Below are 54,461 nucleotides of genomic sequence, written 5' to 3'. Positions count from 1 at the left end.
CAATATAACACATCAAATCCACTGGGAATGGAATTGCAGAATCAAACCCCGCAAAGACTTCATAACACCAGTGTAGCTTGAACACTGTTCTAATTCAACTGATCATCAAATTTTTTAAGTTAGTGGTACAATATCTAAAAACCAGCTAGACGTAAAAGGAAAGAGTAAACTGCGGGTACAGAGGGAAGCAATGACTGCAGAGGGGACTGCTCATTGCACCAAGGACTATAACAAATCTGAGTTCTGAAACCAGATACAGACTTGTTTGATGAACTCTGGTCATCTAGCAGAGCTCTGGTCCTCCTTAGACGAGTAGCATTTACACTCAAGTACCCCATCCACTAACACTGAGATCATCCTCAAAGTACCTAGGCAAGCCATGGAAGACTTCACTGCTCTCAGCATATTCCATAGACGAGATCAGAAAAGAATCTCCCACATGGCATTTATTCCAGCCACAAACTAACTTTGTGCCTCAAAAATGAAAACCACCTTGAATGAGTCCTTGCCAAACTTCACCCAGGGACAAAAGTGGAGGAGGCAGCCCTTCCATCCAGAATGACCTTAGAGGAGAGGAGCTTTGATCTAAGGGTTGCAAAAAGCTCTGAGTGAGAGTAAGAGAAAGGGAAAGAGAGAGATGTGGTACACAGTGAAGAGAAACAGCTTCTCTGGATTGGTTAGGAAATACTTCAAAGGTGGGAATAGCAACAGAGATGGAGCAGTCCCTGCCCCACATACCTTCAGTCTAAATAGATTGGACATTCCAATGGTGGGAGTGGAACTACAATGAGCCTAAAAGGCTTCCCTGGTATAGTTTTGATAGCAATGGGAAGAAACCCGAACGTCTAACCTCCCAGCTCTACATTCGCATTTTTTTTCTAACAAATGTCCTTAGGAGAGAGAGGGATTGCGTTTTCGTCTGTGAGTCGATGTCGTGGTTTAACCCCAGCCAGCAACTAAACACCACGCAGCCGCTCACTCACTCCCCCCCACTCAGTGGGATGGGGGAGAAAATCGGGAAAAGAAGCAAAACCCGTGGGTTGAGATAAGAACGGTTTAATAGAACAGAAAAGAAGAAACTAATAATGATAATGATAACACTAATAAAATGACAACAGCAATAATGAAAGGATTGGAATGTACAAATGATGCACAGTGCAATTGCTCACCACCCGCCGACCGACACCCAGCCAGTCCCCGAGCGGTGAATCCCTGCCCCCCCCCACTTCCCCGTTCCTAAACTGGATGGGACGTCACATGGTATGGAATACACCGTTGGCCAGTTTGGGTCAGGTGCCCTGGCTGTGTCCTGTGCCAACTTCTTGTGCCCCTCCAGCTTTCTCAATGGCTGGGCATGAGAAGCTGAAAAATCCTTGACATTAGTCTAAACACTACTGAGCAACAACTGAAAACATCAGTGTTATCAACATTCTTCACATACTGAACTCAAAACATAGCACTGTACCAGCTACTAGGAAGACAGTTAACTCTATCCCAGCTGAAACCAGGACAGTCGAGAACAAGCACTGCTCCTCAGGGCACTGTTCTAGTTCAGCTACATGTAAGAGGCACAGCCAGATTCATTGCATTTGGTCCAAACAGCATTTGCAAACTTGATTCACTTCCTCTCTGGGGCTGAAAAAAGAAATCCAAATATAGATAATTCTGCTCTGAGGGGGTAAGAGAGAAGAAATTTATAATTTCACCATTCACTGCTTTGCCAAGGTCTTTTAAGGCAAGTGTCTGATTGCTTCTTTTTGGTATTCAGTCAAACAACCATTTCAAAAGAACACTGTGATTTGGATAATAATTTTCCCAAGCAAATGCACATCCTTACTTCCTTTGTGAACTGAGTCAACAAACATTCCCCTTGGGATGTACCCAAAGGGTAATCTGTTCGAATTCACCACTGTAAAACCAGAATAACTCAATGTCAGTTGGCTCCCAGAGCACTTGCACTCAACTCCCCAAACACCATACTGTTCCAGATTGAGAACACAAGATGAGAACTCTATTAAGCCATTATACCTTTTTGCTTCTTAATTCCTTTACTTAACAATTCCTGCAGATGGCACAGGAGGCTGTGCAACTACATGGCCGCTCCTGGACAAAGTGACCAGAGCAGACAGGTATCCCAGTGACAATGCAAATGTGCATATAGGCAGAGGGGCAGAGGAGGGAAAGGCCAAATTCTTCCTTCTCCCAATAAATCCCCAGTTGGTTTATTCCTCTGGTTGAAGAACTAGGGCTCTTCTGGGCTGAAGGGCAAATTGTTGGTTCAGATCACAGGGAAGAAAGGCAGAATCTGCTGCTGTGACACTGAAGCTGAGGAAACCCTCAGGGGAGCTCTGAACTGTGATTTCATTCAATGAAGGTCTTGAGGGACATGACTCATCACATGTACCACAGTGGTGGTTGTAGCTCATGAAAGTGCCAAGCAGGGGCTGTAGCCTCCAGGACAAAAAAACTCTCCCCATGCACCAAGAACTCACAAACTGAGACCTTTCCTCATGGCGTTCTTTCAAGTAGAGGAGTTTTTACTTCAGTAAAAATGAATGCACTCATGCTTTCCAGGTGTGCCAGTTACTACTATGAGAAATGAAAGCTTAAGGAAGTGATGCAAGACAGAATTGGTAAGACAAGAGGATAAAGTCCATGAGTGAACGATCTGCAAGAGTGCTGGAAACAAGGTTCCAGAAGGACATGCCCTTATGGGTCCTGCTGTATCAGGGCCAGCAGCTGTGTGTGCCACAGGCAGCAGCGCTGTGCAATGCAAGGGAGGGATCCATGAATAGAGAAAACTGTCCTGTGGAAGAGCTGCTGCAAAGGGCCACATCAGGGGTATGGGGGGCTCCCTCCAGATCTAACACATTGGGAGGATGAGAAGAAATGGGCAGCCTTATAGCTGATGTTTCACTAGTTGCTTGGTCAAAATAACAGGTCCACACACCAGTAACAGAAAATGCAAACAGCTGTCTGCCCATTACCACTCCTGGCTTTTAAAGATAGGGGTAAGCTGGAGCAAATCTGGCAGGGCAGAATATTTACCCCCTTGAAGTCAGTGCCAGACAAGAAAGAAAAAACCCTATTCTGCTGGCTACGAGGAAAAAAACCAAACCAAAACACTAATCTTGCAGTGACTGTGCATGCTACAACTAACCCGCAGCAGAGACTTCCAGAGGCACACAGGCAAACAGTGGTTAGGTGCCCTCGGGGGCCTGGAGGAGGAGAGATTACACCAGCAGTCAGTGAAGAAGCATAACCAGATTAACTACCATGCCAGAGAAATATATGCAAAGCAGAATGAACTGAAGGGGATCTGCAAGGGGAGTGATGGGGTAATGCCGTGACTCATGAAGAAGCAGGACTCTGAATTTGGTACTTTCCTCTTACAGAGTTTGCAGCGTCTTTAGTTACTGAACTTAGCTTAAGAACAAGTCCAGACTGTGCAACAGATGGGCTTTCCTCATGGCTTGTGTAAGCTAATACTATTCAAATGTTTGATACTGTGTAAGCTAATACTATTCAAATGTTTGATACACTCCCCTCAGAAATCTCAAAGATGCTATGCATAGACTTTAGCTGTGATCTCTTATCCACAAACCCAGCCAGGCCAAAGACTGCTGAGTGAAGAGCCTTCAGCCCCACACTGCAAGCTGTAGGGCACTCGCAAACCAGTGCTAAGCAGACCCATCTGCTTAAAAGGTAAGTGCACGCTTACACGTCTTACTAGACGGCACTTTCCTAAGGTCGCATGCACTAGCAAGACACTACGAAATACAAGTGTCACCATTTCTACCAGAACAGAGAGACTGGTGCAGAACAGAGCAAGAAAAGCCTTCATGCAATGGGTACAATTAATTTTCAGCTCAAAGCCCTTGGCTGCTCATTTTTACAGAGTAGCCCTCTGTCAAAGGGCAGGTCTTCAAACCAAGTCCAAATTTTGGGATGCTCTGAAACCAGCATGAGTAGGAATCAAAGAATATCACATGCCCTTGCAGCATCGAGGAAAGTAAAAGTTAAAAGTCTATCGCCAGCTTAAAACACTGCCTTCCTCACAGGTACAGAAGCAGTTGCCTGAGGACTTGACAACATTAGGCGACACAGTGCACAGCGCAGGATGATGTTGAAATGGCCTAAGACACTTGTGCAAACTGGAACACCATTTGCTACATGATAAAAAAGGCTTTTGCTGAGCAGCCCATGGCATTCCCCAATGAGAAAATGCACATACTCTCTGGGTCACTCCAAATTCCTTCCAGAGGCATGGCAGGAGCCTAGAAATGTAAATTCCTCCGCATTTCCTGGGTGCCTAATTTCAGGCACCTGAACAAGGCATGGTTTTTAGAGAGATGCTCACTCAGCATTTCTGAAAAAAATCAGAGCCCTCAGAAAAACTAAGATGGGCAGCAGTATTTTTAGCCACTATGGAAACTGTGGGTGATGTGGCATCACCACAGTACCACTCTGCCACCAGCAAAGACATTTCCACAATTTATCGGTGATTTTTTTCCCCCTCATTAAAATGCATTTGCAAAACAGCCCCTCCTAGAAGCAGGTTTCTCTGCAGTGGTCCACAGTCATCAACTGGCTTGGAAATACACGGATGTTGTCACACATGACCCACTCCAAAGGGTTCAAGGAGAACTGTGCTGCTGATTTTTGGCTCAAAGCCCTGGGATATTGACTGCTTATTTCTACAGAGCAGCCTTGTTTCCAGGAACAAGCCCTCAAATCAAGTGCAAGTTTTGGTATACTCTGCTATCAAAGCAGTTAAGCACCAAAATCAAAATGTCCGAGTTCCTGCCAAGTGAATTAGAGGCATCCCAGTCTGAAAATGTTTGGGAAAGGATTTTCAGAACAACTCATAAATGGGTTTTTCTTCTTATGTCAACAATGTTCTGCAGGAGCAGATTTAGGGAAGGGTAGGGAAATGCAACTTTTGGCTTTAAAGCCATGGTGCCTCTGTTCAGAACTGCAGTGTTACCAGCCAGCCCTTTACTCTGCTTATTTGCTCCTAAGGTCACCTTCATCTACATCTGGTCCTAGCAAACCTACAGGTCCATGAATCATTTCCCACCACGCCTAGCAGCTGAGGACTTTATTTGTAAGGCTCCCACCTGCACACCTACCTTGCTACAGGCTCTTTGCAGGCTTCACACTGCCCCTTTTCCATCAGTTACAAACTCCTGTGATACCATTCACACACAACACTGACTCAGGATTAAGAGTTAGTCAGAAAAGAGTTGTGGGCACGAGTAATGGACAGTGAAAGGCAGCTATTCCTGATAGATCCTGGCAGGCACCAATTACCCCAGTTTAGTATCTCCCTGGTACAGTAAAAGTTGACCAGCAGAGCCATGCACCCCTTCTATTCCACCTTCTTGCTCATCAAATAAACCCAGCAACGTATAGCTCTTCAGACTATGCATTCAAGCTCACTAACTTGGGGTCCACTGTGCTCAGTTATGTGTGGTGCCTCCTTAACTAAATCTCCTTCTCCCCTTTCTTATTTTCAGGGCCAGGGTCTAACTTTCAATCTACACAAACCCACTGAATCCCAAGGCTTGCAAGTGGGCATTACCTAATGCAACAACTGGCATGTCTGTTTCAATGCAAACTTTGCTCAAGAGCCTTGCTTTGTAAGAGCAAGCAGATGGTATCATTGCAAGTTTCATTAGTATGTCCTTTAACCCTTCCTCCAGATTATTAAGAATGTTAAGACCAGATCTAATGCCAAGGCTTGCAACAAGACATTAGACAGCTATCAGCATCCAAATCTTCTGACATTTCTCATTTATCATTCTTTGTGCATTCAGCTAGTTTCCAATCTGCGTGGCAATGCTCATGTCCTGTCACGTGAACCTGGACAGCTGACAGATGGACTAATTAGAGATCACATTATTTATGTTAAGACTGATAACAAGGTCAAAGCAAGGTCACTGTGAAAAATGGATTTGACTTTGCAAAGAAAAATGGGTATTTCCAAGGCTGGGGACAACCGTGCTTTCCAAATGAAAGAGTCAGCAAAGCTGACAAAAAACTCCAACAAACCAGCTTCCAAATTAAAAGGCCTAAAGACAGGCTGCAAGGATAAGAGAACAGCAGAGGCAAGATGCACTTGTGACAACGGCTGTATCATGAGTGTGCTGTTCTGTATGCAATGGAAACATACATTTCCTGAAAGATTAAAATTGTGTTAAGTTAAAAATTGAACTATAGTCACCTGCACACTACGGGAAGATAAACCCTCAGTCATATGGATTTAGAAAAGAAGTTTTTTTCTTTGTTCCATAATAAATGCAAGATTGGCTTCACAGCTAGTTGACTTGAAAAAGTAGAAAGAAATAACACCAAGAGTTCATATCCTAATAGATCCTGCAACACAGAACACGAAGCCAGTATCAACACAGCAGTGACGACCAGTACTGAAAAAGAACACTCATATTGCTTCTCCCATATAAAAATGGGACCAGCTAGCAAGTATGCTTATGTAGGGACAGACACCCTTCCACTGAGCCTGAAATAGCAGGCTTAAAGACCAAAATACATCTCTGGGTCAAGTATAGATGAGTGCAGATGACCAAACAGCTGTCTAACTTGCAGAACATGGGGCAAGACATTCTTAGAAAGGTATTTAATGGTCTTGACTGCATAAGGTTAAAGAAGAGCTTGTTATTTCAGATCTAAGGACACCACTGAAAAATAAGTCCGATGAAACCCCACCAAAACAGAGGTAAAGTGAAAGTTCAACTTGTATAGAGGGTACCACTTGATTTTACTGAGCTATTCAAAAGGCAACCAACTAGACCAAAAACCTGCTCAGTGTCATAAGGACAACCAAATCAAAGCTTTGTTTAGCTCCAAACAATATAGAGTCTTTGGATATACAAGGCTGACTTTATCTGATATCAAATAGTAAAAAGTCCTTGGCCAAGCACATACCTTGATGGCAGACCATTTCAAAGCCCTGAGCAGCTTCAGCAAAAGCCCACGAGACTTGGTTGACACATGCTGAAGACCACAGAAGCCTAGCAAAATTGAAGACTTCACTAAGCTGCTGAGATAAGAGAACTTAACAGTAGCAACAGGAAAAAACATAGGTTATTATAAGATAATAAAACACCTACTTATAGTCCAGTTTGCTCAGATTTAGTAACTGAGTTGCGAGCAATGTTTTTTTCCCCCATAGCTGGGGCATTCATACATGTTCCTTCCCACATGGATTTTCTGTTACCTAAACAAGCACAGGATTCTCAGTCCAGGCACTTAACATATTCTTTCTCTTCTACCTAGTTGCACATTGCTACGAAATATCTACAGGTCTGATCATTTCTGTGAGATTTATCCACCAGCATAACCTGGTTGAATTCAACCAACAGGTTTGGAAGCTATGGGGAGGGATGGACAAACAAGCCCACAGACTCAATTTCTAGAAGCAAACAACAATCTGAGAGAGTACTCTTAAGGACATGGAGTCACTACACTCCTGTTTAATAGGTTTCTAGGGTGTCTATCCATCACCAAGTCACCTGGGTGTTATTACAAAATCAGCTAATTAAAACCACACCCTGAGATCTAAACGAGTATAGGGAGTGCTGATGAGTAATGACAAGTTACACAAGGCTGGTTAGCCTTCTATAGCTGGGAACTTGCTTGCTGTAGAAGAAAAATATATGTTGTAATAATCTTATACAAGGACTACAGTGATGGAGGAGCACAGACAGAAGCAGAGAAGGGCTAGCTCACCTACAGACTGTTTTTGAAAGCTCCTTAATTTATAGCAAAGGAATGGTTAAGGAACCCTTTTCCCTCTTCAGGTCATTGATAAAAGACAGATGTCCCAAAAGAGGGTTTGATTCTCTGACTCATACCATGGAGATGGGCAATCTTCCTTGAATGGGTGAGGGAGGGAGGCTCAACCTGAGGCTCGGTAATCAGCCTGGGAGAGAGAGTGCTCACCCCTCCTTTCCCTAATGACTAGCACCCAGGCACCCTTCCTGACAGAAAACAGTCTGGTCCTTCATGAGGGCTTCTGATCTCATTCAGTGAGCTGAAGGCAGCGCAGTGCACATGAGAAGTGCTTATTATAAGGCATGCTCTGATTTTATGGCCCCTATTTCAAAATCTGTATGTGCCTGAGCACAAGGCACACAGCGTGTACCTTGGAGACTTGGGGAGCAGGTGTGGTACACGTGCTGGGGAAGACAGTGGCTCCCTGGGAGTTGCTGTAACATGTGCTGCCATATACCTGGGCCTCAACTGCAGACCTAGAGTTTGCAATTATACAGCTGCCTGCCACCAGTACACCCTCACTAGTGGTTGCATGACGTGCCCTTATCTTGGGAGTTGCCCTTCATACACAGAGAGTTCTTTAGCTATGATATGCCCGCCCCTGGATGTTCTCACTGCTGGACTTATCCAACAGCATGCTGCAGTTTCATTCTTCAAATAGAAACGACAGCAAGACAAAGTCTAGAGTTGATACTGTGACTTTGCCATCACATGGAATCTTTCTTGGGTATGGAACAGAGAAACAGGAGAAGTTAAACTCACGTACTGTTGGACGAACTTGCACTAAGGGCACAGCAAGTCCAGCACCTTCTGGATAGCCACAGATAGTCAATCACACCCAAAACAAGCCATGTTTGGTGGGCATATAGCAATCCACCATGCAGGACCTCCTCAGCAGGTCAGACAGGTCCTGGTTGTACTGGTCCTACTACATGTGCGCTGCAAAGCTGAAAAGCAAGTTGTCTAGAGCCATGAGTCCAGGACCTCTGGATGTCTGGCAGGCCTGGCAGAAACCCTGACTGTTAGCAAGGTTGTTTGGTGACTATATTCAGGGCTCCTTGGTCCAAAGTCCAAGATATCCCAAATGACTTGCTGCGTTTTGCAGCTACCAAGTTGCAAAACTGGCCAGAATTCTAGTCACTCCAGTCTGGATGTCTGGAAGTCTCAAACAAATGACCTTGTTTGTTGCTTCTGTTTTTTTTTCTTGCCCAGACAAAATCTCTGTCTGGAAAAACTTTTACATTATCAAAAAAACCCCCACCCCACCCTAGATGTGTGTCCTTTTGGATGCCATTACAACTACCACAATAAGAAATATGTTCTATAAGAAATTTATAGCCACAAAATGCAGCTGGACCAGTGGTAAGAGAGGACCACAGGATAGCCACTGTGCCTGTGCGTGAAGATGAACACCTTTTGGCAGGAAGTTACAGTCTGTCTACAAAGGGCCCTGAAGAGCTTTATTATTTATGGATAATATCATTATTTAGAATCCAAAGGTCTGCCCTTTTTCTTCAGCTTGTTTGAACAGACATCAAAGGAGGATTCATCAGTGTCTTCCTCTCCATTGCCAGAAGGTAGTAGTAATAACAGTAATTTGGGCTCTTTACAGTCAAAATGCTTATAAAAAACATTCTCTAATTACTTAATAACGAGACATTTGATGATGCACTGGAAGCAACATTCATTGCCTCCAAGAAAACAGAAGTAGCATCAGATGTCTGCTTGAGGAAAAATACCATGAAGAGTGCACTCTCTGTAGACGCTAATCTATTTAACCCCTTGAAAGGAGCTAGCTGATGCCTTGTTTTCCAAAACTAGTTTCAAGACAGACTATAATATACATACATATATATATGTATCTCACTAGAAATGGGTGAACAAGCCTCAGTTTGTGCCATTCTGATAACTCAAAGACAGCAGTAAGGACTTCTGAGGGCAAATGGGATTGTGATATTTATCTGGGATATAACTTCTTCCTAGAAGTTAAACCAGAGGATAAATGTGGAGATAATATCCAATGTCAGTCAGATGACATTAACCTTCTCACCAGTGCAGGCTGTTTAACTTGTATGAAGAAACCTAGAGTGTGCAAATAACATAACATGTAATAGCAGAAATCATCAACCAACAGATCAACTGTCTCCCACAGGAAAAAATTCTCCTCTCAGCACAAGAACAGCAACACTGGGGAGCCTGTGATACCAAGACACTGGCTTGCATGACTACTCCAGCTACCGTAGAACCAGCATTTTGTCTCCTGCATTTACATGAAGCGAGTTAGGCACAGATTAATTTGGAAAAAGGCTAGGCTAGCAATGGAATAAAATATTGCAAACAATTCTGAGCTGTATGACTATCTTCACATTGCTTTGGGCACAAAGGTTGCCCAAGAAGACATCATTTTGAGACAGGCAAGAGCCTTGGGGCTCAATTAATGTAAAACACTGCATTCCTACACCACAGGTATTTACAGAGACTCGCTCAGTCTCATACATTAATGCCACCTTGATGCAATTTCTTACAAGTGGTCCAAATGGATGGGGTTTGACAGTGAAGTATCTTAAATTTCATTGAAAAGTTGATGGAAATCTTAATTTAAAATCCTTATCAAACATTGGTTAAACAATGTTTTTAGGAAGGGAAATGATAGACTTTGACAAAAAACTCTCATACATGTGAGAAGGTGGAATAATTCCCTGCCCCACACACACTCTGGGGTGAAAGCATAGGTAGTTTCAGCAGCACCTTTCCTTGAAGAGTCCCTATAATTCCCTTGATTTTTAGAGGCATGAATACCTGTAGCTGCAACGCTTAGAGTTAAGTATGTTCAGTTCCCTGAAAATTAGGTTATCTGGGGGCCTCTGACTTCACTTGGTAGTAAGGTAGCTTGGTAACACTACATTCAGGTGTTTTCTTGCGGCAGAGGGCTTCATAGACCGTTTCTGTGCATGCAGCCAACTTAGGTGCACTGAGTCACTCTCCTATCACCCTCCTCCCTGCTGCTGAAGAGAGACCCAAGCTGGGACTCCCACCATGGTGTGGGTAGTCCAGGCACAATCAATAATACAGATGTGACCTCTCCTTCAGCTCTGAGCTGAGCAGGGACAATGCCAATGCAGCCATGGTGAGAGGCATCATGTATCAGCTAACTATAGACACATTTCCACAGCTGAGGTTTTCCTTGGAGTATGGGCAGGGCAAATTCACATCTGCCTGCAAAATCCCCAGAAGAAACCACCTTAAAATTTGTAGCCCTTAAATAACCCAAAGCCCCACTTCTACAATCATTTATACACATGCTTAACTCCACAGACAACTTTAACGTGGAACACCTACCCACATATGGGAAGAAAAGCCTGTGATGGCATCCTTGCAGGACTGGGGCTCCAGATTGTGGGAGCCAGAGGCCTCTCCTTGATGGCAGTAAGGCGCTTTGCATGCTGTGGATGCAATGCAAAGCACCACAGAAGTCAAACCTTAATATAAACATCAGTTAGAACTATCTCATTATTCAAATCTCGGGAAAACTGTGGAGTTGTGCATCTTCTCCTTTTCACATGAGAAAATGTGAAAACCCTGCACTGCCTTCTTCCTTTGCCCTGGACTGGAAGTTGGGGACTTCCAGACAAGACTCTGCTGCACGCATTGGCTTTGAGCCTTTTTTTTTCTCATTTTTGGGATGCACAACAAGCATCGCTTGCTGTTATTTTTTCTCCACAGACAACAATCAACAGCTGTAAAACCAATTGCAAATGCAGCCTGGATCAACTTTCAAAAAGCCCCCATGTTCTCTGTGCGTGTGCGTGCACGTGTGCACAATTTAATTTACTATGGCTAGAGAACTGCATTTGTAGGAGTATATTTAATTTTTTCTTTTTTAATCTCCAAGGCAGTTATCTATGACAGTGAGTGTGTCACAGGACAACGTCACTTGCAGCGATTGCACAAATCAGCCTCCAGCCTCTTGCCTTAGGAAGCTATGCGACCCAGTGATCTTAAGCATGACGCTCCTTGCGTTTTATTGCTGGCCGGAAAGATTTGGTTTGAGTCTCTTTCAGTGCCAGAGGTCTTTATTGCTAAACAGCCCTGGCTGTTGAGTAATACGTGAATTTAATATACACATACTGGAATGCCTGCTTGGAAGGTAGTGGAAATTCAACTTAAAACAGCAATCAGCTCTTTTTTTTTTCCTCTTTTTCATTCCGTCTCTGAGTTTTCTCCTTGCTGTTTGTAAACTACTTCCTGAGCTGTTTCCTATGCTGTTACAGCTCTTCATGAAGCAGACTATCATCTCAGTCCTACTCAGGCACATGAAAGGGATGATATAGAGGAGGGAGGGGCAGTGGCAAGTCTCATAAAAGCAGCATCCTACTTGTGCTGCTTTGACAAGACATGAAATAGTCCCATTCTTCCTGACCATCTCATTAATAATCAAAATCCATCCACAGAACAAAGCGTTGCTGGTAACATTTCAGCTCTCTGTTTGGCAAGATGCATGTGGGGAGGACATGGAAGAATCTTATGAAGAAGAGCACCAAAGTCCATGTGGGACTGTTTCATACCTGGAAGAGGTCAAGGAAGGTTTCTGGGGGCCAGGCTTTGGAGAGGGAATAGAAATCATGCTTTTGAACATTCTGCATCAAAGCTCTCTTGAATGTACCACTGTTGCCTCTGGTACTTTTTGCTAGGAAACAAAAAGCTTCTGTGACAGCTACCAGCAGTTACAAGAGTGGAGCTATGTTACTACAGGGGAAAAAATTCTAAGTCTGTAAATGTGTATCTGAATTTTTAAAGAAGTCTGGTGCTTTTCACAGAGCTTTTCAGCAAGCACTCTACACTTCCAGCAGGAGCGCTGACAGTTTACTGGGAGGAAATCCTGTGTTTTATTCTGAAAGAACATTTGCAGTTTGGTGCTTTCAGGTATTTCATTTTTTCCCTAATGTTCCCGGTGCCAGGATCTGGGGTATAAGTGAGAGAACCATCTTTCCTTAAAGCAAAAGATCTATTTTCAGCCCTCACAACTGAAAAAAAATTCTGAAAAACATAAACTCTAAAAAGACATGGACAACATAATGGAAGGATGTCACAATTTTTGAATGGTTTGGGGTAGTGAAACTGAACTTGTGGTTGTCCCTCTGCCCGTTGCACATGAGAAATTTGATTCTAGGAGTTATGCTCCCATGATCAGCAGAGAAGCATACTAAGTAGCTATCTATCCAGTTAATGCTCCAAATTTGACCACCAAATATTGCAATAAGCTGCTCTCAAACAAGTTACAGATTCAGTATTTTTTGCAGAAATAATGACAACCAGCAATTTGGCATCCTCCGAGAAAACTGTCATTTTCTAATGGGCTGTTCATGGTAACCCCAAATAGACAAAATTAACTTAATAAGGTGTCCTGGTTTCAGCTGGGATAGAGTTAACTGTCTTCCTAGTAGCTGGTACAGTGCTGTGTTTTGAGTTCAGTATGTGAAGAATGTTGATAACACTGATGTTTTCAGTTGTTGCTCAGTAGTGTTTAGACTAATGTCAAGGATTTTTCAGCTTCTCATGCCCAGCCAGTGAGAAAGCTGGAGGGGCACAAGAAGTTGGCACAGGACACAGCCAGGGCACCTGACCCAAACTGGCCAACGGTGTATTCCATACCATGTGATGTCCCATCTAGTATAGGAACGGGGAAGTGGGGGCAGGGATTCGCCGCTCGGGGACTGGCGGGGTGTCGGTCAGTGGGTGGTGAGCAATTGCACTGCGCATCATTTGTACATTCCAATCCTTTCATTATTTCTGTTGTCATTTTATTAGTGTTATCATTATCATTATTAGTTTCTTCTTTTCTGTTCTATTAAACTGTTCTTATCTCAACCCACGGGTTTTGCTTCTTTTCCTGATTTTCTCCCCCATCCCACTGGGTGGGGGGGAGTGAGTGAGCGGCTGCGTGGTGTTTAGTTGCTGGCTGGGGTTAAACCACAACATAAGGTATTCATTATATATCATCTACCAGCTTGTGCAAGTGTCAGTCAAGAACGCAAGACCACACCTGACCTTTTAATAGACACATTTTTCTAACAGCCACTTTCTATCAAGTTATGTTGTAAAGCAGCTTAGCTTTTATCCTGCTGACTGATCAAAATACCCCTCCACCCCTCTAGCATTGAGCATCCTGCTCCATTAATGCTCCAGAACTCCTATCACACCTCTTAAGTCCTGTTCCTGTGATGAAGAGCAAAAGGTGCATTGTGTCTCCTGGGGCCTCTCAGAACATCACTATTGTGGGTGTGGGCTACTAGAAAAGGAAAAAAAAAAGGCATCAAGCACAGAAGCAGTGGCCTATTGTTGTGAGGTGATGATAGGAGATGGTATCTCTGGCAGGTCAGCATGTCTTAGGATGTCCCATCTCTTATCAAGGCGAGCCTGCTCTATGTCAAAGCCCATGGATCAAAATGAAAACGAGACATTCCCCAGGTCAGTGCCCTGACTCTCATACACTTACGCAAACAACCATAGCTGTTAAAATGTCACTGCCTGTCCTGCCCCTGCACCCCAAGTTACCTTACCTAGCAGGGAACAGCAGAAGCCTCTGTGCCAGCACTGCAGCATACCCGTGGCACCCACCTCCGCTGGCAGCCCATATACACTAGCCAGCCTGCAAATTAGGAGCCGGGGACACCGGGATGTGTTCCCTGCTGCAAGGCTAGTCACCCTTGGTGGCTGGTATTGTCAGCAGCTGGGACCCCTGCAGTCTGATCTGCCAGGGCTTCTGTGGTGTAGTTAGTTAGGTGCAGTTAGTTCAAGTTTTAGCCATATGCCTCAAGACCATTAAAGCTCATCTCAACCCACAAAAGGGGTTTACAAATGGACAGTGGCAAACAAGTTGCCTATGAAAGAAGTGTCATCATACTGCATCAGACACTGACTCCTGAGTTAGTGCAGCAAAGCATGAAGTTATAACCTAAGTTTGCAACTACCCAGAAGCCCTGAAAATATCAGGGCCCATTCTCAGCTACTGTGAGTGCTTTGAGATGTTCCTTTTTTATGGCTTTGATGTGGGGCTCAAAGCACCTTCCCCACTGTGGGGGAAGAGACAGCTGTCTCAAACCCAGGGGAAAACTAGTGCCATTCATCTGAAGTGATGCTATGAGGTGCTCCCAGTACCTGTTTTGAACCCCACAGGCTCCTGCATCCCCTTTCTGGGGTCTTCCCTGTCCCTGTGTGTCTGCCTTTACCTCAGCTGCTCTGCGAGGTGAGGAGGACCCAGTCAAGTAACTCTAAGTCCTTCTAACCAACACAGATGCCTACTGCGAAGAGCAGAGATGAGTCACCTTCAGCTTTGCCCTGGGACAAATGTGTCCAGGTGCCTGCTCCCGTTAGCTGCAGTGGGGATGCAGATACGGTATTTGATTTCTATGTCCATGAGAAACAAGGAACTGCCTAAGGAGGAAAGATAGAGAAGATGCTGAGATTCTTCCTCATCCCATTTTTTGAAGTGGCTGAAACAACCTACAGACTGGTGCCACTGTACTGTGGCTGAGGGAAACCCATTTTCAGTTGCTGGAGAATTAAAGGGAGAAAAGTATGAACATGAAGACTAGTTTTGTTTTACAATAAACATCAGGCACAGACAAATCAGCTGTGCCAAGTATAGACAAACATGGCTCTAAGCTGCCCTTCATTCTGCAGGTACTGAAGAGTCTCAGTCCAAAAGAGTGACTCTCAAACTCTCCATAGGAATTCTGGCTGATAAAGTCAGGGTTTCAGACAAACCCCACACTGTTCCATGGCTGTCGATGCAGAACCCAAGGGTGCTCTATAGCAGAGTGACAGGTTAGGTAGTGAAATGCAGGCAAAGGGCTCCCAATGAATGGTAACTAGCTCTATCTGTGGCACATTAAAGATCAACTCACATAGGCTGGGGGATTTTTTAATATGGAAGGTCCTTTCCTTTGGGGTACAGTTTCCTCTCACTTGAATCAATGATCATTTGTTAAATTAATTCAGAGACAGAAATCAGCTACACTGCATTCATGCTCTTTAATTGTCCAGTCAGCGAAATCAATGCTTTTATTGAATTAGCCACTTGCCACAGCAAGTTTTCTTTGATTTCTAAGGCTCCCATGAATCAATAGGAGTCTGTCATAGCCTCTAAGCAGAGCAAAGTCAGACCCCAAGTCACGCTGGTGGATGAAAACACAAACATCCCTGCAGAATTCTCTGCATTAGGTGGATATGGGACTATTTGGCAATTTGCCAAAAAACTACCTCCAATCACTTCCTTCCCTGTCTCACCAACTGCCCTCAGCTCACAACTCCACCCCGGTGTCGTGGTTTAACCCCAGCCAGCAACTAAGCACCACGCAGCTGCTCACTCACTCCCCCCCCGCCCCCACCCAGTGGGATGGGGGAGAAAATCGGGAAAAGAAGTAAAACTCATGGGTTGAGATAAGAACGGTTTAATAGAACAGAAAAGAAGAAACTAATAATGATAATGATAACACTAATAAAATGACAACAGTAATAATAAAAGGATTGGAATGTACAAACGATGCACAGTGCAATTGCTCACCACCTGCCAATCGACACCCCGCCAGTCCCCGAGCAGCGATTCCCCGCCCCCACTTCCCAGTTCCTATACTAGATGGGACATCCCATGGTATGGAATACACCGTTGGCCAGTTTGGGTCAGGTGCCCTGGGGCTGTGTCCTGTGCCAACTTCTTGTGCCCCTCCAGCTTTCTCGCTGGCTGGGGTTGAGAAGCTGAAAAATCCTTGACTTTAGTCTAAACACTACTGAGCAACAACTGAAAACATCAGTGTTATCAACATTCTTCTCCTACTGAACTCAAAACATAGCACCGTACCAGCTACTAGGAAGACAGTTAACTCTATCCCAGCTGAAACCAGGAAACCCTGCCTCATCAGCTCTCATCTCTCACACTTAGTATCTTCTGTTTTCTTGCTTCCTTATCAGCTTTTTCTGTGCCGTAGGCAAGATCTGCTGCTGCTGTCTCCATATTTTCTTAGGTGCAGGTGTCTATGCCAGAAACATCTTCCCCTACACAGGCCCGCATCTGATAAATCTAAATGCCTCTCCAGGACTCCCTTCCCTGTGATGTTGGCAGTAAGTCATCTTTAATCAAAGTGCTGGTCCAAATACTTTGTGGGTTTTTTTCACAAAGGTAATTTTGTTGTTGTTGTTTTCCAGCCTTCCCATAAAACTGGCCATTTTTTATCAGCACAGCTGGCTGGGAAGCCTGACTCATACATAAATTACCACTTTTACTGCATTCCTTCCCTTTGTCAGCCCTTCTGCTCTCAGCTATGTGGGACAAGACCATTATTCTTCAGTGTTTAGCAAACACTCTACACATAATGGGCGATAACTGTAAATAAATGAAAATAAGCCCTGAAATCAAATGAAAGCTGACTGACAGGACTTTTGTGAAACCATCTGAGCTTTGCAGGTTTTTAATCAGCTGTGCTGCACTGTTACATGGCACTTACAATGGCTCTGCCTTACTTCTGCAGTGTTAGACAGGATCGCAAGGGGATGGCAATGGAAATCAGGTCTTTAGCTCTTTTACCCGTGGCTCACTTCAGCTGATGAAGAACAATCTGTGCCTTATAGGCCAAGAAGCACCATGTAACTTGTGACTGGCATAAAATGATGGATAGCCCAGCATTTATTGCCTAATCAGAGTTTCTTCCTGGAAAACTGGGGGTAGTGATAGAAATTAATGCTAAGGAGTGGCAGGCTGCAGGAGATGTCAAAGTGGAAAACTGACGGGGGAAACTTCAAAAGACAAGTTGGCCCATTGTTAGTGAGTGCAGAAGTTCATAAAAATCCTGTGCAAACAAATTTTGATCATGTGGTAGAGAACAGAACAAGGGGGAAAGGCAAGGACTGCAAAGACGAGTAAGTGCTAATCTGAGCACAACTGAAAATCGGGGGAAAACAGTAAAACAAGCTCAGAGGGCTGTAGTATTTCAGCTACCGGGTGGAAGTAAAAGAAATTAGTAGCAAGAGGAAAACAAAACTGGTGCATTGCATGACACAGCTGCAACTGGGACATCAAACTAGTATGAGTAATATTACATGGTATTATTTGTAGGAGAAATAGCAATGTTTTCACCATGCCAACAATGAGAGTCTTGTGGCTGCACATGTGTTTGAAATGGATATTGTTTGTGTAGTATTGCCTACCCCCAACACTCAAAACTTTCAAGTTAGGCTTGGAAACTGTGAAACTGGCTTGAAAATTAACAATTTTATAAAAACAAAACACTCCATATATCCTGAACGTCTGCCTTCTGGTTTTCAACCTTTTACTTTCAGTTGCAACTTTCAGTTTTCTGCAGTAACTGAACTAGAGCTGCATTTTCTGGGAAAAAAAACAAAACAAAACCAAAACCAACCAAACCAAAAAACAAACCATCAAAAGCCTCATCATCCTCAGAAAAAATCCAAACCACTAATTCCAAGATCTGCAGTGAAATCATGCGATCAGCAAAAGCCAGCTGCAAACCAAGTAACAACAAGTCTTTGGACAGAGGAGAACATAAATACTGACGGCAGTGAAAAGGTGAAATCAGAAGATGGGAAAGAACTGGAAGGAATTAATCTAGTGGTGGCTGGTTCAGATGAGCAGCTTTGAGGCACCTTGTTAAGCAGGGTCCTGTCTGCCCAACTCAGAATGGTAGACTGGCCTGTGGGGAAGAAAACCAGTAGAGCGTATTTGGTTGAGCATCTTTCAAGATGGGCTGATTTCAGAGGGAAATGCATATATAGGCACTACTGATGGGGTGAATCCAGCAAGAGCTGGATATTGTTTGTGTAGTATTGCCTACCCCCAACACTCAAAACTTTCAAGTTAGGCTTGGAAACTGAAAATGCCTTGAAAATTAACAGGTTTATAAAAACAACACGTGCACAGACAGCAGCATGACAGCAGGCAGAGCAGCGGCTGCTACTCCTGGTGCCAGTGAGGCACTGAAGGTAGAGAGCCCACCTTAACCCACTCCTGCTCACACCACCCCTGAACACAGATAGGGTTGCCAGGGCGAACACCAGCAGACCCAGGCACAGCCTCTAACCAGCACCAGCCACAAAGAACCAGCCACAGCCCTGTGATAAGCCAAGGCTGGCATAGTCAGCAATGTCGGCTGCAGCTGCAGGAACCAAGGCGTATGCTTTTGTTAATAATGTGGAAACTTCTTTACGGATTAAACTGTGAAGGCTAAATCTACTCCCTACTACAGCCCTGGCTTATTTCTGTTGTGCAAGGGTAGAATCTGCTCCAACTGTCACACTGGAGGTCTACAACAGAGCTGGAGATCAGACTGCAAATGCTGGACTTCCCACTGCCTTGTCATTTATCTCTGCTTCTTTGGGAATATAAGGAACCCCACGAAATTCAGCATTCAGGGTCCTCCCTACACCCAAGAGGCTTAGAAGAGGATCTCTTTAGCCTAAAATGTCTCTGAACAAAAGAGCTGCCCTCTTTCCAGATGGGATGATGCTGATGGTTTAGTAAAATTAGGAACAGTGGATCAATAAAGGAGGACTTCGGCAGACAAACATCAAAACTGAACAAAAACATAGGATGTGAAGAATTAACCATCCTTTCCCCAAACTATAACATTAGACCTGAGTCTCTAACATTAAGCCAGGAGTAAAAAAGATTTCACAATTCAAGCACATGTATTCTCAACTCCTAGTCTCAGTGTGCTCTTTGCTATGGTTTATGGCATCAGTGGGATTTGATGCTACCTAACACTGGGATTTCAGCCCCTTGCAGGAGTTAATCTATAAATGAACTCCCCATGTTCTATTTAAAGGATTTTTATCTAACCCATTGTGATTAAACTGCCTCTTGCCTGGAGAAATTGTTTTAGCCCCATGTGTTTGTTACAATGCTGATGTGTGCTTGTTGGCCACAAGATGAGTTAAATGGATGTGACCAGACCCAAGCAGCAAGTATTTTTCCAGGTTCTGACAAGGTGTGTATTTATGTGAAAAATAGTGTAGATAAAAAAAAAAAGCTACTCTCCAGCTCTCCAGAAATAGCTAAATGTTGCATATTGTCAGGAAAATTTTATGTTTCGGGAATTCTGTCCTCAGCATGTTCGCTTCTTTTCAACTACATTAAATTAGTTAATAAAACACAGCAAAATAAACTGAAGGGTTACCCTGTCCTTATTAGTCACCCAAGTCTTATAAGACAATGGAATGAGGCCATAATTATGTGATTAATGATATTATCATTAATTAAAAACCAGGGCTAGAGAAAACATTAGTTAGGTAAATTGAAGAACACGGTTGAAAGTCTGTAGTTGTGTTTTTCAGGAAGTCCCATTAAGTTCCCTCTGGCCCTGCTGCCTTGGCCTGAGTCCGAGGCTCAGTTTTTACACTGAACTCAAATTGTCACCCCCATGCATCTGTTAATTTAGCCCAAGAAAACAGCTCCACACAATTAAAGCATGACTGATAGCTCCAGTGACTCCAGAACAAGAGCCACTGAGCAGAGATGGGCACAGAGACACAGTTTCAATGCCTGAAATGTACGGAGACAACCGAAAGCTAGTGTGGAGGAAAAGTGCACTACTGCAAAGCCAATGCTGATCCTGCTCTCGCTCCAAAAGGGTCAGACCCAGCCACCTTCTTCGCTGCTAATCTGCAGGAATCAACAAGCAAGTCAGGACACAGCTTGCATGCTGGCAGGAACCACAAGCATCGCAACTGCAGCTCCAGGGTAATTAGTACCTGCCTCAGCTCTGCCTAATGAGGGGTAGTATTTGTCATCCCCATCCTGAAGGCTCCCTGCCTCTTACAGGTGGATTTGCTACATCCACACAGGCAGTGTCTGTGCCTACGATTAATGTAACTCAGTCCTGCCCGGGGCTTTTCATCAATAGATTTCAACTGCACTGCAAATGGGGACATGTTGTTGCCCCTGTTTGCATGCAGGGAAACCCAAACAACCCTCACTTAATTTGCATAGGATTATCATGCAGGAAGCAGAACTTGCATTTCCCAAGTCCAGAGCCGTGCAAAGCCTGCTCAAAAGTTTTCCTGGGGACTCAGGTTAATGGAATAGTAGCTACATGACTAAATACTATTTGTCTGAAAAATATTATCTGGAAAATGACATTGTTTATTCTAGAACCTGGAAATGTTCATTTTAAGGCCTCCTGATCAATTTCAAATACTTGCTTTTTAATGAAAAGCTGAAAAACATGGCTTTGATTGAGGTGAAAAATAAAAGGGTTTGGTGTAATGATGTTTTCTAGGCAATAATACCCTTCCTTTTCTAGTCATTCCTAGCCACAAAACTTCAGTGAGATGATTCTGAAAAGCCAGAATTTGTCCTGTTGCGACTGGAGACTGAGTAAGGAAGGTCAGAACAGAAAGGAGGAGCCACAACTGATAATGAATGCAGGGCATACAGGATAACAGCCTTTCAGAAAGCACAAGAAACTCCTGGGGAATCCAAAGCCATTGAGTTTTGAACACAGAAAAGAAACATTTATTTTCATTTTTTTCTCCACAATTCTTCATTAAAATGTTATCCATGTTTCTAAGGCCAAAATACAGTGACCTGGTCCAGTTTCTTGGGAGGAAAAAAAAGTGATTTATGAAAAAATGTTTCACTCTTTCTTTCTTTCTGGTTTTTTTGCTGTTAAAATTAGACTATGTGTAAAAGCAGCAAAATCTGAAAAAGGACGATTTGCTGCAACTAAGAACATCTTCTATTAGAATAAAAACATCTGCCAGTTAGAGAGTGCTCCAAGCCTTCATTGGCTGTGGCACTGACTGCTGGATGATGCTGGACATGTCTCTTCATATGACTGTCTCTTTTTTCATCCTCCTATTTTGCCATGATTTTTATTCACATCACAAGGTCTTGCGGCAAGACCTGTTTTTATCCTATATCCTGGCTCTCGGGGGTCCGGATCACAGTTAGCTCCAGAGTAACACACATAAATAACCATCCATGACTGTCTTTCCAGGAGAGCCTCCTTGTGCTATCTTTGGTAAGCTGCCGTTTTTTCAGGCATACTGCAAACTGGCAGCTCTGTCTGCATTTGCTGTCAGGTCTCCTATGAGCCTTTTAGCAATCTCACAGGGTCCCCCAGTGAGCTGGAAATGAATACAGATTCACAACATTTGCCCTTCCCTGTAAGCCAGCTCCCGGATATTAGATGGAAAGGTGAGCAGAAAGTTGACAAAAGTGAGTGATGGGGTTTGTGCCTAAACCCTTCAAAGTGAACACGGGCTAGTCTTCCGCTCAGGGAAATTACATTTTCCTCCCTGTCTCCAGAGCCTCTCTCTTCCCTAGAGAAGTGTCTCAGGGACTTTGTGAACCAAAGATGACTGACGCTGGATTGCTATATGAAATGCCTGCATTCCTTCTTAATCTGTTGCAGGCTCTCTCGCCAGGCTTCACTGATTTCCAGATGCTTCTCAACTCTTTACTATCAGCCTTGACTCTATTTGCATTGTGTACTAAGAACTCCTCCTCGACGACGATTTTTGCTTTGCTTCTTGCTTTTGCTTTGCTTTTTGCTGTAGATCCCCCACGCTCTACAACAGATGATGCCTAGTGGACAGTAAAATTAATGTTATCTATCCCTCCAGGCTCTCGCTGGGAGACAGGAGAACACCCCACCCAGGGAGCATTTCATCATCTCCCAGATCCTGTTGGAACAAATTCCAAATATCTGGGGAACCACAATGAATTAACATGCAAATTGAATCCTAAGCCGAGATTCATGTCACTGTCATCTTTATGTATTAGACTGTAGATCGTGAAAGGAATTATTCTTCAGCCGGCTAATTAAGCAAACATGAAGCAAACTAGGGTAGCAGACAAGAGCTAGGGTTGAGGAGCCTGGGTTCAAGTACTGGCTGAGGCAGAAAATTCTAGGGTGATGATGGGCAAGTTTGTTAGGGACAGCTCTGAAATGCACAAATGACAATAGGAGGCCATTAATGGGACCTTGAGATGGACTCCTGTCCTTGTCGAAGTACAACACAGATTTCCACTTCCTCTGTCATACAGAGCAGTAAGCTAAAACAGAGGGACTGTGAGATGAGACAAGTTAAATAAAAGGTTTGAGAACAAAGCCTCTCCCTGCCCTCTGCGTACAGGTTGAGTCTTCCAAAAGGTCCTTCCCAGCGCTTGACTCAGCCCCAACCTCAGTGCACTCAGGCAGCTACAGCTGGCTTTGCAGCACACTTCAGCCTCATCCGGGAAAACTATAGCCAAAAGATGAGGAAACTAGCTAGATTCCCTGTTTTAAAAACGAAGGTGCCATTTCTTACATAGGCATCTTTGAAGGTTCCACTCTGATCCCAGAAGAAAACTATCCCCATTTTAACTGTCCTAGCGCGCTCTAGTGGGAGCCCATTCCCTGCACAGCACGACAGCATCCCTGCAAGGCTGCTCTCCCCGCAGCAGCCTTCTCACCCAAGGACACAAAGTTATCCAATGCAGGTGTCCGAAGAGCTGGGGGTGAAGGGAGGCAACTGTAAAACCAGGTCCACTGGGAAAGGGTCAGTGATTTCAATGGTCTGATTAGAGAAAAGGTAAACCAGCCTGGTATTATTTGAGGATAATGTCATTTCTTTGCAACTACAGCAAAAAAAACCCCAAACCCCTAAACATTTTCCCCGCTTTGCTTTTCAATGAGAATTCTTCCTTTCACGTGAATAGCTCAAGGAGACACGTAAAGAAACTCAGAGAGGATGAGATTTTTTTTTACTGCAAAACCCGTATTTGCAATTACACACAGCCCTGTTCAGTCACACCCTTCAAGCATCATCTTCCTCCCATACCTGCACCCTGTACGTCAGTAACATACCACCACCACTGCCTCCACCTTGCACAGCCAAGGCTGTTCTGAGGGCACAAGACCTTTCTGTAAAACACCGCTTTGCCCCTTTGCTTACACATAACAGGCTGCTTCCTCACCCACTGATACAGGGTTTCATGTTCTTGGATTCATTCTGCATGGAGGTTTCAGACAATAGAGTAGGCACCAATTCGCCAACAGGAGAAACTATTTTTTACCTTTTTATTGTTATTATTCTTTCTATGCTTGGATAGGAACAAGCCTCTGTGAGGAAAGGAATGGGAACATTCAGAAAATAAATTGTTGTTTGGTTTATGCACCTTTGGGTCTCATTCATAATCCAGAGCATTACGAGAAAAACTCAGGTTGAAATCTGCAATATTTATTCTATTACAAGGAAATTGTTTCTTTTGCAGGAAAAGCATTAGACAGCAATATCAAAGGTTTGGGAAAACCGACCACTTACATTGGTGCTCAAACAGGAGATGTAACCTTCAAACCCCAGGTCAAATTGTACACGCAAAGCTCTTTGGTGTCTCTGAACTTTAGCTAATAGGCTAGCCATCATCTCTGCAGTGACATGGGACCCTGATCATGGATTTACAGACAGTATGCCAGCCCCACGCATGTGATTTAAATGGGACCTCCAAGGAACACAGTAAAACAAAAGCTGGTCCAAGCTGATAAGCGTTGAAAAAGAAACTGAAGATGCATCAGAAGCCTTCAGTCTCTCAGTTGTAGAGTACTCCCAGCTAGCCTGTTCATCAGCTCAGCTGCTGAAGTTACCCCACAGATTTGGTAACTGGTGGCACATGGCATGGGCAGTGTGATGCTGCTTTTGAACAAGGTTCAGCAGAGCAATACTTAGCAGCTCTTTTTCTCCTGGAATACACCAAAAAGACTTCACCCTGCAGTTCTCATGAACCCTTAAAGCAAAAGGCAGATAAAGCAAAAGACTGGATATAGCAGTAAATGTTGAGAAATAGCCTGTATTAAATTCCACTCCCATCTCTACTGTTGTGTAACACTTGAGATAGATAGGGCATTTGAAGCCTGCTTGAGCGTGCACCTTCACAAGTACTCAACTTTGAGGTACATAATCCCATAGTACTGAGCGTAGGGGTATATACAAGTGCTTGCAAGACTGTCATCTCTGTAAGACTGGAGAAATTGAGGCCCAGCGCCTGGCAAACAGCATCCTGAAGGAAGATACCAGATACCAGAACAATGCAGATGATAGCAGTGCCCCTTGTGAATGTAACAGCTTCCTCACTTACACTTCCTTGCTTCCCATTTAAATAACTGTCAGTGAAGAAAACAGGAGTTTGGGTAGGACAGAGATGTATGTATTTATCTTAGATCATGTTAAATACGACCACGCTGAAAAAGCGCAACCGCTGCTTGAAGGCAGCTCAGAAAGAGCATAGAAGAGGCAAGAGGTTGTTTGTATGGGACTAGAGTGTGGGGAGGTATATGAATGAAAGCAGGGCCCAGTTAAGAAAAATAAACTTCATATGATGAAGAATTTCAAAGTTGAAGATTGTTTTTATAGAGGCAGATCAAGATCAGACCACTGCTGTAACACTCACCACCGATGACAATTCATTTCTGAAGCCCAGGTTGCCCCAAACCAGACCAACCACAGACCTCCACTTTGGTTTCCTATGTTTCGGCTGTCAGGCCCAGCCCACTCCTCTGCTAGCCCCCAGGCAGCTGCAGTATTAGCTGGAGAATCCTAGCTTGTTGGCTTCCTACCCTAACAAACTAACACATAGCCAAATTAACCTGTTTTTCCTACACTCCTCTTGGTGTGCTACATGGAAAAAAAAACAGTAGAGAAGAGACCTACAATAGGGACTCAGAGCCAAGCTAAAAAGCATTGCTATTACTCCCTACAGTCTCAAGAGAAGGGAATCTAGAGTGTTGTCCTAACAACGGCAAAGCCAGGAACACCATCCCTTTTGTATGTCTCTATTCAGCTTCATCCTCTTTTTACTTCTCCTTATTAACACAGCAGAGTACATTGCTAATTAGGCCTGATTTTTCTTTCTTGGATGTAGGCCCTCATATGATTTAGAAATAACCTTAATCTGGTATTTGTAATTCTAGTATTTACCTCCTCCCATGATTTCCAATATGATGTTACTGCATTCTTGGCTCAAGACTAGCTTCTGCAATGATTTAAATCACCAGGAAAAAACTCCAGCGAGACCTCGTTCCTACTGAATAAATGATGGGACATGAGCAGAACACAGGATATTTGAATATCCTCTAAACATCGCCGAAAACAGTTAATTGGTTAAGCTCTATAAAGCAAAACTAAACCCTGGGGGAGGCAGACTGTTTGTCTTCCCTGCGTGGCCATCCCAAAACCAGGACATATCTGTCACATCCAAATCCATACAACCCTCTAGCATGCAGCCAGAACACCCCTTGTCGGATGTCAATCCAAGAAAGGACACAGGTAAACCAAAACTGCCCTCCTGCCACGCAAGTCCCTGTGCAAACAGAAACCTGGTCTCATGTGCCAAGGGACAACAAACTGCTGGACAAACTGAAAAAGCAAATGCCGCTATTTACGCTGATAACGTCCCTCCGACTGTTTGTCTGAAAGCAGTAGTGGCCCTGTCCTCTTGTGCATAGGCTGACATGGCCACCCGCTCGCACGCAGCTTCTACGATAACACAAAACACCCTGCTTCACAAACAGCATGCATGCTGTTCCTTGGCTGCTTGGGTGCTGCACTAGAATAAGCAATTGCTCTCCAACATTGGATAAATATGCAGAGCTCTGTCAAATTTTTCATTTTCACATATATTAATCATCCCCAAAGCCCACCTCAGCTGTACAGATCTGTACTCTTCGTACAACTTTTATTCTCTCAAAGGTGTGTATTTTCATAATGATAGTGCTCATGTACCACTTAACAGTATATTTTCATTTGGCCCCAGCCACACTTCTGAACAGTAATTTATTACTGCTTGTCACTAGCTGCTACTAAGAGTAACACATATACTGGGTTTATTTAGTGTGTTTAGTATTTCTTGCTTGACTCTTTCTTATACAGACAATACCGCCCAAGCCCAGAGATTCACAAATCAAAACAGCCAAGTTTCTGGGCCTTCCAGTTGCACTTGCTTTGCACTTCCCAGCTTTTTGTCTGCAAGATCTAGAAACTTTCATTTATTTGTTCTTTTTTAATTATAGTGGAGAGCCTAATGCAGTCTGCCAGCTCTGGGAGCTGCAAGTGTACAGTGAACACCTATGTGGATGATGAAAACATGAGAGAAGTATGCAGGGATGTCTTGGTGGCCTGCCCATGCTGGCTTTATTGCTTCAGGACCTGATTCAAAACCCATATACCAGGCCCCCACCACCTCAGAGGTAACATATGTCAGGGATGTGCATGTTATATGAAGGCAACTAGGTCGCAGCTTGCTGGACCCGATACCTGCAAAATGTTTGCCATTTTGCTGGGCCATGCTACCCGCTGGGAATGGCAGCACTGACTGCGTGCTGTTGAAGTGACAGGGCAGCCATGGAAAGGCCTCCTGCAAACACTGGCAGCGAGGGGTTGTGCTGCAAATTAACTGCAGAGCTCTCCACCTGCAAAGCAGCATGGGTTGCTGCTGTCCCACTGCTGCACTTCAACCCTGCTGGGGCGTACCGCAGCACAGTGGAGATTTTTACCAGCAACGTTCAACTCAACGTGTTTTGTCAGTGCTAAAATGAAAACAAGGAAAACTCTTTTGCAAGGAGTTCCAGGAAATTTGGAGGCCTGTAGGGGACAAAAGCTCCCCCTGTTAATTCCCCTTACAGGGAAAAATAAAAAATAAATAAAGGGAAGAAAAGCATCATTTTACTATCTGCAAGCTTAATTTTTTACCTCAGACTTGGTAAACAAGCGCTTTGTCTTTGCCCCCACTCATCAGTAGATTGTAAGCTCTGCGAGAGGATTTTCCACAGATGAAATTCCAGCGAGTTATTTCTGCGAAAAATTAATTGTCCTTATTGCACCACCTTTCACTGCAACGAGGTATTGCCTCACCTACACCTCATTTTTCACCTGCCTAGGAAGCTGGGTTTCCTAACCCTAAAGAGGCCCCAGAAAACCCCGCGCCCTGGCCTGAAGCTGCTTGGCCGGCGTGTACCACACTTGTGGCCACCCACCCCGTCCCCACGGGGACCTGGCGAGCGGGGGCACCACCAGCTGCAGCCCAGACGGGGCAAACGGGGGGCAAACACGGGGGGCAAAGGGGGAGCTGCCCCCCCACCTCCCCCCCCCACGTGCCTTGCACACCCACGTTACCACCCCGCCGCCTCCCCTCCCCTCCCCTCCCCTCCTCTCCTCTCCTCTCCTCTCCCCGCCCCGTCAGGGCCGGCCCCTCAGGCTCCCGCCCCGTGCAGCGAGCCCCCAAATCCCGCCGGGCCGCCGCCGCTCGCTCCTTTCCCTCCCGCCCGCCCTCTTGCCTCCTCGCCGCCGCCAACGTGCACCCACCGACGGCGCCATGGCCGCCCGGCAGCAGCTCGGTAACGCGGGGGCGGCAAGGCCCCGGCAGTCCGGGGTGGGCTGCGACCGCCCGCCCGCCCGCAGTGGCGGTGGCGGCGGTGGCGGTGGCGGTGGTGGCAGCAGCGACGACAGGTCGCGGCCGTTGGAGCCGCCGGGGTGGGGTGAGGTGGGGGGAGGGGAGGGGGGCTGCCCTCCTGCCGGGCCCCGAAATGGCCGTCGAGGCGGGTGGGCCGGAGCCGCCGGGCTGAGGGGTATTTCCCGGCTGCCGGGTTCAGCTAAACAGAGTGGCCCCGGAAAGCGAGGAGCGGCCGGGTGCCGCTCGTCTCGGAGCGGGGCCGCCGCTTACCAACCGGGTAGTTCCTGTGCCCTGGGGGGGTGGGGGGTGGGCGGGGAGGCGCTGCTTTCCCTCTGGGCTGGTTATACCTTGGCTTCGATCTGAGCTGGCCGCCGCTGTGTGAAAGAGGGGTTTGAGCTCCAGAGGGGGGGGAAGAGGAGTGGGAACGGCGGTGAGGGGATGTCCCGCGTTTGGAGCCCTCAGACAGGGGCGCGAAAGGGGCAGCGCTGCCTCCTCCCGCCTGGGGGGGGCGGGGGAGGGGCTTCTCTGTTGTGGAGGTGGGGAAGCGTGAGGCACTGGTGGTCAGCTCCTCCCTCCCCAGTCACCTCACATCAGAGAAGATTCATAAATTACAGAACTTATAAAGGCTCCCAACTCTTAAGCCTGTTGTCTTCTTTCTCTGTTCCACTTTCAAAAGCAAAATATTTGTGCTTTTCCCACCTTTTAGCTTTACTCAGTGTCTCTGACAAGACCAGCCTGGTGGAATTTGCAAAGAGTCTGAATGCTCTTGGCCTGGGTTTAATTGCCTCTGGAGGAACAGCCAAATCCCTGAGAGATGCTGGCTTGCCTGTCAGGTACTGACCCTTTCTTGCACATCTCCACCAAAAATGCTCATTTGGGTCTTGAGGTTGTTTAAATTGTTTTCTCCATTTGTGAGCAAAAATTACTGAAAACTGGTCTGAAAGCAAGTCTTCCCTTCCAAAAAAAACCCTGCCCCAAAGGAAATCTCAGAACTTTCTTGGCCAGAAGTTGGTTGACTGGGGTCAAAGAGTGTTACTGTGCAGGTCAGCACACAGAGGGATGTCAGGAGTGCTGTGTTGGAGTTGATGCCTTGTCTGCCTTGAGCCAGCTTTTTTCCCATGAGACAGTCAGTTGTCTTGAAATTCATAATCTGACCCTAGTGCTGCTCTTCACAGCCAGGTGAAAGCTGATCTTTGTCTGGTCCTGGGACAGCACTGACATGTGTCAGGAATATGTTGAAGCTCACTGGAGATCATTTATCACAAGTAATTTTCCCAACATGATCGTCAACTTTTTCAGACAGAGCCTTTACGTGTTGTGCATCCGCTGTTTGAGAAGGGGCATGTACTGTCACCAGCTGTTTTGGCCCATGATTCTGGGGAAATTTGTTTTGGTTTCTTCCATCCTGTGATTAAAAAAACAGCTTTGGCCAAATAAAAATTGTTTGCAGTACAGTGATGAAAAATCTGTCAATTATTTGGCAGGACAGGTGACTGTGACTCTTTTTTGCTTCCAGTGAATGCAATGGTAGGCCACTGGGACGCATCAGTATGAATGTACGCTACCTCCGGAGCTCCCTGTCCTTGCTGTTATCCAGCATTTGGCCATGTCTCTCAAACTTCTTTGCTTGGTTGTACTATCAGTGAAGCCTGAAGCAAAGGATAGTCATGTTTCCCCTTCTATCTCCAATTTATTGTTCCTTTACCATCACAAACAGTCACAGGGAGTGGTAAAACTTCAGTTAGTGTTTTGGCTAAGCTGGGAAGAGTAGTACTGAGGTATTGCTTCTTCTGACCATGGTCTTCCATTCTCTATATAAACCTGTTGACTTGAGATTTGCTTATCTTGGTTATTTCAGTGTATGCAAAAAACAACTGTACTGCTTAGTTGAGTGTGACCCATGAACTTTATTTCCATTCATGGAAAAAGCAGTTATTGCTCCTTCAGCATAGGAGGGTTTGTAGTGAAATTTATACAATTTTTTGGTTTGGGTCGCTTATTAGAAAGCAGTGTCCTTTCTGTTTTCTGTCAGATGCAGCTTTTGCTTAAGATTTAGATCAACATCTTGTGAAGAGTGAGGGAGCATTAAACCAACATTTTGGCTGTTTCTACTAATCCTTCTGTACCTAGCAGCATTTTGCTAACTAGTTGACAGATGCCAACCATAATAAAAACAGTCAGATCTGTCTTAATGTAGAATGCTCCATCTCAGAGCTACTTCCCAGCCTTCCGTAAGAAGGATGTATCCTAGTCTGTCACTCAGCGTAGGTTTTTCCTAGCAGTTTAGTAATACACTTTCCATACGTTGTGTTCTTACTGAGATACAAGATACTGAAGTTTGGAGCAATCATACATGTGTTTTCCCTCTACTCTCCTCCTGTCATTGAAGGAAGGGTGGTGATTTTTTTTAACAGATGGATCAAAAGAAAGCTAAGTTTAATTCCCCCACCCCTTGCTGCCTTCAAAACTCCTAGAGTTTAAATCTTCCAGTAAAACTAGCATTGCCAGTAGATCTTAATTACTACCCTGATGGAAATAATAAACATTCAACCTATAGATAAAGTTAGTATGGCACATCTATTGTCATGCTATGCTTTTCTCATTGAGCAGAGATGTTTCGGACCTGACAGGATTCCCTGAGATGTTAGGTGGACGTGTGAAAACCCTTCATCCTGCAGTCCATGCTGGTATGTTTCTGCTAATATATTTTCAGTCTAAAACAGAAATCCATGGGCAGTGAGGGTGGGAAGAACAGGTTGACAGATGTCTTTTTTAAGGGTTGTGTGGAAGAACTGAGTAATGAGAACAGATTTGCTCTAGCAGCAGGAGAGGTGAAAAGCACGGGGTGGAGAAGTGGTGCTCGGTGGCTGCATTACTTCCTCTGTTGCTATGCTGGCATCTATGCAGTTAGCAGAGCTTTTCTTCCCCAGGGCTGCAAGTGTCAGGGCTTCTCTGTAAATGCCTTTGCAGAGTCAATTTCAGACCTGTTCAGGCAGAGAGCTCCACTGAATTTAACTTGTGGATGAATCTGGTGTGCAGCATAAGGAACTCGACAGCATAGTCTTCAGTGGGTGATTTCTGCATGCTCCAATATTCCTTGGCTCCTCTTCAGCAAGGAAGATGTCTGATAATTGGTCAATCTGCACATTAACCCATCTGCTTTTTCATCTCCTTCTACTGTGCTTGAGATCCCTCAAATGGAACCTGTTGCCCATCATACCTGAGGGCTGGAGTCAGTCTCCTGACAACCTTGAACCCAGGATTGTGCTGTTGCTTACTCTGTGCCAGCCAGTTGCTTGTGTGTTTCTCCAAGTTCCTCGACCCAAGCCAGCCACCTATGCTGGTCAGCTACAGGCACAGCCTCTCTTGCTTCTGTTGTTTCATAGGTTTTGTGTGGTGTTGGCTGATGAGCAGCAGGTGCCCTTTTCCTCTCCATGAGCTCCTTAATGACAGTTTTGGTGTTTTAAGAGTAGCAACTGAATGCTTATAAAGCACATTTTTGAGGTTGCTGTTCAGCACTTGGAATGCTGTAGGATTTAGCATTGGGGGAAAAAAAAAACCTGTTAGTATGGAATTTGAACAGCCAAAGAGTCAGTGAAATGGAATAAAAGGAGAGGCGTTGGAGCTGAGGACTGTTGTCTGAACTAGAATCAGAAAGTTTGTGATAGAAAGTCTCTGAGGAAAAGCACAATCTGAAGGAAGATGTTGAATTAAAAAAAAAATGTTGGTGATTTAATTCTTTTTTAATAAAGATATACTGGTTTTTGTAACTAGGCATCTTGGCTCGCAATATTCCAGAAGATAATGCTGATATGAACAAACAAGATTTCAGCCTTGTAAGGTAAATGTTGGGGACATGGTGCAATTCATCAGTAATCAAAAATTAACATTGGAGACCAGTCAACACCAGTGAATGGGAGCAGTAGGGATTGTAACATTGCACAACAGAAGATCTGCAATCTTCTTCCTTTTGCCTGTCAGGAGATACTATGGTTTTTAAAATACAATTTTCTACAGATGCATGTTCATAACTTGTAGTAGGAGAAAACTAAGACAAAGTTGCACTGTGGTTTCCACAGGACACAGAGGCTTTAATTTCTTCTGGTTATCTGGGAATTTTGACAGTTTACATTTAGTCAGTGTTGGGCCACATTACACTTCTTGCAGAGTTGAATTCAGTGCTTTAGAAGCTGGTGCATCTGCCCTCAGCTTGGCTCTGGGTGTCTGATCAGATGATAATTCCTGATTTTGAAATACTTGCTTAGTAAATATACCCTTTGATATTTGCATAATGTTTACTGAGTTTCAACACATAAATAAAGAGTAGACGTGAAAAGCAGGTCAGGAACACACATCATTTGTACAGACAGAAAACACACAGATAACAGACAGAAAGCTTACTTTGAGAGCCATCACGAGAGCAAGTGAGCTGCAGCCAGAAATTGAAGTAATGCAGTTTGTGCACTAACGTACCAAGGATTTTTTTTTCTGTTTTTGTTAGAATGTGTTTACTCAGTACACTCTCACAGGGAAGTTTGGGACTATGATTAATTAACTGGTTTTAACGTCTAACTAGTGATTGTGAGTAACCAATTCTATGTCAGTGGGTAGCTCCTGGTTTAGAAATGAATGACTGAATTGAACATAGAAAATTGTAGGTGTAGCCGCAGTGGAAGGTGTAGTTTGACTGTGGTGATTGGGCCAGAATGCATCTTAGCTTTTAAAATTACTTTTGAAAAATGATGTGCCTAGGATGGATGGATTCCCAGGCTGAATTTGAAAACCTGAAATTTAAACCCACAGGAATCTTCATAGATGGCTCAGCAGTGGTGGCTCTTCAGAGTATGCTGCATATTAAAGCAGGGTCTGCTGAGTTGCAAGGGTGTAACATGCCCTTACATCAGTGACTTATAGTGCACTTGCATCCAGAGTAATAATTTGGATTTGGGTTGTCTTACATAAAGCAGAAGGAGCTGATCCTCAGCAGGAGTGTCTTTGTGTAGTTGCATAAAATTTACATACCCAAGTCAAGGTAGGAAACCTGGATACTGATTATCTTGGTTTACACAGATAAAAGCATTAGCAGTGTTAAAGTCCACAGATTCCTGATGGTTTGCAACAGGTCAGGAGCATGAATAGATTGGGGAGGAAGGGGTATTAGAAATAGAACAGACAATAAAAGACATCGTAGGAAATCTAGAGACATAGGGGGTTCTGAAAACCAAACTGGAAGCTGATCATCCCTTCCACTTGAGTTCATCACACGGTATGGAAACAAAGGAATATTAAAAGTTGGACACAAGTGTATGCATCACAGCAATTCACTGCCAATACTGGGCATGTATTGGAGTTTGATACTTTCATATATTCAGATCAAGGGAGTAAATGAATTCTCTTGGATTAAAAACATTGTTTGTGAAGGTCAAAACACATACCTCCTTTCACTACAGTTCATGTTGCACTGGTAGGATGGGACAGGGCAAGTTATTACTTCATGCTTTCTGGAATATAGGCTGTGGCTGCTTCCAGATCAGGTCAAAAAACTAATTCCAGTACAGTAGAGTCTTACCTTGAGAGGGGAAAGTAATTTCTCCCCCCCGCTTTCATGTGCTACAGAGGCTTTATGTGATCCAGACTGCATTCATGTTTCATATGCTGTTGGTATTTTAAAAGTCCAGAAGGTGATAATGTAGGTCATTTTCTGCTCTTGGAAAAGTTGTGGAAAATTAGATTGATTGTACTTTGTTTGCAATGGACCTTGCCCTGGGTGCTTACTCTTACAGAAGTTGGTGGATGCCTATCTTCAGTACTGCTGAGAGCCCACTTAGAAGTCCTTTGAAATGGCTCAAGTTGTGCACCAGAATCACTAAAATTTAAATACAGGCCCACGTATTTAAAGAAACTCTTCCTTTAAACTAACTTCTGTAAATTGTGGTTCTCTCTGCTGTAACATTGTTTAATGCACAGAGTTCGGTTAAATAATGCATTGTACCATCACTTGGCCTTTGGCTGAACACCACCGTCTCTTAAGTCTTTTGGAGAAAGAAGCCTTGTCTACAGGATTTTATGTTGGTCCCTGATCTGAGACAAGACCGTAAAAACACTGGTGGTATCTTGTGCATTCCAAGCCCAGTCTGGCCTTTTTATTTCTCATTGAGTAACCTGCTTTTCCCCTCAATTCTCAGAGTTGTAGTCTGTAACCTGTACCCCTTTGTGAAGACCGTATCTTCTCCGGATGTAACTGTACAAGAGGCAGTGGAAAAGATTGATATTGGTAAGTTAAAGGGAGAGCAAATCTATTCTCCCAGCAGAATGGTTCTGGTCTCTAAGTGGTCTCAGGTCTTTTCTGTTTGGTAGCCTTGCGCACTCATAAAGGAAGTCTGCTAAAGAGTGCAAGAGTTGCAAGGAGCAGAGTGAAAGCATAGTTGGGTAAACTTCATTGCTTTTAAGCAGACCTACAATTAAAATGGCAGGCGGCTGTTGTAACAGGCTGGCAAGCCATGCTGCATAGGTGGGCAAGTCACGCGCTGCCCAAAGTAAGAAGCCTGATGTACTGTAGAAGGCTGTGCTAGGAAAGGCCAGGTGGAGCATGCTTCCTACTGAAACACGGAGAGCAGATTAAACCTCTTTTGCAGCCTCTGGCAGAGTAATAAAAATAAAAACCATGCGCTTTGGAGAGAAAAAGCTGAACTGCTGAAAGTGCTCTGGGGATTGCTGAAAACTTCACTGCAGGAAGCCATTACAAGGAAAGGGGTTGATCTGCATATGTGGGAGAGTAGTTAGTACCTGAGTTTGGAAGCATGGACGCCTGTATCATCAGCAGTTTTGCTCTTCCTGCTAGTTATTAACCCCAAAAGGCTTGCCGTTCCTTCACTGCAGCATCTCTGCTTGGCAGCTTGTGAACAGTACAGGCACAGTTTTGTGCCATGAGGTTGGATTGGGATTGAATTTTCTTGCAGTAGTTTAGTCCAAATGATGCCCAGCAGAGCTCTCTATTAAATGTTTTATGGAGTAGTACTCACTCTGCATGTAGCAATGCCAGCCTCTACTTCTCCTTTCCAACAGCATAGTATCTTGTATGATTTAAAGTGTTGTAATAGCTGCGCAGAGTCAGATTTAAGGGAGAAGTGTGGCGTTTTACCTTACACAGAGGACCTGGACAGGATTCATTAATACTTGCAGAGAGATTTGGGAACCTCAGTTGCTTGGCAGTGTAGAAGTAAATCTTTCAATAGACCCCTTCCCAGCCCAGTGTTGCAGAAGATGGTGCTTAAGCGGTATGTGGAGACAGCCATCCTCTTCAGGATGTGGCTGTGCTGCTTGAAGGCATTCTTGCCCCAGTTGCTCATCACAGCCCATGCATGACCTGTTTTCTTGCCCCTGCAGCTCTGCCTCTATCTGCAAAGGCCAATGAATGTGCACCTTCACCAGTGGATTGAGTCAAACTCACCAGCCTTGTGCGTTTTGAAGAGTACTCTTACAAGTCCCTTCTTGCTGGAGAGAGGGGGGCACGTTCATCTGGCACGAATGATCGATTGGTGCATGTCCCATCTTGGCTTCAGATGTGGCTCTTGATTATGTCCTTGCAGGAGGAGTTGCCTTGCTGCGGGCAGCTGCCAAGAACCATGCTCGTGTGACAGTTGTGTGTGACCCTGCAGACTACTCTGCAGTAGCTAAAGAGATGGCAACATCAAGGGACAAAGACACTTCCATGGAAACCAGGCGTCACCTTGCACTGAAGGTTGGTCGTGTTTGCTTGCTGTGAAGGGCTAGGCCAGACTCATTTGCCGTTCATTCATTCACTTCTTTAAACACCAAATCCTTTGTAAGTTGATATTTGTAAGTTGACAGATGTTCCTCATTCTGTCTCCAGGCTTTCACCCACACTGCCCAGTACGATGCAGCCATCTCCGACTACTTTAGGAAAGAGTACAGCAAGGGGGTGTCCCAGCTGCCCCTGAGGTACGGCATGAATCCTCACCAGAGTCCTGCGCAGCTCTACACGATGAGATCCAAACTTCCCCTGACAGGTGAGGCCTAGGCCATGCTGGCCAAAAGGGAGCTCTGGGATAGCTAGGAAAGGAGGTGGTTGGACATGTCTGCTGGTTGTCTTTAAAACTGAAATACAATCTTGTACCTTAGTCCAAGGGATGGCCAGCAGTGCCTTAGCAACTACTTTATTACTGGGTGGCACTAGCTTTGCGATTAAAAGGTTGAGCTGTGCAAGACAGAAAAGCTTGTCTCCTGACCCCCACAAGACTTACTGTAGCTCCACATTCTCTGTTGGTGTAGGACTGTGTGTCCACACTGAAGGCACTTGGAGCAGATCTACATGGTGCACCTTCTTCTTGACATCGGATCCAGATTTTGCAAAGGAAAACCTCGTCATCCTTTTCAGATGCTTTGCTACTTCCCATTTTCCTTATTTAGTGATACAGAAAGATTGGGAAGATACCATTTACCCTGTCTAGAAACCAAGCTGTTCTTCTCTAGGTTTGAATGGGTTTTGTTCTTTTTTTATTGATGGTTATGTGGAGAGGTTTATTACCTTAGTTTTTTAGAATGCTGCTTCTGCTAATGGTGGCAGAGGGAAGGGATACTGGTCTCACTTGCAAGAGTTTGGGACAGGTCTGGTGTGTGTCTCTGCCATTTTACAGGGTGTGCCACTCATCACAGCATTGTTGCAGGGAGGGAACCCCCTGTTTTGGAGAGAAAGTCTGCCTACTCTTGTTCTTGAGATTGCTTTCAATGTTGGTGAAAACCAGCTCTGCCTTGTGTGCAGGCATTGTCCTGTTGAGTAGACTGAAGCTTTGTGTTGCAGCATTTCCTGATTTCAGTTCTGGGACCTCTTAGGAAGCTTATTCCGTTCCTGCACTGGAAATTGATTTGCTTGCAAGTCTGCCTCCCAGTATGGCAGCAGAACAACACTGTGTTCACTTGTCCTGGCCATGGACTGTTGCCAAAATGATCTTTTCCTCCCGTCTCCTGAAATGCTCACAGTCCTACCATGTCAGTACAAGCAGTTCTTGCAGAGCCAGAGCAAAAGGTTTTGAGAGCAGACTTTTAAATGGCCTTTACTCTTGGCATGGATTTCTGATTACAGGACCGGGTTATGCATTTTAATAAAAACTTGCCCTAAATTTTGTGGCTGTGAGTGGTTCTGTTGACATCAGTTAGAGACAACATGTGCTTGAAGTTTGGCTAGTGCCGGAGTACTTTGTTGAATCAGAGCCATAGTCACTATATGAAATTTATTTATGAGATTTGTAAAGAAATCTACCTGCTAGGGAGCAGGGGATGTGCTTTTTATGTTCTTCCCTGACAGCTCTGCCTATGCACCTTGGTCAAAATCAAGCTCTGGCAGGCTCCCTCAGAAAGAGATGGCTCTTGTTCCAAATAGCTGCCAGTTGAACTCAAAGAACATAAGGGGGAATGTTCTTTTTTTTGTTCCCCTTTCACAAGAGGGGAGGTGCAGGGAGTCAGCGTGCGTCTTGCTCCAAGGTCATATCAGCAGCTTCTGGTAGGGAAGAGAATTGTATTTGCATCTCTCAAGTCTCAAGCCTGGGCATTCCTCACAAGTCACTGAAGCTGTTCAGGGCACTTAAACAGTTGCTGAGGAGCCAGGGTCATTTAACAAGAACAACTTGTAGTGATTTCAATTCTTGGTGGAAGAAATCTCTTCTGCTTGCTCTCCAGACTCTGGGGGGAGGGGTCTGCCCACTTTAATGTGTCTATTTGTCTGCTTTGTTTGCAGTGGTGAATGGCTCTCCAGGGTTCATCAACCTGTGTGATGCTCTCAATGCCTGGCAGCTGGTGAAGGAACTCAAGCAGGCATTAGGCATTCCTGCTGCAGCCTCCTTCAAACATGTCAGTCCTGCCGGTGGGTGGCTCCTTGTTGCCTTGCTTTTCTCTTTGAACAGATTATGACTTTTGGCAGGCCCTGCCAGTGGTGTATCTGTGTCCCTTACCCTGGCAGTTTGGGGAGGTCCCAGGGGCAGGGACCAGTGAGAGGTTCTGGTTTGAGTGCCCTGGCTTGTATTTCCCACTAGGTGCTGCTGTTGGAATACCTCTCAGCGAAGAGGAGGCACAAGTCTGCATGGTGCATGACTTCCACAAGACCTTAACGCCCTTAGCATCTGCCTACGCACGAAGCAGAGGTGAGAAGCCCAGGAATAAACTAGCATGTCCTAAGAGCTGAGCTTAATTTTCAGCACCTGAGCAGCATGTTTAGCACTTCACAGGCTCTTCCTGTTGCACTGTACTCCTTCTCTGTAGGGTTTTTCTCCATAAGGATCTGACTGACTGACTAAATGAACTGACTGCCTATCAAAAATTACTTTCCACATGAGCAGACCTTGTATATTGTTTCAAAGAGGCTAAAACCATTTTGGATTCTGTTCCTTGTTGTATATAGAAGACCTGTAGAGATTTTTTTTTTTTTTTCCATTTAAATGTGTATATACACACATAAATCCGCGGGGTTTTGGCTAAAGGATCTGGATAAACAGCTGTGCTGGTAGCACACTCAACCTTCCACTGTAGATGGGGTGCTCAGGAATATTTAACTTGAGTAGAAATGTTTCTGCCTGGTATTTGGTGGATGGTTTTTTAATGCTTTTGTACTGCAGAGCTCACCAAAAAAGCTAAAAATAAGTAAATAAAAATAGCTTCCTCTGCTTAGCTGAGATACTTTGCTAATTCTCTCATTTTCCACAGCATTCGTAGAAAATCTGGACAGATTATAGAAAACAAAGCAAACTTACTTGATAAGAGGCACATTGGCTTGGATTCATTTTTCACTACTTTAAAGACCACTTTTGAACGCTGCCCTCAGAAAATCATTGCATGATTGGTAGAAAAATAAACCTTTAGAATGGCAGGGAGAGAAGACTTGACCTTGCTAAGTAGTAGAGTATCTGTGATGGGAGCTGAATTCACCTTAGTTACGACATTAAATATAGAAAATATTTATTTTAAAAAAATATTTTAAAAACTGCTTTTAGCTACGTTTCTGGGTCTGGTTTCTTGCAGGAAAAGCCAGATGGGAGTATAGGCATCTAAAAGCTTTCCTCTTTTTCCAACTGTCTCCCATCTAAAATCTTTCTGTATGATCCTTACCTCTCCTTGTCCTCTTGCCACCATGGCTACAGCAGAGCTGCTTGCGGTAATGGAGGTAGTCATTACAGAGTTAGAGGTTTGACAAATGCAGTGAAGAGGGAAGAGTATCTGAACTATGGGAATATTTAAAGGTGCATTTGTTTGAGGTAGGATTTTTTTATCCTTGTTGCTCTTATATGGCCTTTTTTTTTTTTTTGCTGTGGGATTAAATTACTAGCTCTCGTGGAAATTGACTGGATTGTAGGAGCAAAGAATTTTCTTTGCATTATGCTATAGTTTGATAAGTTACTAAAAATATGATTTTGCAGGTGCTGATCGGATGTCTTCTTTTGGTGACTTCATTGCCCTGTCTGATACCTGCGATGTGGCTACTGCCAAGATTATTTCCAGAGAGGTTAGTTAAACAGCAGCAGATCATTCGAGTGTAAAAAGGAGAATCACACTAGATGGAGTCATTGGTTTGTAACAGCCATTCTGTTTGAATTTGACCCATTTTACTGAAGACTATTTATTGGTACATTTGTGTAATTTGGTATCTGGAGTGCAGAATTTACACCTATCTTTTGATGCATTTTTCTTCCTACCAGTTAAAACGTGGCTGTGTGCGAGAGCCTGTGAAATAGCAGTGCTGAAATGCTGCTTTCCAAGAGATGATTGCAAACCTCTGCCTCCAAGTAGGCCTCTGGAAATGAGCCCTGATTACACTGTCACAAGTATCTGGTTGAACGGCTGTAATTGGAACAATAGAGGACCAGAAAGCTGATGGCCAGCCTCTTGCCCAAGGCAGGCATGTGGATATAGATTGCTACATGCCAGTTGATACAAGTTATGTGTAGGCTCAGCCACTTTCCAGGCTGCACTTTTTACTTTGCTGGATTCAATGTTAACTGCATAGCTGACTGCATTGCACAAGTCACTATTTCCAATACAGAGTTAAACAACTGGGAGTTAATGCTTTGCTAAACACATTCATCCTGTTACGTGTTGCTTACAATTTTTTGAGAGGGGGAAGGCACAATGCAAAGGGCTGTGTTGTACGTTAGGGACTTCTTTTCAAACAAATGAAAGAGCACGTTTGACTGGTTTGTGAGGATAACATTTGGTATACTATTACTTAAAACCAAAAAACCCCCACCCACATTGTGGGACAAGAATGTGAAAGGTGCATATCATGTCATGGCACTGATGAATGTAAACTCCTCTCAGTTTCAATGCTGTTAACAGCTCTTTTGCCAATATTTTTGTCTCATCCCGAGTGTCACTGTTTAAATGAGGATTTATCTTTTTTTAAGCCATGTTTACTGTTAGGGATGTCGTGCATGAGCCGTTTCCCCCTGGAGGTGGATATTAGTTATTAGTTCCATTCTGCTTAAAGTGATGGTGGGGTATTTTTTACTAACTCCTGCCAAGAGCTTATAGCACTCTGCTGTTTCCTGGTTCCAGGACTGAAACCAATATTGTAATAGTGCCTTTGGTATTGTATGGTACGTATGGACCCTGAGAGGTGTGCCTTCATTGCCTTTCTGGAAATGGCAGGTGGACCATTCAGTATTAGCCCCATTTTTTTTTCGTGTGGAAGCTGAAATCTGTGTGCGTTGCAGGTATCTGATGGTGTGGTAGCTCCTGGCTATGAGGAGGAAGCTCTCAAAATACTTGCCAAAAAGAAGAATGGTGGTTACTGTGTCCTCCAGGTTTGTACTCCTGCTCCACTATAACCCTCTGCTGCTCTTACCGTACCTGCTTTTCACCGATGTTAGTGTCCAAATAGCTGGGGGGCTGATCCAGGCGCCCCTGCAGTGCATGGAAGTGTTTCCTCTGGGTCTTTGGGGATTCCTGTATGAGCTGGAATTCCACCAGCAGTGTTGTGGTCACGTTTAGCCTATAGTCCTAGAGCAGAGTATTTTCATAATGCCTTCCTTGGCTTTTAAAGTGATGTGGGTTTAAAGTAATTGGATCTATGGACCAGCAAGAGTACTTCAAAGAAACAGAACTTCTGTGCTCTCTTTCCACTCTTTGCCAGCTTTCCTCTGGCTTTTGCTGAATTTGTTTCCTCCCTGAATTCTTTATATCTTAAGATATAGTGCCTCAGTGATGTTGTGAGTCTTGGCAGTGAGAAGCATGTGTAGTATATCACTGGGGGAAGCCTTGTCTGGGCATGTGGTATTTGTAGAGCAGTCTTCAGTACAGTCAGTGGTGAACAGAGCAGCACTGGCAGAATATGGACCTGGAATGATGCACCTTTACATACTGCAACCAGGATGCTTGTCAAGGAATATTAATATAGTGTGGTCAAGTCAGCATCAGGTTGCCTTCCTTGTTCCTGTAGTCATTGTTGGGACTTCAGAATCATCCAGTTTTGGTGAACGTGACTAATGGATTACATAACGCTGTCAGAGCAGCCAAACAGATCCTATTTCTGCCTGACTTGGAGAGACAAAGGGGCAGAGAACTTTACTATAACATTACAAAAAGAAAATCCAAGGCTTAGCTGAAGTTGCAATTGTAGTGTTACTACTAGGGGGAGCTGTAGAAGATGGCTTAGGAGCTTCAGGCAAGAAGGAATGAAATTGCAGATAATGTTGGCAGCTGATTACCTCCTGCATTCAATTAGCTTTGCAAGGATGAGGTCATATTGGTTAAGCCTGTATCTTCAAGGCCTGTCTGCAGAGGGATGCTAAGGAAAGTTGCTTTGAACACATTGAAATGGATTGGGGAAAACACATAAAGCATGTGCACACTCCTATTTAGAGCTGGTAGCCTTAATCTGTTTTACTTCATGTCCCAATAACCTGCACTGGGGCTACCAAAATTCTAAATAAGCCCATGCATGGAGAGACCTGAATGCAGTTTAACAGTTCCATTTAACTTTATCCCTTACTCTGGTGTAAATTAATTGTGCTGCATGCTTATTTGGAAATGTGCCCCAAGAGAGTGCATCTCTGGAAATAATTGCATTCACCGTTTCCTTTAATGTCGAAGAGGGTTGGGAGTTGTACCTTGAGGCATGTATGAAGCAACTCAAAACATTTCTACCTTCCTGTGGAAGACTGGAAGACTCTTTGTGTGTGGATGTTTTCCCCTTTTTGTGAAAGACTTTGTAGATTTTTGTGGCTTGCAACATGGACATTTGTATATAAACACCTATACTGCATTACCTCTCTTCACCCTGTAAATGTCACTTCCTGCTGTTGAGACCTTGCTGCTCCAGTTAATTCTTATTACTTCTGATGATTTGACATTGCTTTCCTTAAACAGTTGACTTCTCTTGGATTCTTTAGATAATGTGTTTTAACCTAAGCTATTACTGGATGTTGGCTTTGAATTGCTTTAAGAGTGTTTTATTGGCCTATCCTTTGGCTTTTAGATGGATCCCCGTTATGAGCCAGATGACAATGAGATTCGAACCCTCTATGGATTGCATCTCATGCAGAAGAGGAACAATGCAGTCATCGACCGGTCATTGTTCAAGAACATTGTTACAAAGAATAAAAACGTAAGTGTCAGAAGATAAATGAGCTTAAAGACTGGTGGAATGAACTGGTGTGCTTTCATCAAGGAAGTCATCGCTGCTCTATTTTAAGAGCTCTTAAAATATTTTAATGTGATTTAACTGGCTTTTAACAAAACAATGCAAGAAACTTTCTGGACCAAATATACTTGAGTAGATCAGGGTAGTTTGCCTTTGTTTTGATTCCTTGCAAAAATAAGAGGAGCTGGACCTTGCCCCTTATCTCTGACTACCAAAATATTTCTATTTCTTAGAAATAAGAAGCTACCATGTATAATGTCTTATGGTGAGACAGCCACGTGCTAAGGATCCATTGTGATCTCATTCTGACTCACTGTTTACTTCTCCCTTCTGTGTACAGTGTGTTGTATAAACTCTGGCCCTACTGGTATTGCTCATCATTTAGAGTTCACATCATCAGAAAGTTAACAGTTATTTCTTTGTCTCTGATCTTGTTCTCATTAAAAAACAGATGTTAATGAGCACGTGTTTAGTCACGGGCTCAGAAGCAAGTTCAGACATTGAGGTAATAAAAATTTTAATAAATTAGTAATGGAGTAGACTTAAAAATAATACTGAATGCAGATATTGGGAGCTATTATTGTTGTTGTGGTCCTGTGGGTACTTAAGCATGTGCTTAGCTTTTTGCCTACGAGCACATCTGATGACAGTGAGCAAATACAGAAGACTTTGCAGGCTTAGGGCCAATGATAGACCCCTCTTGACCTGGTAAGATTGAGTCTTATCCCTATAAGCGATGAGATTAGCTGCCAAACCAATCATTTACTGTTTTTAATTTAAACAAAATTTGCTGATAATTGAACAAAATAGGGTATTTTTAGTTACCTTGTTTTCCCTTTTTATGATACAGTACTCGTGATGGTTTTGGGGCTTTGCAGATCACTAGCCAGTTGGCTAGTCATGGTTGTTAGGATGGGCCGTTGACAATGGCATTTTGTTTCAGCTGCCTGAGCCTGCTGTCCGAGACCTGATTGTTGCCAGCATCGCTGTCAAATACACCCAGTCCAATTCGGTTTGCTACGCCAAGGATGGGCAGGTAACCAAACCAGACAGCTCTGTGGAGCGTGCTTTCACAGCCAGGCTGGTCAGAGAGTGCTTCTGTCAGGCTTGAGTTTTAAAATAATTTAGCATGCAGGAAGCTATTAAACAGGTACAGATGAACTGCCCAAGACAGTGCCATGCAGAACAGTAGCTAAATCTGTGTTTCTCAAAAGGCTGCTTCAAAACCTCGGTGTAATTTTTTTGTGGTAATGACAGGGCTGGCCCTTTCAATGATGGAGTTGGAAAAGCTCTTATGTGCTTCTGCAAGTTTGGCCTAGAGTCATTTCTTTCTAACTACTCTGTCCTTTTTTTATCATTTTTTGAGGGCATGCACATATGTTGTAGTCTGTATAGAGCCTTAGGAAATGACAGTAGTTTTCACAGCTGGATTCTGACTGTCCAAACGGTTCTTAGTTTTATTTTCATTTTTTTTATAAGAAAGATGGGATGTGCTTTCTTTTTTCCCCTTTTGGCATTAGAAATCTTCTGTTGTGCCTGATTTTTTTTTCTTTAAAAGCTTATGATGGATGTTGGTATTTACAGGCACATTATCAAATGTGTAGTTGATATATGATTCTTGAATTTAAAAAAAAAAAACAAACCCTTATTTCGAAGTCATCACTAGGTGTTCAGCTTAAATAAGTTATCCAAAAGTTGTTGTAAATGTATTGAAAATGGTATTTTTGCCCAGCAGCTCGTTCTTGTAATGCTGTTGTTTAGCTGGTTCTCTGCTCTCCATGGTAACTTTTCCATAGGCCAGGATTATTTAAAAAAAAAAAATACAGAAGAAAAAGACAAAGAATGTTCTTGAACTTTAGTACATCATAAATCAGCAAAATGGACCAAACAGTATACTCTACAGGTAGAGAGGACTGAATGAACTGCAGTGCTGTGTCTTTTTTGTGTTGGTACTCATATGCATTTGTCAGATTGTTGTTACAGCCTGAAAACATTGCAGCGCTGTCTCACAGTACATTCTGGGGTCATGTGCTGTATGGCTCTTGAAAACATGTCTCTGGAGATCTGGCATTTTTCTTTTATTCAGCTTGGGGGTTTTTTTTCTTGCTTTTAAATGGTTCTGTGTACTCAAGAGTGTTAGTTCTTGTAGCCCCAGAACAAAGGTGTCACTATCTTTGCTCCTTTTCCTTATTACAGCAGCAATTTCCCCAGTGCTTTTGCAAGTCTGGACTTAAAGTGGTGCTGCAGATGTTTCTGAAATGTGTGTGGTAATGCATGTACCATATGGAAGGGAGAAGGCATCAGGGAGGAGTGAAAAGCAGTGTAGGCAGGCAGGGATTTAACTAGCTGGGCTTCAGTGATATTTTGCATATTTGCAGGCATATGTTTTAATCAAATGCAAATGTATGTTGGCTTGGTTTGCCGTGTATGTGACAGGGAGGGCCAAGATCAGAGGTCCGTGTACTGCACTAAGAAACAAGTGACTTTGTTAACAGTAAGGGTCAGCAGTCATTACAATCACTTACTCGAGGATGTGGTGAATCTGTGTTGGGGTCTTCAAATCAAAGCTTAACGTCTTCCTTAAGAGACTCATCACAGTCCAAATGCAGAAACAGCAGTGTGGCATGTTATAGGTAGTGATGGAGGAGCTCAGACAGGAGCTCCTTTCTGATTTTAAAGAGACTGTTAAGTATTGAGGCCATTGTTCTTAACGTACAGGTGGAGAAAGAAGGTCCACTGAAAAGCAGTCTTACTAAGATAATGGTTAGCTTACGTTCTTCTTGGTGATGCTGTGCCGAACTAACTACTGGTCATATCACCTACCGAGACATACCATCAGATGTGTACAGGAGAATTTGGGTGCAAGGAAAAAAATAGCACAAATCAAGAACCAGGGAGGGAAGGTAACTTCAGACTATTACACTTAAAATGCTTTTCCAGAATCTGGCTCGTTTTGGGTTGTATGAGCCAAGCCTGGGAAGTCCAGCTTGCTTTCAGTTCCATTGCTTTCAGTTTTCCAGGGGTTACTTCAGCCTCACAGCATCCCTGTTGCCTAGCAAAACTGTTGTGTGTCAGACATCCAGAACGTTTTTGACAGCTTGGCTTCGTTGGGTTTGTGAGTGGATTGGCCACTCCAGCAAGGCCTGGTGCTTGTGTTAATAAGTTCTAGGAAAGCATGGAGTGGGAGGAAGCATTTATGGACTTGAGTGTCACTTAATTTGCAGGAAGCCAGCTGCCACCAATTGCAATAAACACTTTCATTTGTTTTGTCTGCTTTCAGCACAGTGAAGCCAGTCTATAACGTTGATTTACACTTTCTTTAATGATACTATCATGTTTTAAATTGGCAATTAAAAATGATTCTCTTTCTTTATTCTCTGCACAGTAGGATAAACCAAACCTGTTAAATTTACCTTGCTGTTTTCCACCAATGGTGCAGACGTTTGTCAGATACTTCATTGTTTGTTTGTCTTCCCAATTGTGAAGTCCTTTATTTGATTTTTCTAATTCCAACTGTATTTAGGATTTCTGTTTTCACTCATTATTCAGTGTAAATCTGAGTAAATCCAGGCCAATCTGGATCATTTTGTAAGGATCCTTTGGGCGTTATCCATCTTGCCCGCTCCATGCTTTTGCACAGTATTCGAGCTATGGGGCATGTTTGGCTCTCCTGTGAGCTAAAGTGTTTCGTTCAAGTAGTTCTCAATTTTCACCCAAGTTTGTTGTTTTTTTTTTAAAGTGATTTTTCTACTCTCCTTGTATTACTGTCTCCTTTCACGCCTCACACTTAATAGGCTCTGCTTAAGTACTTTTCGATTCCCAGGAGATTAAACTCTGAAATAAACTTAATTAATTTTTGAGTACAAAATAGGCAGAAAATAGAGGGGGAAGGATTCCTTTGTTTGGAGGATTTTGAGGTTTCAGCTGGTTTTGTATGGGCAAAAGCCAACATTTGAGGAAGGGAGAGATGAGGTGTAGGAAGAAGGATTTTCATTTCACACAAAGTGAAAAAGGTGGAGAATAGGTATATTCAGACAGGCCAGTATGAAGAGAGATTCAGGTACAGGTCTATAGTTTGCATTAAGCAGAAGCTCAACCTTCTGATTTCTCTTTAGACCAGAAATTCCAGGCTAGACTGAAGAAGTCTTCCCCAGCAGTGTTGCATCAAAACACATTTTTCTACAAAAAAGGATTTTCCTTCCCCTGGATCACCATCCTCCAGTGAAGTGCATCTGATCAGCATGTTCTTCCCAGGCTGTAACTGTGAACTTCCTTCTAGAACAATGTGGGCTCATCAGAAGGAGGCACAGAGAAGCAGCTTTTGTATTGTCTTGCCCGTTAAGCCATTATAAAAACAGTTCCATGTGTTGCAGATAGTATCTCTGTAGATTTGGGGATGTCTGTGAAGAGTTTACAGGACACATCACTTTGTTTAACTGAAGTACAAAGTTCTTGCCATTTCGGAGTTGTTGAACGCGAGACGAAGTTCAGTTATGCATCTTCTGACAAAATTTAGGTTACAAAAAATGTAAAATATTTTGAGTAGCTCATAGAGGAAAGAAAAACACTCTTTTTGGGAAGGGTGATTTGGGTGCTGACGGGTAGGAGAGCTTGATTTCTAATGTGTGCCCATGAAGGAGCTGTGTATGTTTGGGGCTGCTTTGGCCTGGAAACACTTTTCTCCAGTACCGTTGCCCTTGCCGGCTGAAGGCCAGGCTTGCAGCAGACTAGCCGGTTCCATCACAGGAGTGCAATTATGTGATGAAGATGAGGCACCATTCTGGCTGGGAAAGGGCAGAGAGGACATTGTACTTCTGGCACGTGACATCTTGTTTTTTAGAAGCTTTGGAATGTTTCATGGTATTTTGGCCCCTGCTACCAGCAGTCTGTCCAGTACACTCCACCATCTGCACCCCCAGCTAAAAATTGCAGCCTCAGCCTAGCCTGGCTTGCTAGGCCCACTCTTAAGTGCAGTGTATGACTATTTTAAGCCCTCTTCTTTGTCCAGAGAGAGGAAAAACCTCTGTGGAAGAGACAATATACCTACACGCAGCTGGCACTGAGCTCCTTTGAGATGCAGGGTCCCCTGCAAGTTTCAAGGTTAAACAGGGTGGGCGTGCGAGCAGAGGTTGGACATCAGGAGTGTTTGTGGAGGGGGAAGGTGTCACTAAGCCATGAGAAACTTTGCATCTATTTAGTATTTATGATAATGCTAATATCCTTGTGGATTTATTTAGCACCGATGACTTCAGTTATAGCTGAGCAGATGATATTAGATAGCAGCCCAAGTCTTTCATTTGCTCCTTGGGGGAATAGTCTCCAGCAGTGTGTTTCATGGTTCTGGTAAGAGGTGAAGTCACTGTGTTTTGATGAATGAGAAGACAAATGATTCATTCCTTTGAGGGCAGCCTTTGACTTACAGCTTTACCATCTGTTTCGGTCTGAGCTGGAAACTCTGAGGCATTGGCCAGAACCGCTAGCCTCAACACAGTGTCCCTGGAGCAGTCCCCCACGTGAACAGTTTGGTGAACAGTTCAGCTGTGGCTTCATAGGAGGAGGAGGAAATTATGGCAGAGAGACTTGTTTTCTGTCAGATCTCTGGCTTGAAATGGCAGGAGCATTCTTTGGAAAGCAGGACCCACAGCTCTGAAAGCCGCAGAGAAAAGTTACCAGCCCAAGTTTGACAGCCATGGTGGCTAGGTCTGGCCTTTGTGTGCCTGGCATAGTGTCATGGCAGAGGCAAAGCTGAGGGACAGCAGACAGTCTGGAGCCCAAGAGACCTCAGCTCAGTCCTTTGTATTTGCCAGTTGTGACTGCAGGCAAATGGTATATGCAGGGGTTGTTCTGCCAGTGTCCAGTCACCAAGATGTCTCCAGCCACATTCAGTTTTCAGTGGCGTCAGCACCTAAGAGTTGCCTTTGTCTCCAGTGGGAATTTGCACCAGCCCAGACGGGATGCAAGAGCTGGTTTGTATTGTGCATTGAACTGTGACAAATGGCTTGCAGAGTTACCTGACCACCAGACTCCAAAGAGTCCCTACACATTTTAATCTATAGCGTACCTGAAAAAATTGACAGAGATTGAATGTGTCTGATGAGAACTCTGAAGAAAGTGGTCTGATAAAAGCAAATGGAAACTGAGCAAATATCGTATTTCCGTAGTGGCTTCCTTAAGGAAAAGATCACCTTTTGGATTTTGCTTCCGGAAGCATGAGGTCTGTTTGATATCAAGCACAAGTGCTATTAAATAAGGTTAGCAGCAGCTATTTTAAAAATCCCGGACTCTCTGGCAGATGGCAGAGTAGAAAATGTGTTGGTAGCTCCAGGGCCTTGACAATTCATGTGATGTAATGGTCCTACTGAGCAGCCTTCCTGATTGAGCAGTGGATTTACTTTCTTATTAGCCTTGACAAACTGCCCTGTAATCTGCTACATATCACAGTTCATCTGTTTAAGCTGTGTATGCCTGGCCCACCAGGAAAGATGATGGTGTTTGGGTGACCCAGGCTCAGACTTTAATCCTCTAACTGAAGTGCCCTTTTCAAGAACAGGTAGGCAGCCTACCATCTCTTAACAGTCACATTTGTTTCTACAACCAACAATTTTGCCTTAAACAAAAGCCATAATTGTATCACTCTCCTGAGGTTAACAGTTTGACTCTGACGGCTAGGACTGTGTTATAGAATCATAGAATCATTTAGGTTGGAAAAAACCTTTAAGATCATTGAGTCCAACCATCACCCATACCCACTAAACCATGTCCTGAAGTGCCTTGTCTATGTGCTTTTTGAATACCTCCAGGGATGGTGACTCAACCACTTGCCTAGGCAGCTTGTTTCAATGCCTGACAACCCTTTCAGTAAAGAAATTTTTCCTAATTTCCAATCTAATTTGTTTAATCTAATCTAATCTTATTTAGAGGGACGGAAAGAATGTAGTGTCTTCAGAGTGACTGTCGGCTCAGCAGAGCCGTGGAAGTTAGCAGGGCAGAGAGCTTACCGTGTAACCAGTTTACAGGACTGGGGATGTAGGTATCTTCAAAGTTTTCCTCGCTAATTACCTACACTCTTTATCTGCTTCAGCGAGGAGTAGCTAATTTGTGGGAGGTCTTTCCTAATTGCCTGGCTGGAATGCAGCTGTGATTGTGCTTCGTATCTATATGCTTTAGGTCATAGGTATTGGAGCTGGCCAGCAGTCCCGGATCCACTGCACTCGTCTGGCTGGTGACAAGGCAAACAACTGGTGGCTCCGGCACCACCCACGTGTGCTCTCCATGAAATTCAAAGTGGGTGTGAAGAGAGCAGAGATCTCCAATGCCATTGATCAGTATGTCACTGGGACCATCGGTGAGGTAAGGGCTGGCTGAGAGGTTTCCCTGGAGAGTCCAGCTTCTGTGAAACAAAAGTCTTTACATGGTACTTAAGCCTGGCTTGAGTTTTGTGTGTGGGTGTTAGTAACAGATGATCCCAAAGAGCTGGGGGATCGAGTGGCCAGGGCCCAGGACGGTGACTTCCCCAAAGTCATTTAATGGCCCAGTGGCAAAGTGTCCTGATTTGCCCCTCTGATACTGCACCCACCGCTCCAGGTGCTGGAACCTGCCCTGTGCTTTGGTGTGCAGTTGGTTTCATCTGATAGTTCCCTCCAGCAGTGAGGAAGGGTTAAAGCTCCAGTTAATGTTTCAACTGTCACTGCCCTGTCAGGGCAGCTGTCCTTCCCTTCTCGCATGGTGCTATTTGCTTGTGTGGCATTTTGGATTCTCAGAATCCTTCTGACCTCCCTGTTACAAGCAATAGTGAGACAAGAAAATAGTATGTCCTTTTAAGTATTGAAAATCAAGAGCTGGATTGGGGACCTCATGAATCATCTCTGTGAGCAGTTGCTTGTTTAAGGGGGTAAGAACTGGAGCAGTTGCTGTTTCAGAAGGTGAATCATAAACCAAGCTGACGTTTGTCATGTGTTAAGTCATCTACGAGATCCTGTTTGCATGTGCTGGCATTTACACTGAGCAGCGTACTGCAGGCAAGCCAAGCAGAGCACCTTGGAATTAAAGGTTGGGGGAGAAGGAATCCCTCAAGCCCTGGGGTGAGGAGAGGAAGGAAAGGAGTTAAAAGGATGCAAAAAGAGCTGGTGGTGGTAATGTGTTCCCACCACCACTTGGGATTTTAAAATCCCTGGTATGAAGCTCCCAGCAGCAGAGAGCTGTGGGAGCAGAAATTACAGCTGAGCTGAGTGTCAGAGGGATGCCATCATCACTCATCCTTATGTGCTCCTGGCAGGGGACTGCCAGGAGCCCGTGCTTTGGGGCTGAGCTGGCTCTTTTTGTTCTCACAGGGTGAAGACCTGGTGAAATGGCAGGCGATGTTTGAAGAGGTGCCTGCACAATTAACGGAAGCGGAGAAGAAGCAGTGGATTGCCAAGCTGACTGCTGTCTCCCTCAGCTCCGATGCGTTCTTCCCTTTTAGGGATAACGTTGACAGAGCTAAACGGGTAAGGTCATGGCAGGGCCAGGATGTCAGGGTGACTCCAAGGAAACGTCTGCGCAGCCTGGGCTTTTCATTTTAATTTTGTGCGGACTGCTGAGGAATGTCTCCGCTCTGCACTGCTGGCTAAAAGAGCGCATCCTGGGAAGGATGTTTCTTGTGGTTACTGGTCTCACACGGATAGTAATTATCCAGCCATTGCTCAGTTTGTTCATTTGGGATGAATAGAGGATTAAAGTTTATTAAACCGTTTTAAGAATATCAAGACAAGGCCTATTGCTTCCAGAGGAACCATTTTACTCTTATTTCTGAGCTGTGGAGAGAACTGACTACTCACATGAGGAACTCGCCTGTGAATGTCTTTGGGCAATGGAAGCCTTTGTTTGTTCAACGCTTAGTATTGTGGGATGTGGATGAAGGACTGGGGCTGCCAGCTCCTTTTCAGGGGGATTTTGGTTTTCTATCCTCTAATCCTTCCACTTACCTCTGTCTTTGTTCAGAGCGGAGTACAGTTCATCGCTGCCCCATCTGGCTCGGCTGCCGACGAGGTTGTGATCGAAGCTTGCAATGAGCTGGGGATAACTCTCATTCACACCAATCTTCGGCTGTTTCATCACTGAGTTTGCTGTGGGATGTTGTGGCCCTCTTTGGTCACAGTCTCACCAGCAGCAGTGACTGGAAAATTGCCAGCTTACTTAGGAGGCACCTGCAGTCTGTGCTTAGCAAGTGTTTGCAAGATCTGTAAATGAGATCTTTCCCTGTGTTAACAGAGAATGAAGGTGCAAGAAGTTGGCCTCCAATGTAGAAAATAAGTCTCTTTTGCAAATAAACATACGGTTCTTAGTTATGTGGAGTCTGTAGTCTTGTGTCTTCCAGATACTGTATCCTCAGGAAAAAGGTTCATTTTTGAGGTAAATGTTATGGTCCAGACTTTAGTAATTCATTAGAAGGCCTATGGGATGGTATGAAAGCCTGGCTTATGCCCAAATTCTTAATGAACTGATAAAAATCTGTGGTGGTGTAAACTGAACTACTTTTTTTGGGGGGGGGGAGTCAGCAGGTAGTCTTCTCCAGGTGCTTCTAATCTATTATCCTCTTCCCCTGTGAGGAGAGGGGAGTGGGTCCTTTGTGCAAGGCAACCTTGAGTTCCGTGCTGAATCCTGCCCTAGATGTGTGCTTTGGGCTGAGAGGCAGTGTCAGATTGCTTTCTCCAAGGTAAAAGACTCATTCCTGCCAGTTTGACATGCTTGTTCTCATACCGGAGAGTTCAATTCAGAGTTCATAGGCAGGCATCTGGGAAGCATCTTGCCTGAAGCCACTTCCCTTCTCCATTGTGCGCAATTTGCATTAAGCAGATTTGAACTCTGATTAGAAAAACAAAGTGAAAATCTGGAGCACAGTGAGATGAATAAAGTAACAGCCCAGACACGTTTTTGCTGGCAATCGCTGTGACCATTTCAAAGGGATTTTTTTGGTTCCATTTTATAAAATCTGTTCAGTTTTGGCAAGGAACAGTCCACAGTTTTGCAATAAACACTTCTGTTGCGGCTCTGATCTCAGCTGGTACAGAGCAGAAAGTCTGCATGTGTTCCCTTTGCTCAAGCAGTAGCAGGGGTGCATAGGTAGGAGGCAGACCTGGAAGAGGGGAAATTCAGGTTGTGTTCCTGGCTCTGCTGCTGACTTGCCATGACTGTGGGCATGTATTTTATTTTACCTGACTGCCCATTTGATCCAGACTGGTTCGAACTGAGCAAAGCAAAGATACTTCCTGGGGGATATGAGTCATTTAAGATCTCATAATCCACATGCTTGTTTTCCTTTAATGCCGTCATTCCTTCTGCTCTATGTACATGTGCTCCCCTTGCCCTTCCTGTGTCTTAGGCACTGGGCACTGCCCAGGAATTCTGTGTGCCCAGCACTGTCCTTGCTCTGGCCTGAAAGGGAGCAGTCTCCTCTCTTTCCTGACCTCCACAGTGGATTATTTTTTCTTTTCTGATCTCTACAGTAGAATATTTCCAAGTGGCTGAATTAGGCAGGACAGGGTACAGAGGGTTCTACTTTTTGGGCCCAGATTAAGACAGTAGTCCAAAATAAAAATGGTCCATTGCTTAATGGCCTCCCTGTTGGCTGTGCTAATGCAAGCCCTGGCCCCTGACTGCTTTCTGTGCCATTGCTTCTGATGGATTGCCAGTGTTTGGAGTCTTCCCTGTTTTTATTAGCTTATACTTTAAAAGTTGGGGTTTGGACTCTTTTCTTCCACCGTTCTCCTCCTCCTTACATGTCTTTTCTGTCATGCTGTTTTGACTGTAACTGGTACATACCATGCTGTGAGGTTCTCTCAGGAATCTGTTAGCCTGTTCTTTACCTGCATCTTCTAAAGCCTCAGCTAAAATAGAGACTGGTAATAAGCATCTGGCAGCTCCCGTTCTTGTGTATTCCTGCTTATCATTTACCCTTTGTTTGCTGTCCTTGGGGCACTGTTTAATCTACTGATGGAAGTTAATAGGTACTAATCTTCCAGATGAGATCTCTGCATGAGATGCTAGTAAATGTCTAACTAAGGTGATATCTATCTGAGGCCCGTCTGCTGTGTTACTTGTGCTGAGGAGCTTGCAGTCTCCTACATACACAGCATCTATAGAGGGATGCTTTTGTCTCTTGTTGTGCCTATGGTAAGGTTAAAGGAGTCATACAGAATTGGGGAATTGCACCTAAGTGTCCCATGTCCCAAGCGAAGTGTCCTTGACTACCCTGCCTCACTTGTCGGACTAAAGGCTGGTGAAAAGCTCTGGTCTAGTTCCAGGTGTGGGGTGACCTCACAGGAATGCCCTCCCAGGGTTGCTCGTCACCTGGGCTGCAGTGACAATTTCAACTAGCCTGAAGCCTTCCCCTTGAAGGGAATTGGCATCGTGCGAAGCCCAGGCACTTGACCGCCTCCTGTTTTGGGCGCAGAGCCATGGGTGTCCTTGTAGGAGGCTGCAGGTCTGGAAGCAAGGGCTCCAGCCGCTGCTGTGTGAGGTTGGGTCAGGAGCTACTGTTTCTAAACTGCTGGGAGGTGCCCTAAAAGGGGGATCCAGTCCCTGCTGGTAGCAAGTCCCTGC

General features: G+C 44.3%; 1 protein-coding gene across 1 annotated transcript; it reads left to right on the top strand.

Moving 5' to 3' along the window:
• The first annotated feature begins 28,039 nt into the window (after positions 1–28,039).
• Positions 28,040–52,207, top strand: ATIC (5-aminoimidazole-4-carboxamide ribonucleotide formyltransferase/IMP cyclohydrolase). The gene is made up of 16 exons (XM_052791745.1): positions 28,040–28,178; positions 28,941–29,067; positions 30,845–30,921; positions 32,009–32,075; positions 34,420–34,508; positions 35,824–35,975; positions 36,108–36,264; positions 37,989–38,114; positions 38,284–38,391; positions 39,661–39,746; positions 40,954–41,043; positions 42,717–42,845; positions 43,825–43,917; positions 50,049–50,231; positions 51,212–51,367; positions 51,861–52,207. Exons 1-16 carry the CDS (start codon positions 28,157–28,159, stop codon positions 51,978–51,980), a joined length of 1,782 nt encoding a protein of 593 aa, XP_052647705.1. The 5' UTR covers positions 28,040–28,156; the 3' UTR covers positions 51,981–52,207.
• The last annotated feature ends 2,254 nt before the right edge of the window (positions 52,208–54,461 follow it).

The sequence above is a fragment of the Harpia harpyja genome, chromosome 7, assembly GCF_026419915.1.
Source record: "Harpia harpyja isolate bHarHar1 chromosome 7, bHarHar1 primary haplotype, whole genome shotgun sequence".
Taxonomy (NCBI): Eukaryota; Metazoa; Chordata; class Aves; order Accipitriformes; family Accipitridae; genus Harpia; species Harpia harpyja.
Note: the sequence above shows the minus strand (reverse complement) of the source record. Positions and strands in the feature narration are given on the sequence as shown.

Bases quoted from the DNA above. Each gene is read 5' to 3' on its own strand.
- ATIC (XM_052791745.1), top strand. From the start codon at position 28,157: ATGGCCGCCCGGCAGCAGCTCG. The intron at 28,179-28,940 runs GTAACGCGGGGG...CCCACCTTTTAG, and splicing joins GGCCGCCCGGCAGCAGCTCG to CTTTACTCAGTGTCTCTGAC. The intron at 41,044-42,716 runs GTTTGTACTCCT...TTTGGCTTTTAG, and splicing joins GTGGTTACTGTGTCCTCCAG to ATGGATCCCCGTTATGAGCC.